The sequence below is a fragment of the Sarcophilus harrisii genome, chromosome X (assembly GCF_902635505.1).
Source record: "Sarcophilus harrisii chromosome X, mSarHar1.11, whole genome shotgun sequence".
NCBI lineage: Eukaryota > Metazoa > Chordata > Mammalia > Dasyuromorphia > Dasyuridae > Sarcophilus > Sarcophilus harrisii.
Genome location: NC_045432.1, coordinates 25,879,082 through 25,951,170, shown reverse-complemented (window position 1 = coordinate 25,951,170; position 72,089 = coordinate 25,879,082). Strand labels below are relative to the sequence as shown.

At 34.5% G+C, this 72,089-nt stretch overlaps 1 protein-coding gene across 1 annotated transcript; it reads left to right on the top strand.

Annotated features, from left to right (window-relative positions):
• Positions 1-38,979: 38,979 nt before the first annotated feature.
• CXHXorf56 (chromosome X CXorf56 homolog) lies at positions 38,980-57,014 on the top strand. The gene is made up of 7 exons (XM_003774757.4): positions 38,980-39,210; positions 49,869-49,986; positions 51,072-51,113; positions 51,705-51,843; positions 53,715-53,804; positions 55,166-55,258; positions 56,355-57,014. The coding sequence occupies exons 1-7, from the start codon at positions 39,087-39,089 to the stop codon at positions 56,415-56,417; spliced, it is 669 nt and encodes a 222-aa protein (XP_003774805.1). The 5' UTR covers positions 38,980-39,086; the 3' UTR covers positions 56,418-57,014.
• Positions 57,015-72,089: the final 15,075 nt, after the last annotated feature.

The window sequence follows — 72,089 nt, the reverse complement described above, 5'->3', positions numbered from 1 at the left end:
CCTGGCAGACACCCAGACTCGACCAGACTCCAAATCGCCTTTCAGTCCCCAACATTAAGCTTCTCTGAGGGCCCTTTCTCAGGTTTAGAGTGAATGCTCAGGCCAAGTTGAGAGATTTCGTTTGGTCTTGAGCCTTCCACTCAAACCTGACCTGAACACAAAAGTGAGGTTTCTGAAATATGGGAGTAGATAATTATGGGAAGCTGTGGAATCTTTGTCCACAAGAATCTTAAATTCAGGATAGAATTTAATCTTCACTGTGCTTGCTATATAGTAAGTGCTTAATAAGTACTGGATTGACTCCTAAAAATATTGGGTAAATGACAATGCTAGAAAGCAGGGAAAACTGAATGATCTTGGAATATTACTCCTTAGTGCCTTCTAAATCTTTGATTTTGTGATCCTATAAGCTAGGAATTCACCAATCCCATTATTCAACTCCCCTTCATTGAACTGGATGTGCAGGGAACTCACCAGCCATTCCGATCAGTAGAAGATGTATACAGAACTGGAACAAAGGCAGGTAACAGATGAATCCAGGAGTGTCGTAGGTCTGTTAAAAGTATAAGTAACAAACAACTTTGAAAGACTTAAGAAATCTGATCAACATAATGATTAAATACAATTCCAGAAGGCTTGTGATAAGGTATTTGAGAGGGGATGGGGAGACAGAGAGAGAGAGGGGGGGGGGAGAGGGAAGGAGGGAGGAAGGGAGGGAGGAAGGGAGAGAGAGGTAGTATTAATGGTTTTGTTTTTCTTGCTTTCTCAATGCAGGTGGGGAAGGGGAGGTATGTATATAAGAGAGAGAGATGCATGTTGTGGGTGTGAAAGAGTAAATTAAAATAAAATTAAACTAAAAATTAATAAAAATTCTATGCCAAAAATAGTGTCAGTTGGGCTAAGGTTTAGATAAAGAAGTGAAAAGGGCTGGCAAAAAATTTACCATTGTCCCTATTGGACAGCAAAAAGGGTTCTTTTCAGATAAATTGGGGACAAGAAGATCCATCTAAATATTTGGGATGGATGGATAAATCAGATATCAGATGACAGAGAAGAAAGACCCTGAAGACTTTATAGATAAGGGACTTCATTGATGAGAGTAGTCCTTCCACTCAGGCTGACTGTAAGCTTTCTTTGACTCAGGAGATGATCTTTAAGAACTGCTGCTGTTTCATCATCTTATAATCAGCCTGATGGTGAGCTTCTCTATTTTAGCTGGTTGTGGTCTCTGGTTTCAAAGTAAAGATATATCATTCAATTCTTGGCCAATACTTAGAAGAGGCAGACTGCCCAACTCTTCTGGTTTCTCTGTCAAGTAGAATGAATGACCTTTGGACAGGAAAGGACTATACAAAAAAAGCTAAAAGGAAACTGAAATGAAAGGACCATGGGGAGATTAGAAAAGGGCATTCAACTACCCTTGATGAATTCAAGCCACCAACCCCAGAGGAGTATCATATTAGAGTACTGAAAGAACTAGGGGATATGATTGTTGAACCACTGTAAGTATACTAGAGAGGGGTAAACATTGCTCTGATTATTAGAGAAAACTCTTGTAAACTATGAGCTTGACTTCAGTTTCTGGCAGAATTATCTAATATATACTTAAAGAGACGGTGATCAAACATGGAGACTATATTGCAATAGAGTCACAGAGAGACTTCATGAAACAAAGTGCATCAGGGATTGACCGAACAACTTGAGGTAATGCTGCCACAACAAATTATGAATGAAGAATGCTGAGAAAAATGAGAAGACTGGCGTGAACTGATGGACAGTCAAGCAAAGAAAAGCAGGAAAGTATTATTTATGATTGGCACCAATAAGAGGAATGAAAAAGAAAGCCACAAGGAGATAATGACTCCAATGGAGAAAAGATGAGAAAAAACCTTTCTTCTTTTAGTCAAGAGGTGGACATTGAAGACACCAAGGTCATCCATTGCATCCTTGGCCATCATGGACTTCAATGACTGGAAGAGAAAGTGATATTGAAGACTTTGTGCAAATCTGCCTACTTAAATCCAATTCACATGAGAGTTAAGATATCACCTGTGATGTCACTACTCCTTTTCAAAAAATGAAGGATCAAAAATAAGAAGAGTTGGAGGAGTAAATATATGTAAAGTCCATATACCATGAAATTGGTAAGTGAGCTCAATGGATTTGCCTGTTTTCATTGTGATAAAGCAGGATCATTAGATAGTAGAATATTAATGTGAATATAATTGTGACATAAAAAACATCAAAAAGTTATTTTGAAAAACCCCGACAATCAGTAGTCAATGTGTACAGTGTTTTCAATGGGACACTGGATTAGCACAATATTAATGTGAATATAACTGTAACATAAAAACAAAAGGCACCAAAAAGTTATTTAAAAAACCCCAACAGTCAGTGGTCAATGTGTTCAATAGGTTTGCCTGTTTTGATTGTGATAAAAATCATTGGGGAGCAGAATATCAATGCGAACACAACTGTAATTTAAATACAAAAAGCACCAAAAAGTTCTTTTAAAAACTCCAACAGTCACTGGTCGATTTGTTCAATGAGTATACGTGTTTTTCATTGTGACAATGGATAGCAGAAAATGAATGTAAATATAAATGTAATATAGAAACAAAAGGCATCAAAGAGTTATTTTAAAAACCCCAACAGTCAGTGGTCAATGTGTTCAATGGGTTTCCCTGTTTTCATTGTGACATTGGATTAGCAGAATATAAATGTGAATATAACTGAAACATAAAAACAAAAGGCAGCAAAAAGTTATTTTAAAAACTTCAACAAACAATGCTCTCAATGTGTTCATTGAGTTTACCTGTTTTGATTGTGATGAAGAAGATCATTGAGTAGCAGAATATTAATGTAAATATAACATAAAAACAAAAGACAGCAAAAGTTATTTAAAAAACCCCAACCATCAATGGTCATTGTGTTCAATGGGTTTACCTGTTTTCATTGTGACATAGAGGATCATTGAATAGCAGAATATTAATGTGAATATAACTGTAACATAAAAACAAAAAGCACTAAAAGTTATTTTAAAAACCCCAACAGTCAGCGGTCAATGTGTTCAATGGGTTTCCCTGTTTTGATTGTGATAAAGAAGATCAATGGGTAGCAGAATATTAATGAGAATATAACCGTAATTTAAATACAAAAAGCACCAAAAAGTTATATTAAAAACTCCAAAAGTCAGTGGTCAATGTGTTGAATGGGTTTACCGGTTTTTCATTGTGACATTGGATAGCAGAAAATTAATGTAAATATAAATGTAATATATAAACAAAAGGCATCAAAAAGTTATTAAAAAAAACCCAAGAGTCAGTGGTCAGTGTGTTCAATGGGTTTACCTGTTTTCACTGTGATATTGAATAGCACAATATTAATAGGAATATAACTGTAACATACAAAGAAAAGGCCCCAAAAAGTTATTTTAAAAACCCCAACCATCAGTGGTCAATGTGTTCACTGGGTTTGCCTGTTTTCATTGTGACACTGGATAGCAGAATATTGTGAATATAACTGGAACATAGAAACAAAAGGCACTGAAAAGCTATTTGAAAAACCCCAACAATCAGTGGCCAATGTGTTCAATGGGTTTACCTGTTTTCACTGTGACATTGGATAGCAGAAAATTAATGTGCATATAATTAACATAAAAACAAAGGGCACCAAAAAGTTATTTAAAAAACGTCAACAATCAGTGGGCAATATGTTCAGTAGGTTTACCACTTTTCATTGTGACATTGGATAGCAGAATATTGTGAATATAACTGGAACATAGAAACAAAAGGCACCAAAAAACTATTTTAAAAACCCCAACAATCAGTGGGCAATGTATTCAATGTGTTTGCCTGTTTTCATTGTGACACCAGATAGGAGAATATTAATGTGAATATATCTTTAATATAAAAACAAAAGGTACCAAAAAGTTATTTTTAAAACCCCTATAATCAGTGGGCAATGGATTCAATTTATTTGCCTGTTTTCACTGTGACATTGGATAGCAGAATATTAATGTGAATATAACTGTAATATAGAAACAAAAAGTTATTTTAAAAACCCCAATAATCAGTGGGCAATGTGTTCAATGGGTTTACCTGTTTTCACTGTGACATTGGATAGCTCAATATTAATGTGAATATAACTGTAACATACAAACAAAAGGCAGCAAAAAGTTATTTTAAAAACTTCAACAAACAATGCTCTCAGTGTGTTCAATGAGTTTACCTGTTTTGATTGTGGTGAAGAAGATCATTGAGTAGCAGAATATTAATGTAAATATAACATAAAAACAAAAGGCAGCAAAAGTTATTTAAAAAACCCCAACCATCAATGGTCATTGTGTTCAATGGGTTTACCTGTTTTCATTGTGACATAGAGGATCATTGAATAGCAGAATATTAATGTGAATATAACTGTAACATAAAAACAAAAAGCACTAAAAGTTATTTAAAAAACCCCAGCAGTCAGTGGTCAGTGTGTTCAATAGGTTTGCCTGTTTGGATAGTGATAAAGAAGATCATTGGGTAGCAAAATATTAATGTGAATATAACTGTAATTTAAATACAAAAGGCACCAAAAAGCTATTTAAAAAACCCCAATAGTCAGTGGTCAATGTGTTCAATGGGTTTTCCTGTTTTCATTGTGACACTGGATAGTAGAATATTGTGAATATAATTGGAACATAGAAACAAAAGGCCCCAAAAACGTATTTTAAAAACTCCAACAATCAGTGGGCAATGTGTTCAATGGGTTTACCTGTTTTCACTGTGACATTGGATAGCAGAATATTAATGTGAATATAACTGTAACATAAAAACAAAGGGCACCAAAAAGTTATTTAAAAACCCCAAACATCAGTGGTCAATGTGTTCAATGGGTTTGCCTGTTTTCATTGTGACACTGGATAGCAGAATATTGTGAATATAACTGGAACATAGAAACAAAAGGCACTGAAAAGCTATTTTAAAACCCCAAGAATCAGTGGGCAATGTGTTCAATGCGTTTACCTGTTTTCACTGTGACACTGGATAGCAGAAAATTAATGTGAATATAACTAACATAAAAAAAAGGGCACCAAAAAGTTATTTTAAAAACCCCAACAATCAGTGGGCAATGTGTTCAGTAGGTTTACCTGTTTTCATTGTGACACTAGATAGGAGAATATTAATGTGAATATATCTGTAATATATAAACAAAAGGCACCAAAAAGTTATTTTAAAAACCCCAATAATCAGTGGGTAATGTGTTCAATGTGTTTGCCTGTTTTCACTGTGACATTGGATAGCAGAATATTAATGTGAATATAACTAACATAAAAACAAAGGGCACCAAAAAGTTATTTTAAAAACCCCAAACATCAGTGGTCAATGTGTTCAATGGGTTTGCCTGTTTTCATTGTGACACTGGATAGTAGAATATTGTGAATATAACTGGAACATAGAAACAAAAGGCACCAAAAAGTATTTTAAAAACCCCAACAATCAGTGGGCAATGTGTTCAATGGGTTTGCCTGTTTTCACTGTGACATTGGATAGCAGAATATTAATGTGAATATAACTGTAACATAGAAACAAAAGGCACCAAAAAGTTATTTAAAAAACCCCAGTAATCAGTGGTCAATGTGTTCAATGGGTTTGCCTGTTTGGATTGTGATAAAGAAGATCATTGGGTAGCAAAATATTAATGTGAATATAACTGTAATTTAAATACAAAAGGCACCAAAAAGCTATTTAAAAAACCCCAACAGTCAGTGGTCAATGTGTTCAATGGGTTTGCCTGTTTTCATTGTGACACTGGATAGCAGAATATTGTGAATATAACTGGAACATAGAAACAAAAGGCACCAAAAAACTATTTAAAAAACCCCAACAATCAGTGGGCAATGTGTTCAATGGGTTTGCCTGTTTTCATTGTGACATTGGATAGCAGAATATTAATGTGAATATAACTGTAATATAAAAAGAAAAGGCAGCAAAAAGTTATTTTAAAACCCCAAACATCAGTGGTCAATGTGTTCAATGGGTTTGCCTGTTTTCATTGTGACACTGGATAGCAGAATATTGTGAATATAACTGGAACATAGAAACAAAAGGCACTGAAAAGCTATTTTAAAAACCCCAACAATCAGTGGGCAATGTGTTCAATGGGTTTACCTGTTTTCACTGTGACATTGGATAGCAGAATATTAATGTGAATATAACTAACATAAAAACAAAGGGCACCAAAAAGTTATTTTAAAAACCCCAACAATCAGTGGGCAATGTGTTCAATAGGTTTGCCTTTTTTCATTGTGACACTGGATAGCAGAATATTGTGAATATAACTGGAACATAGAAACAAAAGGCACCAAAAAACTATTTAAAAAACCCCAACAATCAGTGGGCAATGTATTCAATGTGTTTGCCTGTTTTCATTGTGACACTAGATAGGAGAATATTAATGTGAATATATCTGTAATATAAAAACAAAAGGCACCAAAAAGTTATTTTAAAAACCCCTATAATCAGTGGGCAATGTGTTCAATGTATTTGCCTGTTTTCACTGTGACATTGGATAGCAGAATATTAATGTGAATATAACTGTAATATAGAAACAAAAAGTTATTTTAAAAACCCCAATAATCAGTGGGCAATGTGTTCAATGGGTTTACCTGTTTTCACTGTGACATTGGATAGCACAATATTAATGTGAATATAACTGTAACATACAAACAAAAGGCAGCAAAAAGTTATTTAAAAAACTTCAACAAACAATGCTCTCAGTGTGTTCAATGAGTTTACCTGTTTTGATTGTGATGAAGAAGATCATTGAGTAGCAGAATATTAATGTAAATATAACATAAAAACAAAAGGCAGCAAAAGTTATTTAAAAAACCCCAACCATCAATGGTCATTGTGTTCAATGGGTTTACCTGGTTTCATTGTGATATAGAGGATGATTGAATAGCAGAATATTAATGTGAATATAACTGTAACATAAAAACAAAAAGCACTAAAAGTTATTTTAAAAACCCCAACAGTCAGCGGTCAATGTGTTCAATGGGTTTCCCTGTTTTGATTGTGATAAAGAAGATCATTGGGTAGCAGAATATTAATGAGAATATAACCGTAATTTAAATACAAAAAGCACCAAAAAGTTATATTAAAAACTCCAAAAGTCAGTGGTCAATGTGTTGAATGGGTTTACCGGTTTTTCATTGTGACATTGGATGGCAGAAAATTAATGTAAATATAAATGTAATATATAAACAAAAGGCATCAAAAAGTTTTTTAAAAAACCCCAAGAGTCAGTAGTCAGTGTGTTCAATGGGTTTACCTGTTTTCACTGTGACACTGGATAGCACAATATTAATGTGAATATAACTGTAACATACAAACAAAAGGCACCAAAAAGTTATGTAAAAAGCCAGAGTAATGAGTAGGCAATGTGTTCAATGTGTTTGCCTGTTTTCATTGTGACATTTGATAGCAGAATATTAATGTGAATATAAGTAACATAAAAAAAAAAGGTACCAAAAAGTTATTTAAAAAACCCCAAACATCAGTGGTCAATGTGTTCAATGGCTTTACCTGTTTTCATTGTGACAATGGATAGTAGAATACTGTGAATATAACTGGAACATAGAAACAAAAGGCACTGAAAAGCTATTTTAAAAACCACAAAAATCAGTGGACAATGTGTTCAATGGGTTTACCAGTTTTCAATTGACATTAGATAGAAAAAATAATGTGAATATAACTAACATAAAACAAAGGGCACCAAAAAGTTATTTAAAAAACCCCCAACAATCAGTGGGCAATGTGTTCAGTAGTTTTACCTGTGTTCATTGTGACACTGGATAGCAGAATATTGTGAATATAACTGGAACATAGAAACAAAAGGCACAAAAAAACTATTTAAAAAACCTCAAGAAGCAGTGGGCAATGTATTCAATGTGTTTGCCTGTTTTCATTGTGACACTAGATAGGAGAATATTAATGTGAATATATCTGTAATAAAAAACAAAAGGCACCAAAAAGTTATTTTAAAAACCCCTATAATCAGTGGGCAATGTGTTCAATGTATTTGCCTGTTTTCACTGTGACATTGGATAGCAGAATATTAATGTGAATATAACTGTAATATAGAAACAAAAAGTTATTTAAAAAACCCTAGTAATCAGTGGAAATGTGTTCAATGTGTTTGCCTGTTTTCATTGTGACATTGGATAGCAGAATATTAATGTGAATATAAGTAACATAAAAACAAAGGGAACCAAAAAGTTATTTTAAAAACCCCAAACATCAGTGGTCAATGTGTTCAATGGGTTTGCCTGTTTTCATTGTGACACTGGATAGTAGAATATTGTGAATATAACTGGAACATAGAAACAAAAGGCACCAAAAAAGTATTTTAAAAACTCCAACAATCAGTGGGCAATGTGTTCAATGGGTTTGCCTGTTTTCACTGTGACATTGGATAGCAGAATATTAATGTGAATATAAGTAACATAAAAACAAAGGGCACCAAAAAGTTATTTAAAAAACCCCAAAAATCAGTGGTCAATGTGTTCAATGGGTTTACCTGTTTTCATTGTGACATTGGATAGCAGAATATTAATGTGAATATAACTGTAATATAGAAACAAAAGGCACCAAAAAGTTATTTTAAAAACCCCAACAATCAGTGGGCAATGTGTTCAATGGGTTTACCTGTTTTCACTGTGACATTGGATAGCAGAATATTAATGTGAATATAACTGTAATATAAAAACAAAAGGCAGCAAAAAGTTATTTAAAAACCCCAAACATCAGTGGTCAATGTGTTCAATGGGTTTGCCTGTTTGTATTGTGATAAAGAAGATCATTGGGTAGCAAAATATTAATGTGAATATACCTGTAATTTAAATACAAAAGGCACCAAAAAGCTATTTAAAAAACCCCAACAGTCAGTGGTCAATGTGTTCAATGGTTTTGCCTGTTTTCATTGTGACACTGGATAGCAGAATATTGTGAATATAACTGGAACATAGAAACAAAAGGCACCAAAAAGTTATTTAAAAAACCCCAACAATCAGTGGGCAATGTGTTCAATGTGTTTGCCTGTTTTCATTGTGACATTGGATAGCAGAATATTAATGTGAATATAAGTAATATAAAAACAAAAGGCACCAAAAAGTTATTTTAAAAACCCCAAACATCAGTGGTCAATGTGTTCAATGGGTTTACCTGTTTTCATTGTGACACTGGATAGCAGAATATTGTGAATATAACTGGAACATAGAAACAAAAGGCACTGAAAAGCTATTTTAAAAACCCCAACAATCAGTGGACAATGTGTTCAATGGGTTTACCTGTTTTCACTGTGACATTAGATAGCAGAAAATTAATGTGAATATAACTAACATAAAAACAAAGGGCACCAAAAAGTTATTTAAAAAACCCCAACAATCAGTGGGCAATGTGTTCAGTAGTTTTACCTGTTTTCATTGTGACACAGGATAGCAGAATATTGTGAATATAACTGGAACATAGAAACAAAAGGCACAAAAAAACTATTTAAAAAACCTCAAGAATCAGTGGGCAATGTATTCAATGTGTTTGCCTGTTTTCATTGTGACACTAGATAGGAGAATATTAATGTGAATATATCTGTAATAAAAAACCAAGGCACCAAAAAGTTATTTTAAAAACCCCTATAATCAGTGGGCAATGTGTTCAATGTATTTGCCTGTTTTCACTGTGACATTGGATAGCAGAATATTAATGTGAATATAACTGTAATATAGAAACAAAAAGTTATTTTAAAAACCCCAATAATCAGTGGGCAATGTGTTCAATGGGTTTGCCTGTTTTCATTGTGACATTGGATAGCAGAATATTAATGTGAATATAACTAACATAAAAAGAAAGGGCACCAAAAAGTTATTTAAAAAACCCCAAACATCAGTGGTCAATGTGTTCAATGGGTTTGCCTGTTTTCACTGTGACACTGGATAGCAGAATATTAATGTGAATATAACTGGAACATAGAAACAAAAGGCACCCAAAAGTTATTTAAAAAACCCCAGTAGTCAGTGGTCAATGTGTTCAATAGGTTTGCCTGTTTGGATTGTGATAAAGAAGATCATTGGGTAGCAAAATATTAATGTGAATATAACTGTAATTTAAATAAAAAAGGCACCAAAAAGCTATTTTAAAAACCCCAATAGTCAGTGGTCAATGTGTTCAATGGGTTTGCCTGTTTTCATTGTGACATTGGATAGTAGAATATTGTGAATATAATTGGAACATAGAAACAAAAGGCCCCAAAAAAGTATTTTAAAAACCCCAACAGTCAGTGGTCAATGTGTTCAATGGGTTTGCCTGTTTTCATTGTGACACTAGATAGAAGAATATTAATGTGAATATAACTGTAATATAAAAACAAAAGGCACCAAAAAGTTATTTTAAAAACCCCTATAATCAGTGGGCAATGTGTTCAATGGTTTTGCCTGTTTTCACTGTGACATTGGATAGCAGAATATTAATGTGAATATAACTGGAACATAGAAACAAAAGGCACCCAAAAGTTATTTAAAAAACCCCAGTAGTCAGTGGTCAATGTGTTCAATAGGTTTGCCTGTTTGGATTGTGATAAAGAAGATCATTGGGTAGCAAAATATTAATGTGAATATAACTGTAATTTAAATACAAAAGGCACCAAAAAGCTATTTAAAAAACCCTAATAGTCAGTGGTCAATGTGTTCAATGGGTTTTCCTGTTTTCATTGTGACATTGGATAGCAGAATATTGTGAATATAACTGGAACATAGAAACAAAGGGCACCAAAAAGTTATTTAAAAAACCCCAATAATCAGTGGGCAATGTGTTCAATGGGTTTGCCTGTTTTCATTGTGACATTGGATAGCAGAATATTAATGTGAATATAAGTAACATAAAAGAAAGGTACCAAAAAGTTATTTTAAAAACCCCAAACATCAGTAGTCAATGTGTTCAATGGGTTTACCTGTTTTAATTTTGACAATGGATAGTAGAATATTGTGAATATAACTGGAACATAGAAACAAAAGGCACTGAAAAGCTATTTTAAAAACCCCAAAAATCAGTGGACAATGTGTTCAATGGGTTTACCAGTTTTCAATGTGACATTAGATAGCAGAAAAATAATGTGAATATAACTAACATAAAAACAAAGGGCACCAAAAAGTTATTTAAAAAACCCCAACAATCAGTGGGCAATGTGTTCAGTAGTTTTACCTGTTTTCATTGTGACACTGGATAGCAGAATATTGTGAATATAACTGGAACATAGAAACAAAAGGCACAAAAAAACTATTTAAAAAACCTCAAGAATCAGTGGGCAATGTATTCAATGTGTTTGCCTGTTTTCATTGTGACACTAGATAGGAGAATATTAATGTGAATATATCTGTAATAAAAAAACAAAAGGCACCAAAAAGTTATTTTAAAAACCCCTGTAATCAGTGGGCAACGTGTTCAAGGTATTTGCCTGTTTTCACTGTGACAATGGATAGCAGAATATTAATGTTAATATAACTGTAATATAGAAACAAAAAGTTATTTTAAAAACCCTAGTAATCAGTGGAAAATGTGTTCAATGTGATTGTCTGTTTTCATTGTGACATTGGATAGCAGAATATTAATTTGAATATAACTAACATAAAAAGAAAGGGCACCAAAAAGTTATTTAAAAAATCCCAAACATCAGTGAGCAATGTGTTCAATGGGTTTGCCTGTTTTCACTGTGACACTGGATAGCAGAATATTAATGTGAATATAACTGGAACATAGAAACAAAAGGCACCCAAAAGTTATTTAAAAAACCCCAGTAGTCAGTGGTCAATGGGTTCAATAGGTTTGCCTGTTTGGATTGTGATAAAAAGATCATTGGGTGAAAATATTAATTGAATATAACTGTAATTTAAATACAAAAGGCACCAAAAAGCTATTTAAAAAACCCCAACAGTCAGTGGTCAATGTGTTGGGTTTCCTTTTTCATTTGACATGGATAGTAGAAATTGTGAATATTTGGTAAAAAAAAGGCCCCAAAAAGCTATTTTAAAAACCCCAACAGTCAGTGGTCAATGTGTTCAATGGGTTTGCCTGTTTTCATTGTGACATTGGATAGCAGAATATTAATTTGAATATAAGTAACATAAAAACAAAGGGAACCAATAAGTTATTTTAAAAATCCCAAACATCAGTGGTCAATGTGTTCAATGGGTTTGCCTGTTTTCATTGTGACATTGGATAGCAGAATATTAATATGAATATAAGTAACATAAAAACAAAGGGAACCAATAAGTTATTTTAAAAATCCCAAACATCAGTGGTCAATGTGTTCATTGGGTTTGCCTGTTTTCATTGTGACATTGGATAGCATAATATTGTGAATATAACTGGAACATAGAAACAAAAGGCACGGAAAAGCTATTTTAAAAACCCCAACAATCAATGGGCAATGTGTTCAGTAGGTTTACGTGTTTTCATTGTGACACTAGATAGCAGAATATTGTGAATATAAGTGGAACATAGAAACAAAAGGCACCAAAAACTATTTAGAAAACCCCAAGAATCAGTGGGCAATGTATTCAATGTTTTTGTTTGTTTTCATTGTGACACTAGATAGGAGAATATTAATGTGAATATATCTGTAATATAAAAACAAAAGGCACCAAAAAGTTATTTTAAAAACCTCTATAATCAGTGGGCAAAATGTTCAATCTATTTGCCTGTTTTCACTGTGACATTGGATAGCAGAATATTAATGTGAATATAAATGTAATATAGAAACAAAAAGTTATTTTAAAAACTCCAATAATCAGTGGGAAAGGTGTTCAATGGGTTTAACTGTTTTCACTGTGACACTGGATAGCAAAATATTAATGTGAATATAACTGAAATTTAAATACAAAAGGCAGAAAAAAGCTATTTAAAAAACTGCAACAGTCAGTGGTCAATATGTTCAGTAGGTTTACCTGTTTTCATTTTGACACTGGATAGCAGAATATTGTGAATATAACTGGAACATAGAAATAAAAGGCACCAAAAAACTATTTAAAAAACCCCAACAATCAGTGGGCATTGTGTTCAATCTGATTGCCTGTTTTCATTGTGACACTAGATAGAAGAATATTAATGTGAATATATCTGTAATATAAAAACAAAAGGCACCAAAAATTTATTTAAAAAACCCGTATAATCAGTGGTCATTGTGTTCAATGTGATTGCCTGTTTTCACTGTGACATTGGATAGCAGAATATTAATGTGAATATAACTGTAATATAAAACAAAAAGTTATTTTGAAAACCCCAATAATCAGTGGGCAATGTATTCAATGGGTTTACCTGTTTTCACTGTGACATTGGATAGCACAATATTACTGTGAATATAAATGTAACATACAAACAAAAGGCAACAAAAAGTTATTTAAAAAACCCTAGTTATTAGTGGGAAATGTGTTCAACATGATTGTCTGTATTCATTGTGACATTGGAAAGCACAATATTAATTTGAATATAAGTAACATAAAAACAAAGGGTACCAAAAAGTTATTTAAAAAACCCCAAACATCAGTGGTCAATGTGTTCAATGAGTTTGCCTGTTTTCATTGTGACACTGAATACTAGAAGATTGTGAATATAACTGGAACATAGAAACAAAAGGCGCCAAAAAAGTATTTTAAAAACTCCAAAAAGCAGTGGGGAATGTGTTCAATGGGTTTGCCTGTTTTCATTGTGACAATGGATAGCATTATATTAATGTGAATATAACTGTAATATAGAAACAAAAAGTTATTTAAAAAACGCTAATAATCAGTAGGCAATGTGTTCAATGGGTTTACCTGTTTTCATTGTGACACTGGATAGCAGAATATTGTGAATATAACTGGAACCTAGAAACAAAAGGAACCACAAATCTATTTAAATAGCCCCAACAATCAGGGGGCAATGTATTCAGTGGGTTTGCCTGTTCTCATTGTGACACTAGATAGGAGAATATTAATGTGAATATATCTGTAATATAAAAACAAAAGGCAGCAAAAAGTTATTTTAAAAACACCTATAATCAGTGGTCAATGTGTTCAATGGGTTTACCTGTTTTCACTGTGACAATGGATAGCACAATATTAATGTGAATATAACTGTAACATACAAACAAAAGGCACAAAGAAGTTATTTTAAAAACCCTAGTAATCAGTAGGCAATGTCTTCAATGTGTTTACCTGTTTTCATTGTGACACTGGATAGCAGAATATTAATGTGAATATAAGTAACATAAAAAAAAAGGGAACCAAAAAGTTATTTAAAAAACCCCAAACATGAGTGGTCAATGTGTTCAATGGGTTTGCCTGTATTCTTGACACTGGATAGTAGAATATTGGAAATTCTGGAAATAGAAAAAAGGCCCCAAAATTATTAAAAAACCCAACAATAGTCAATGTGTTCAAGGGTTTCCTTTTTCATTGTGACCGGATAGGAATATTTGAATATAACTGGAATATAAAAGGAAACCCAAAAAGTATTTTAAAAACCCAAAATAAGTCAATGTGCTGGGTTTCCCTTTTTCATGTGACCCGGATAGCAGAATATTAATGTGAATATAAATAAAAGAAACAAAAAAATTATTTAAAACCCAAAAATCAGTGGGCAATTGTCAATTGGTTTTCTTTATTTGACACCGGATAGCAGAATATTGTGAATATAAATAACAAGAAACAAAGGACCCAAAAATTTATTTAAAAACCCCAAACATCAGGGTCAAGTTTAAGGGCCCTTTTATTGTCATGGATAGCAGAAATTTGAATATAACTGAAATAAAAAAAAGGCCCAAATTATTTTAAAAACCCCACATCTGGTCAATGTGTTCAATGGTTTGCCTTTTTTTCATGGACATTGGGTAGCAAAATATTAATGAATATAATGAATTTAAAAAAAAGGGAGCAAAAAGTTATATTAAAAACCCCAAACATCAGTGGTCAATGTGTTCAATGGGTTTCTTTTTCATTTGGGACATTGGAAGCAAATATTAATTTAATGAACATAAAAACAAAGGAAAAAGAATTTTAAAACCCCAAAATCAGTGGCAATGTGTTCAATGGGTTTGCCTGTTTTCATTGTGACATTGGATAGCAGAATATTAATATGAATATAACTGTAATATAAAAAGAAAAGGCAGCAAAAAGTTATATTAAAACCCCGAAACATCAGTGGTCAATGTGTTCAATGGGTTTGTCTGTTTTCATTGTGACATTGGATAGCAGAATATTGTGAATATAACTGGAACATAGAAACAAAAGGCATTGAAGAGCTATTTTAAAAACTCCAACAATCAGTGGGCAATGTGTTCAAGGGTTTATTTTTCACTGTTACACTGGATAGCAGAATATTAATGTGAATATAACTAACATAAAAACAAAGGGCACCAAAAATTTATTTTAAAAGCCCCAAACATTAGTGGTCAATGTGTTCAATAGGTTTGCCTATTTTCATTGTGACACTGGATAGTAGAATATTGTGAATATAAATGGAACATAGAAACAAAAGGCCCCTAAAAATTATATAAAACCAACAACAATCAGTGGGCAATGTGTTCAATGGGTTTGCCTGTTTTCATTGTGACACTGGATAGTAGAATATTGTGAATATAACTGGAATATAGAAAGGAAAGGCCCCAAAAAAGTATTTTAAAAACTCCAACAATAAGTGGGCAATGTGTTCAATGGGTTTCCTTGTTTTCACTGTGACCCTGGATAGCAGAATATTAATGTGCATATAACTGTAATATAGAAACAAAAAGTTATTTAAAAAACCCTAATAATCAGTGGGCAATATGTGCAATTGGTTTACCTCTTTTCATTGTGACACCGGATAGCAGAATATTAATGTGAATATAAATAACAGAGAAACAAAGGGAACCAAAATATTATTTAAAAAACCCCAAACATCAGTGGTCAATGTGTTCAATGGGTTTGCCTGTTTTCATTGTGACACTGGATAGCAGAATATTGTGAATATAACTGGAACATAGAAACAAAAGGCACCCAAAAGTTATTTAAAAAACCCCACTAGTCAGTGGTCAATGTGTTCAATAGGTTTGCCTGTTTGGATTGTCATAAAGAAGATCATTGGGTAGCAAAATATTAACGTGAATATAACTGTAATTTAAATAAAAAAGGCACCAAAAAGCTATTTTAAAACCCCAACATAGTGGTCAATGTGTTCAATGGGTTTCCTTTTCATTGTGACATTGGATAGCAGAATATTAATTTGAATATAAGTAACATAAAAACAAAGGGAACCAAAAAGTTATTTCAAAAACCCCAAACATCAGTGGTCAATGTGTTCAATGGGTTTACCTGTTTGCATTGTGACATTGGATAGAAGAATATTTTAAAAACCCCAATAATCAGTGGGCAATATGTGCAATTGGTTTACCTCTTTTCATTGTGACACCGGATAGCAGAATATTAATGTGAATATAAATAACAGAGAAACAAAGGGAACCAAAATATTATTTAAAAAACCCCAAACATCGTGGTAAGTGTTAAGGGTTTTCCTGTTTTCATTTGACATGGATAGCAGAATATTTGAATATAACCAAGAAACAAAAGGCACCAAAAACTATTTAGAAAACCCCAAGAATCAGTGGGCAATGTATTCAATGTTTTTGTTTGTTTTCATTGTGACACTAGATAGGAGAATATTAATGTGAATATAAATGTAATATAAAAACAAAAGCCAGCAAAAAGTTATATTAAAAACCCCAAACATCAGTGGTCAATGTGTTCAATGGGTTTGTCTGTTTGTTGGAAAAGAAGACGGGTACAAAATATCAAGTGAAATATGTAATTTAAAACAAAAAGGGAAAAAAAAGCTATTTAAAACCCCAACTTCAGTGGTCAAAGTTCAATGGTTTTGCCTGCTTTCATTTGACACTGGATAGCAAATTTTGCCTGGAACATAGAAATAAAAAGGCAGCAAAAACATTTAAAAACAACAATCAGTGGGCAATGTATTCAATTGTTTGCCTTTTTCATTGTGAACTAATGAAAATATTAATTTTTATCTGTAATATAAAAAAAGACCACCAAAAAGTTATTTAAAAAACCCCAAACATCATTGGTCAATGTGTTCAATGGGTTTGCCTTTTTTCATTGTGACACTGGATAGCAGAATATTGTGAATATAACTGGGACATAGAAACAAAAGGCACTGAAAAGCTATTTTGAAAACCCCAACAATAAGTGGACAATGTGTTCAATGGGTTTACCTGTTTTCACTGTGACATTAGAGAGGAGAAAATTAATGTGAATATAACTAACATAAAAAAAAAGGGCACCAAAGTTTTTAAAAAACCCCAACAACAAGGGGCAATGGTTCATGTTTTGTTTTTCATTTGACACAGGATGCAGATATTTGAATATAACTGGAACATAGAAACAAAAGGCCAAAAAACTATTTAAAAAACCTAAACCATCAGTGGGCAATGTTTAAAGTTTTCCTGTTTTCATTGTGACACTAGATAGAGAATATTAATTGAATATATCTGAATAAAAAACCAAGGCCCAAAAGTTATTTAAACCCTATAATCAGTGGCCAATGTTTCAATATATTTGCCTGTTTTCACGACATTGGATAGCAGAATAATTAATAAACTGTAATATAGAAACAAAAAATTAAAAAACCCCCATAATCAGGGCAATTGTTATGGGTTTACCTGTTTTCACTGTGACATTGGAAGCAGAAAATAATGTGAATATAATAAATAAAAAAAGGGGCATCAAAAAGTTATTTAAAACCCCAAACATCTGTGGTCAGTGTTCAATGGGTTTCCCTGTTTCCGCACTGGATAAAATATTAATGTGAATAAATGGAATATAGAAACAAAAGGCACCCAAAGGTTTTTAAAAACCCAGACTCAGTGGTCAAGTGTTCAATAGGTTTCCTTTTGGATTGTCATAAAAGAAGATCATTGGGTAGCAAAATAATAATGTGAAATAACTTAATTTAAATAAAAAGGACCAAAAGCTATTTTAAAAACCCAACAGTCAGTGGTCAAGTTTAATGGGTTTGCCTGTTTTCATTGTACATTTGGTATTAATTGAATATAAGTAACTAAAAACAAAGGAACCAAAATTTTTAAAACCCAAACATGTGGTCAATGTTCAATGGGTTTGCCTGTTTTCTTGTGACACTGGATAAGAATATTTGGAAATTGGAACATAGAAACAAAAGGCACCAAAGCTATTTAAAACCCTAGAATCAGTGGGCAAGTATTAATGTGTTTGCATGTTTTCATTGTGACACTAGATAGGAATATTAATATACTAATATAAAACAAAAAGAAAAGTTATTTTAAAAACCCCTAAATCAGTGGGCAATGTGTTAAGTTTTGCCTGTTTTCACTGTTACATTGGATACAGAATATTAATTGAATATAAAGTAATATGAAACAAAAGCTATTTTAAAAACCCCAACATTCATGGTCAATGTTTCCTGGTTTTTTGTTTTTCATTGTGACACTGGATAGCAGACATCGTGAATATAACTGGAACATAGAAACAAAAGGCATAAAAGTTATTTAAAAACCCCAAAACGTCCAAGTATTCAATGTGTTTGCCTGTTTTCATTGTGACACTAGATAGGAGAATATTAATGTGCATATATCTGTAATATAAAAACAAAAAGCACCAACAAGTTATTTAAAAAACCCCAATAATCAGTGGGCAATGTGTTCAATGGGTTTACATGTTTTCTCTGTGACATTTGATAGCACAATATTAATGTGAATATAATTGTAACATACAAACAAAAGGCAGCAAAAAGTTGTTTAAAAAACCCTAGTAATCAGTGGGAAATGTGTTTAATGTGTTTGTTTTCATTGTGACATTGGATAGCAGAATATTAATGTGAATATAAGTAACATAAAAACAATGGGAACCAAAAAGTTTTTAAAAACCCCAAAACATTGGTCAATTGTTCAATGGGTTTGCCTTTTTCATTTACCTGGATAGTAGAAATTTGAAATAACTGGAACATAGAATCAATAGGCCCCAAAAAGTATTTTAAAAACCCAACTAGTGGGCAAGGTTCAATGGTTTCGTTTTCAATGTGACACTGGATAGCAGAATATTAATGTGAATATAAGTGTAACATAAAAACAAAAGGGCACCAAAAAGTTATTTAAAAAACCCCAGTAATCTGTGTGAAATGTGTGCAATGGGTTTGCCTGTTTTCACTGTGACATTGGATAGCAGAATATTAATGTGAATATAACTGTAATATAAAAACAAAGGGCACTAAAAGGTTATATTAAAAACCCCAAACATCAGTGGTCAATGTGTTCAATGGGTTTGCCTTTTTTCATTGTGACACTGCATAGCAGAATATTGTGAATATAACTGGAACAAAAGGCATTGAAGAGCTATTTTAAAAACTCCAACAATCAGTGGGCAATATGTTCAATGGGTTTACCCACTGTTCATGGATAGAAATATTAATGAATGTCTTAAAAACAAAGGGCACCAAAAATTAATTTTAAAAGCCCCAAACATCAGTGGTCAATGTGTTCAATGGGTTTGCCTGTTTTCATTGTGACACTGGATAGTAGAATATTGTGAATATAACTGGAACATAGAAATAAAAGGCCCCAAAAATTATTTTAAAAACTCCAACAATCAGTGGGCAATGTGTTCAATGGGTTTACCTGTTTTCACTGTGACATTGGATAGCAGAATATTAATGTGAATATAACTGTAATATAGAAACAAAGGGCACCAAAAAGTTATTTAAAAAACCCAAAACATCATTGGTCAATGTGTTCAATGGGTTTGCCTTTTTTCATTGTGACACTTGATAGCAGAATATTGTGAATATAACTGGAATATAGAAACAAAAGGCAGTGAAGAGCTATTTTAAAAACCCCAACAATCAGTGGGCAATATGTTCAATGGGTTTACCTGTTTTCACTGTGACATTGGATAGCAGAATATTAATGTGAATATATCTGTAATATAAAAACAAAAGGCAGCAAAAAGTTATATTAAAAACCCCAAACATCAGTGGTCAATGTGTTCAATGGGTTTGCCTGTTTGTATTTTGATAAGGAAGATCATTGGGTAGCAAAATATTAATGTGAATATACCTGTAATTTAAATACAAAAGGCACCAAAAAGCTATTTAAAAAACCCCAACAGTCAGTGGTCAATGTGTTCATTGGTTTTGCCTGCTTTCATTGTGACACTGGATAGCAGAATATTGTGAATATAACTGGAACATAGAAATAAAGGCCAAAAACTATTTAAAAAAACCCCAAAATCAGTGGGTGTATTCAATGTGTTTCCGTTTTCATTGTAATAATGAAGAATATTAATGTTAATATATCTGTAATATAAAAACAAAAGGCACCAAAAAGTTCTTTTAAAAACCCCTATAATCAGTGGTCAATGTGTTCAATGGGTTTACCTGTTTTCATTGAGACACTGGATAGCAAAATATTGTGAATATAACTGGAATATAGAAACAAAAGGCACTGAAGAGCTATTTTAAAAACCCCAACAATCAGTGGACAATGTGTAATAAGGTTTTTTTTTCCTGTTAAATCAGAAAATTAATGAAATCTAACATAAAAACAAAAGGGCACCAAAAGTTTTTAAAACCCCCAACAATCAGTGGCAATGTGTTCATGTTTACCGTTTTTCATTGTTTGGGGATGAAAATTAATTGAATATAACTGGAAAAAAAGGCCCCAAAGTTATTTAAAACCCCAGTAGTCAGTGGTCAATGTGTTCAAGAGGTTTGCCTGTTTGGATTGTCATAAAGAAGATCATTGGGTACAAAATTAATGAATATAATGTAATTTAAATAAAAAAGGAAAAAACTATTTAAAAACCCAAAGTCCGTGGTCAATTTTCAATGGGTTTCCTGTTTTCATTGTAATTAAGCAAATATTAATTGAAATAAGTAATATAAAACAAAGGGAACCAAAGTTATTTCAAAATCCCCAAACATCAGTGGTCAAGTGTTCAATGGGTTTCCTGTTTTCATTGTGACACTGTGCAGAATATTGTAATATAACTGGAATATAGAAACAAAAGGCACTGAAGAGCTTTTTAAAAACCCCAACAATCAGTGGGCAATGTTTCAATGGTTTTGTTTTGTATAGGATAGAGAATATTAATTGTAACAATATAAAAAAAAAAGGCCAAAGTTATTTAAAAACCCCAAAAATCAGTGGCAAGTGTTCAATGGGTTTCTGTTTTCATTTGACATTGGATAGCAAATAGGGTATAATGGAACATAAAACAAAAAATTAAAAGTTTTAAAACCCAACAATATGGGAATGTTTAATGGGTTTTGTTTTTCACTTACACAAGCAGAAAAATTAAATTAAATAAAAAAAGGACCAAATTTATTTTAAACCCAAAATTATGGTCAAATTGTTCAATGGTTTGCCTTTTTCATTGTGACACTGGATAGTGAATATTGGAATATAACTGGAACAGAAACAAAAGGCCCAAAAAATTTTAAAACCCAACAATCAGTGGGAATTGTTCAATGGGTTTGCCTTTTTTCAGGACACTGGATAGAGAATATTTTGGGAATATAAGGAAATAAAAAAAGGCCCAAAGTATTTAAAACCCCTAATCATTGTTCAATGGCCTTTTTCCTGTGACCCTGGATACAAATATTAAGTGATATAACGAATATAGAAACAAAAGTTTTTAAAAACCCCAAAATCATGGGCAATTTTTAATTGGTTTTTTTTCATTTGAACCGGATAGAGAATAAAAGAATATAAATAACAAGAAACAAAGGGAAAAAATTTTTAAAAACCCCAAACATCAGTGGCAATGTGTTCAAGGGGTTTCCTGTTTCATTGTGACATGGATAGCAGAATATTTGAAATAACGGAAATAAAAAAAAAAACAAAAAGTTATTTAAAAACCCACATCATGGTCAATGTTTAATGGGTTTTCCCTGTTTTTTCATGGACATTGGTACAAAATATTAAGTGAATATAACTGAATTTAAAAAAAAAGGCCCAAAAAGTATTTTAAAAACCCCAAATCTGGTCAATTGTTCAATGGTTTGCCTTTTTCATTTGACATTGGATAGCAGAATATTTTTGAATATAAAACTAAAACAAAAGGAAAAAAGTTATTTAAAAACCCCCAAACATCAGTGGGCAATTTTCAATTTGGTTTCTTTGCATTTGAGAAATGAAAATATTTTAAAACCCCAAAATCAGTGGGCAATTGCAATTGGGTTTCCCTTTTTCATTTTGACAGGATAGGAATATTTGTAAATAAATAACAAGAAAAAAGGCCAAAATATTTTTAAAACCCCAAAATCAGTGGCAATTGTTAATGGGTTTCCTGTTTTCTTTGTGACATGGATAGCAGAATATTTGAATATAACTGGAAATGAAACAAAAAAATATTTAAAAACCCCAAATCAGTGGGCAATTTTCAATTTTTTTTTTTTTCATTGTGACACAAAGAGAATATTAATGGAATATAAATGTAATATAAAAACAAAAAGCCACAAAAATTATTTAAAAACCCCAAACATCATGGTCAATGTTTAATGGGTTTGTCTTTTTATTTGTGAAACTTGGGTACAAAATATCAAGGAATATACCTGAATTTAAAACAAAGGCCAAAAACTATTTAAAACCCCAACTTAGTGGCAATTGTTCAATTTTCCTGTTTCATTTGACATGGATAGCAGAATTTTGAATATATGGAAATAAAAAAAAAGGCGAAAAATTTTTAAAAACCCCAACAATCAGTGGGCAATGTTTCAATTTTTGCCTGTTTTATTTGAATAAAGAAGAATATTAATTTAATATATCTGTAATTAAAAAAAAGACCAAAAAGTTTTAAAACCCCAAACATAGGTCAATGTTTTAATGGGTTTCCTTTTTGGACATGGAAGGAATATTTGAAATAATGGGACATGAAAAAAGGCACAAAACTATTTTAAAACCCCAACAATAAGTGGCAATGTTTCTGGGTTTCCTGTTTTCATGTGACATTAGAAGGGAAAAAATTAATGAATATAACTAATTTAAAAACAAAGGGCACCAAAAAGTTTTTAAAACCCCAACAACAAGGGGAATGGTTCGTAGTTTTTCCTTTTTATTGTGACACGGATAGCAAAATTAATGTGAATAATGGAACATAGAAACAAAAGGCACAAAAACTATTTAAAAACCAAACCATCATGGGAATGTTTCAAAGGTTTGCCTGTTTTCATTGTGACATAATAGGAGAAATTAAGAATATCAATAAAAAAAGGGCACCAAAAGTTATTTTAAAAAACCCCCAAATAGTTTAAAGTAATTTCAATATTTTCCTGTTTTCATGTAATTGGATAAGAATATTAATGTGAAATATTAAAAAAAACAAAAAGTTATTTAAAAAACCCCATAATCATGGGCAATGTTTATAGGTTTCCTGTTTTTATGGACATTGGTAGAAATATTAATGTAATATAACTAAATAAAAAAAGGGCACAAAAATTTTTAAAAAAACCCAAACATTTGGGTCAAGTGTTCAATGGGGCCTTTTCCTGTGACATGGATGCAGAATATTAATTGAATATAACAATATAAAAAAAAAAGGCACAAGGTTATTTAAAAACCCCAACTCAGTGGCAAGTGTTAATGGTTTCCTGTTTTTTCATGGACTTGGGTAGCAAAATATTAATGTGAATATAACTGTAATTTAAAAAAAAAGGACCAAAAGTATTTTAAAAACCCAACATCGTGGTCAATGTTTCAATGGGTTTGCCTGTTTTCATTTGACATTGGATAGCAGAATAAATTTGTGAATATAAGAACAAAAAAAAGGACCAAAAGTTATTTAAAACCCCAAAATCAGTGGCAATGTTTCAATGGGTTTCCTGTTTTCTTGTGACACTGGATGGAAAAAAGGGAATATAATGGTTAAAAAAAAAAGGCACCAAAAAGTATTTTAAAAAACCCAGAATCAGTGGGCAATGTTTCAATGTTTTCATGTTTTTTTTGACATGATGGGAGAAATTTAATTGAATATTTGTAATAAAAAAAAAAAAAGTTATTTTTAAAAACCCAAATCAGTGGCAATGTGTTCAATGTTTTGCCTGTTTTCCTGTTAATTGGATAGCAGAATTTAATTGAATATAAAAATTAAAAGAAAAAAAAGTATTTAAAAACCCCAACATTCAGTGGTCAAGTTTCATGGGTTTGCCTTTTTCAGGACACTGGATGAAATATTTGAATATAACTGGAACATAGAAAAAAAGGCACTGAAAAGTTTTAGAAACCCCAAGAATCAGTCCAATTATTCAATGTGTTTTGCCTGTTTTTCATTGGACACTAGATAGGAAATATTAATTGCATAATCTTAATATAAAACAAAAGCACCAAAAGTTATTTAAAAAAAATCATGGGCAATGTGTTCAATGGGTTTAACGGTTTTCTCTGTGACATTTGATAGCACAATATTAATGTGAATATAATTGTAACATACAAACAAAAGGCAGCAAAAAGTTGTTTAAAAAACCCTAGTAATCATTGGGAAATGTGTTTAATGTGTTTGTTTTCATTGTGACATTGGATAGCAGAATATTAATGTGAATATAAGTAACATAAAAACAATGGGAACCAAAAAGTTATTTTAAAAACCCCAAACATCATTGGTCAATGTGTTCAATGGGTTTGCCTGTTTTCATTGTGACACTGGATAGTAGAATATTGTGAATATAACTGGAACATAGAATCAATAGGCCCAAAAGTATTTTAAAACCCAACAACAGTGGGCAATGGTTTCAATGGGTTTGCCTGTTTTAATGGAAATGGATAAGAATATTAATTGGAAATAAGTGTAAACATAAAACAAAAGGGCCCAAAAAGTTATTTAAAAAAACAAATTGGTAAATTGGGCAATGGGTTTGTTTTTTTTCATGTGACATTGGATAGGAATTTGTGAATAAACTGAATATAAAAAAAGGGCATAAAGGTTATTTAAAACCCCAAAATCAGTGGCAATTGTTCAATGGGTTTCCTTTTTTCATTGTGACATGATAGCAAAAGTGAAATAACTGGAAATAAAACAAAAAGGCGAAAAGTAAAAAACCCAAACTCAGTGGGCAATTTTCAATGGGTTTCCTGTTTTTGTTACATTGGTAGCAAATATTAATGAATTACTAAATAAAACAAAGGGGCAAAAATTTTTTTTAAAACCCCAAACTATGGTCAATGTGTTCAGGTTTGCCTGTTTCATTGTGACACTGGAAGAAATATTGTGAATATAACGGAACATGAAAAAAAGGCCCAAAAATTTTTAAAACCCAACAATCGTGGGCAATTTTCAATGGGTTTCCTGTTTCATTGTGACTTGGATAGAGAATATTAATGAATATAACTGTAATAAAAAAAAAAGGCACCAAAATTTTTTAAAAACCCAAAAATCATTGGTCATGTTTCAATGGGTTTCCTTTTTCATTTGACATGATAGCAAAATATTTGAATATAACTGGAAATAGAAACAAAAAAGGCACTGAAACTATTTAAAAACCCCAACAATCATGGCAATTTTTCAATGGTTTACCTGTTTTCCTGTGACATTATAGCAGAAATTTGTAAATAACTAAAAAAACAAAAAGGCACAAAAAGGGTTATTTAAAACCCCAAAATCAGTGGCAATGTGTTCAATGGGTTTTTGTTTTATTTGTAAAGGATAGAAATATTAATTGAATATAACCTGTATTAAAAAAAAGGCACCCAAAAGTATTTAAAAAACCCCAAAGTCATGGTCAATGTGTTCATTGGTTTTGCCTGTTTATTGTGACATGGTAGAAATATTTGAATATAACTTTTTAAATAAAAAAGGCACCAAAAAACTATTTAAAAACCCCAACAATCGTGGGCAATGTTTCAATGGTTTCCTTTTTCATTGTGACATGATAAAGAATATTAATGTTAATATACTGAATATAAAAAAAAAGGCACCAAAAAGTTTTTTAAAAACCCCAAATCAGTGTCAATGTGTTCAATGGGTTTCCTTTTTCATTGGACACTGGAAGAAAAAATTGGAAATAACTGGAACATAGAAAAAAAGGCACTGAAAAACTTTTAAAAACCCAAAAATCGTGGAATGTTTAATGGTTTCCTGTTTTCCTGGAAATTAAATAGAGAAAAATTAATTGAATATTTCTTAAATAAAAAAAAAGGGCCAAAAAGTTTTTAAAACCCAAAATCAGTGGGCAATGTTTCATGTTTTCCTGTTTTCATTTGGCGGATAAAGGAATATTAAAATGGAAATAAAAAAAAAACCCAAAGTTTTTAAAAACCCCAACATGGCAATTGTTCAAGGGTTTCCTTTTACATGGACATTGGGAGCAAATTTAATTGAATATAATTTAAAAAAAAGGACAAAATATTTTAAAAACCCCAACATCCGTGGTCAATGTGTTCAATGGGTTTGCCTGTTTTCATTGTGACATTGGATAGCAGAATATTAATGTGAATATAAGTAATATAAAAACAAAGGGAACCAAAAAGTTATTTCAAAAACCCCAAAATCAGTGGCAATGTGTTCAATGGGTTCCCTGTTTTCATTGTGACATTGATAAAATTTTGAATATAACTGGAATAAAAAAAAAGGCACAAAATATTTAAAAACCCCGAATCAGGGCAAGTTTCAAGTATTTCCTGTTTTCTTTTGACATTAAAGGAAATATTAATGTATATACTTAATATAAAAAAAAAAGAAAATTAAAAAAAAAAACAAGGATTTTTTTTTTAAAGGGGGAAATTTATTTGTTTATTAACAAAAAAAAAAAGTTTAAAAATAAAACAAAATTTAAAAAGTTGTTTAAAAAAAATTTTTTAAAAAAAAAAAAAAAATTATTTAAAAACCCCAAAAAAGGGCAAGGGTTATTTTCGTTTATTTGTAAAAGGGGTGCTTTTAATGGAATATAACGAATTTAAAGAAAAAAAAATAAAACCCAAAGAAAGGGAAAGTTATTTTTTCCCGGGTTTTCATTGTCAGGTTTTTTTTGAAATTTTGAAAAAAAAAAGGGCCCAAAAATTATTTTAAAAACCCAAAATATCAAGGCAAGGGGCTTTTAAACCCAATAGCAGAATAATTTTAAAAATTTAAAAAAAGGAAAAAATTATTTAAAAACATAGGGCAAGGCAAAATTTTTTTTAAAAATTTTGGCATTGTGAAATTTTTGTTTTTGGGAATTTAAAAACAAAGGGAAAAAATTTTAAAAACCCAAAACAGGGCAATGTTTAAAATTTCCCATTAGTTATTTTAAATGGTTTTGGTTTTTTAAAAAAGGGCCCAAAAATTTATTTTAAAAAAAACCCAAAAAAAAATTTTTTTTAAAAATTTTTTGAAAAAAATTTGTATGTAACAAAAAAAAAAAAATTTTTAAAAAAACCCAAAACAGGGGAAGTTTAATTTTTTTTTCCCAAATTTTAATGGGAAATTTAAATGTTATTTTTAAAAAAGGACCAAAAGTTATTTTAAAAAAAAATAGGGCCAAACCTTTTTAGGAATTGGTGCAAAATTAATTTTGAAAAGGACAAAAATAAAAAAAAAAATCAATAAAACAAGGAAAGTTTTTTAACATACAAAATTTAATTTTTAAATTTTGGGGAAAAAATTTGAAAACAAATTTAAAGGGAATTTTAAATGGGGTTTTTTTTAAATAAAATATGGAAATTGTTCAAAATTTAAAATTTAAAAACCCAAACAAAAAAAAATTGTTTTTTAAATTTTCGGGAAGAAAAAATTAATTAAATAAAGTAAATTAAAAAAAAGAAAAATTTTATTTTAAATGGAAAAGGGAAATGGGTTTAAAACCTGAAAAGGACAAAAAAAAAATAAATTGAAATTTTAAAAAAAAATTTTTTTTGAACTAAAGGAAAAGTATTATGTTTAAACCCCAAAATTTAAAAATTTTTGGTTTAAAAATTTAAACCCAAAAAAAAAATTTAAAAAACCCAAATTAAAAAGGGATTTTAAAACCCCTTTTTTACCATGGTTTTTTAAATTAATTAATAAAAAAAAAGGAAAAAATTATTTAAAACCCAAAAAAAGGGTATTTTAAAACCTTTTTAGTGGAATGATCAAATTTGAATTCTGAAATAAAACAAAAAAACCCCAAAAAATATTTAAAATAAAAAAAGGGAAAGTTTTTTCCCCCTTTTCTTTAAATGGTAATTTTTTTAAAAAAAAAAAAAAAAGTTTTTAAAAACCCAATAAAAAAAATTTTAAAAAACCTTTTCATTGTGAATGGGTTTTTATTTGAAATAAGAAAAAAAAAAAGGGACCAAAAATTATTTAAAAACCCCAAAATCAGGGCAAGTTTCAATGGGTTTCCCTTTTTCCCAAAGGGAAAAATGGAAAAAAAGAATATTTAAAAAAAAAAGGGGAAAAAGGAAAAAATTTTTTTAAAAGGCAAGGGTTTTTTTTGTTTTTTAAAAAAAAAAAATATTTAAAAAACAAAAAAAAAAAAATTTTTTAAAAATTAAATTTAAAATTTTAATTTGGGTTTTTTTATTTAAAAAGGAACAAAATTTGTTTAAAAAAAAAAAACAAAAGGGAAAAAAAAACCCTTTTCAGTGTTAAGGGTTTTTTTATTTAACAAAAATTTAAAAAAAAGGAAAAAAAAAGGAAAAAAAAAAAAATTCAATGTTTCAATGGTTTCCGTTTCCTTCCCGGATAGGAAATATTAAGGAAAATTAACTAAAAAAGACCCAAAAATTATTTAAAAACCCAAAAATAAATGTTTCCAATTGGTTTCTTTTCATTGGCAGGATGGAATATTTGTGAATATTAAAAAAGGGAAAAAAATTATTTAAAAAACCCCAAAACATAGTGGCAATGTTTAAGGGGTTTTTTGTTTCTTGACCTGGATAAGAAATTTGAAATAAAAAAGAAACAAAAGGAAAAAATTTAAAAAAACAATGGGGGTGAAGGGTTTCTTTTTCAAAGGAATAGAGAAAATAAGGAATATAATAAAAAAAAAAGGCCCAAAATATTTTTAAAAACCCCAAAAGTGGAATTTTTTGGGGTTTCCTTTTTCATTGGAAGGATAGCAGAATATTAATTAAAAACAAAAAAAAAACCAAAAAGTTATTTAAAACCCCAAACAGGGGGAATGTGCAATGGTTTCCCTTTTTTTAAAAAAGGGGCAAAATATTGTGAAATAAAAAAAAAAAAAAGGCCCAAAAAAATTTTTAAAAACCCCAAAAGGGAATGTGTTCAATGGTTTCCCTGTTTTCATTGTGAAATGAAATAAAATTTTTGAATATAAGAAAAAAAAAAAAGGACAAAATTTTTAAAAACCCCCAAAAATCAGTGGTCAATGTGTTCAAGGGTTTGTGTTTTATTTATTTAAAAGAAATAAAATTTGAATATAACTGAATAAAAAAAAAAAAAAAGTATTTTAAAAACCCCAACCAATTCAATGGCAATGGGTTTTCTTTTTTTTACTTTGGTTTTAAAAATAAGGAAATAAAAAAAAAACAAAAGGCCCAAAAAAAAAAACAATTGTTCAATGGGTTTCCTTTTTCATTTTGGAAGGAAATAAAGGAATATAACCAAATAAAAAAAAGGCCCAAAAATTTATTTAAAACCAAACTATGGAATGGTTTAAGGGTTTGCTTTTTCATTGATTTGGTAGAGAAATTTGAATAAAAGGAAAAAAGCAAAAAAAAATTTTAAAAACCAAAAAAGTGGGCAATGGGTTTAAGGGTTTTCTGTTTCATTTGAAAGGAAATTTAAGTAAATTTATTAAACTAATAGAAAAAAGCCCTTTAAAAACCCCAAAATAGTGGGCAATTGTTCAATGGTTTCCTTTTTCTTTGACCCGGAAAGAAATTATGAATATAAATAAAAAAAAAACCAAAATTATTTAAAAAACCCCAAAATCAGTGGGCAATTGTTCAATGGGTTTTTTTTTTTCAAAAATTTGGAATAAATAAAAGAAAAAAAAAAATTATTTAAAAACCCCAAAATATTTTGGCAATGGGTTTAAGGTTTTCCTTTTTTTGTGACCTGGTACAAATATTTGGAAATAACTGGAATTTAAAAAAAAAAAAAAAAAAAAACAGTGGGAAAATTGTTTGGTTTCCTTTTTTTTAATTTTGGTAGAAAAATATTAATTTAAATAAAAAAAAAAAAGGGAACCAAAATTATTTAAAAACCCCAAAAAGTGGTCAATGTTTCAATGGTTTCCTGTTTTTTGACATTGGATAAAGAATATTTTTAAAAAAAAAAAAGGGGAAAAAATTTTTAAAACCCCCATAAGGGAAAAGGGTTTTGGTTTAAAAAATAAGGAAATTAAAAAAAAATATTTTAAAAAATAAAAGGGAAAAGGGTTTTCCCCTTTTCATTGCAATGGTTTTGTTATAAAAAAGCAAAAAAAAATTTTAAAAAACCCCAAAAACCGGGTAATTTTAAATTTTTTTGGTAAATTGTGCCAGGGAAAAAAAATGGGTTAAAGATTAAAAAGGTTTTTTTAAAACCCCAATAAGGGTATTTTTTTTTTAATTTAAAAAAAAGAAAAAAGTAATAAAAAAAAAAAAAAGGGAAAAAAATTTTTTTAAAAAAAATTTCGTGGGAAATTCAATGGGTTTGTTTTTATTTAACTAAAAAAAAAAATAAAAAAACAGGGCAAAAACATTTCCCCAAAATCATGGGCAATGTATTTTTTGGCATTGAATAAAGGGAAAAATATTAAAAAAAAATATAAAAAAAACAAAAAGTTTTTAAAACCCCAAATAAGGAATTTTATTTTTTGGGTTTTTTTAAAAAAAATAAATTAAGTAAAAATTTGTTTTTAAAAACCCAAAAAAAACAAGGGAATTTTAGTTTTCCTGGGCATTAAAAAAAATGAAATATTTGAAAAAACAAAAATAAAAAAAACGGGAAAATTTTTGAAATTTTGGGTTTTTAATGGAAATTTACAAAAAAAGAAAATTTAAAAAAAAAAAAACAAAAACAAATTTATTTTTAAAACAAAAAGGTTGTTTAAATGGCCATGAAAAAAGGAAAATTTAAAAAAACCAAGGGAAAAAAGGGGAAAAATATTTTCCCAAAAATGTAAAAATTTAATTTTAAATTTTTGGAAAAAAGAAAAAAATTAATGGGAATTTTAAAAAAATTTTGTTTTCAAAGGAAAGGTTTAAAAAATTTTTTAAAGAAAAAAAAAAAAAAAATTTGGAAATGAAAAAGGGTTTACTTTTACCCAATAAAAATAATGTAAATTTCAAAGGGCAAAAAAAAAAAAAATCGGGGTTTTTAATGGGGTTTTATTTTAAAATAAAAGAAAATTAATTTAATTAGGTTTTAAAAAAAAGGACCCAAAAAAAAAAAAAATTTTTTTTTTCCCAAATTTTAAAAAAAAATTGTGAAAATTTAATAAGGAAAAATTTTTCAAAAAAAGGTCAAATTTTTAAAAAATTTCGGGTTTCAAAGTTAAAACCCTTTGTTTGGTTTAAAATTTTTGGGACCAAAACAAAAAAATTTTAAAAAAAAACAAAGGTTTAGTTATTTCCTTTATGGGGTATATTTTATTGGAAATTCAAAAAAAAAAAATTTAAATTATGGGAATTTTAAAGGTTTTGGTTTTTTTAAAAAAATTTAATTTAAATGTTTTTCCAAAAAAATTAAAATTTAAATTTCAAAGGGGGTTTTTTTCCAAACATGTGGAATTTAATTTTTTTGAAAAAGAAAAAAATATTTTAAAAAAAAATTGGCAATTTTAAGGGTTTATTTGACCTGAAGGGGAAAAATTTTTGAAATTTAAAAAAGGCACAAAAGATTTAAAAAAAATCAAACAAGGGTTTTTTTTTTTCCCTTAAAAAATAATGGGAAAATTTTAAAAAAAAAGGGCCCAAAGTTTTTAAAAACCCCAAATTAAATGGGAATTTGTTTTTTTAAAATTTTAACAAATATTTTAATTTTGGGCCTAAAAAAAGGGAAAAATTTTTAAAAACCCAAAAAAAAAATTTAATTTTTTTTTAACTTTAGAAATTTAAATTAAATTTTCTACAAAAAAATTTTTAAAAAAATATTGGGAAAATTTTCAATTTTTTTTCCCAAAGGCAAATAAATTTTTAAAAAATAAAAAAATTCAAGGGCAAGGGTTTTTTTTCCCGACTGTAAAATTTAATGGTTTTGTCTAAAACAAAAAACAAAATTTTTAAAAAGTAATTTAAAAAGGTAAGGTTTTTTCATTACAATGGAAATTTAAAATTTTTTTAAATAAAAAAAGGGAACAAATTTTAAAAACCCCAAACATAGCAAGTGTTAAAACCTTTTTAAAATCCATGGGAAAATTTAATTTAACTTTCAAAAAAAGATTTAAAAATTAAAATTAAAAAAGGGCCCTTTTTTAAAAACACTGGTCAAATTTTAAATTAGGTTTTTTGGGGCACCAAATTTTTAAAAAAAGTTTTTTTTTTGCAAAGGTTTTTTTTTAAAAATAAAAAGAAAAAGGGGTTTTATTTTAAAAAACCCATAAAGGAAAAAAATTTCCTTTTTTAAAAAGGGGGTTTTTAATTTAAAAATTTTTTCGGTTTTTAAAACCCAAAAAATATTTAAAATTTAAAAAAGGGCAATTTTAAGGGTTTCATTAACAAAAAGGAAATAATGGTTTTGGGCCCGGGACAAAATTTTTAAAACCCCAAATACAATTTTAAATTTTTTTCAAGGAAGAAAAAAAAAATAAAGGGAATTTAAAAAAACCCTTTTTTTTAAAAAAACATGTAAAATTTTAATTTTCCTTTTTTCAAAAAAAAAAAAAGAAATTTAAAAAAAAACCCAAAAATTTAAAAACCCAAAATTTTTTCCCAAATGTGGGTTTGGGCAAATTTTTGAATTTTTTAAAAAGGATAAAAAAAAAAAAAACGAAAAAAACAAAAAAAAAGTTTTTTTTTCTTTTTAAGTGGGAAAATAAATGTTAATTACTGTAATATAAAAAAAAAAAAAATTTTTAAAAACCCAAAAGGGGGCAAATTTTTTTTAAAAACAAAAATTTAATTTGAAAAAAATGGAAATTTTAAAAAAAAACATTTGGAAAAATTTTATTTTTTTAAAAAAAAAACAAAAACAAAAGGGAAATTTTCCCCAGGAAATAATTTTCAAATTTTTGTTTTTCTTTAAAAGGGAAAAATTAATTTAAAACAAAAAAAGGCCCAAAATTTTAAAAAATTTTTGCAAGGGGTTTTTTTTTATTTAAAAATTAAAAAGAAAAAGTTAATAAAACCCGTAATTAAAAACAAAAATTTTTTTTTCTTTAAAGTTAATGGGTTTACCTTTTTATTGAATTTATAAAAAATATTAAAATATTAAAAAAAAAAAGGGGAAAAAATTTTAAAACCCCTGTAAACAAGGTTATTAATTTTTCTTTGAATTAAAAAAAAAGGAAAAATAAATTTAAAACAAAACAAACCGTTTTAAAACCCCCTGTGGGCAGGTTTAAAGGTTTTTTTTATTTGGATAAGAAAAAAAGAAAACTTTAAAAAAAACCCAAAGATTTAAAAAAAATCATGGTCAAGTGAAAATTTGCTTTTTATTTAAAAAAAGAAAATTTTAAAAAAAAATAAACAAAAAAAGAAACATTTAACCAAAAAGGGAATTTTAATGGGTTTACCCATTTAAAGTGAAAAATATTAATAAATTGAAATTTAAAAAAAAGGGCAAATTATTTAAAACCCAAAAATGCAATTTTCAATAGGCCTTTTTAGGAATTTTGGAAAATTGTAATTAACTGGTTTTGAAAAAAAGGTAAAAATTTATTTAAAAAACCCAAAATCATGGGGGAAAAAAGGGTTTTTTTAAATATGGAAATTTTAATTCTTTAAAAAGGAAGGCAAATTATTTAAAAACCCAAAAAAGGGCAAGGTTAATTTTTTGTTTTTCATTTGAAATGGAAAGGTTTATGTTTAACGGGAAATGAAACAAAATTAAATTTTAAAACTCAAAACAGGGGCAAAAATTTTAATTTTTCCCCCTTTTTCATTTAAGGTAAGGTATTTTAATTAAATAACAAAAAAAGGGAAACAATTTATTTAAAACTGAAATAGGGCGTTTAAGGGCCTTTTTTGGAACAAAAAATTTTTAAAAATTTAGTAAAAAGGAAAAATTAAAAAAATAAAAAAAGGGGGCAAAGGGTTTTTTTTAAAAAAAAACCCCACGGTTTGTAAATTTAAATTTTTGGTTTTTTGAATTATGGAAAATATTAAAAAAAGAAAAAAACAAAAAAAATTATTTAAAAACCCCAAACTTTAAAATTTAAGGGTTTTTTTTGTAAATGAAAAAAATTTTTAAAAACCCAAAAAGGGGTATTGAAAGTTTTTTTCCATTTACAGTGCAAATTTAATGGAATATAAATCAAGGAAACAAAGGGAACCAAAATTATTTAAAAACCCCAAACATACAAGGCAATTTTTTTTTTGGGCCCACAACAGTATTTTAAATAAGGAAATGAAAAAAAAAATATTTAAAAACCCCAACTGGAAATTTAAAGGCCCTTTTTTTAAAAAAAATTTAAATTTTAAGGTTAAATTTTTTAAAAAAAAGGCGAAAAGTATTTTAAAAACCCCAAATATGGAAAATTTTTTTTTTTAAAAAAGGGAACATTGGTCAAAATAAATTTTTTTAAATAAAACCAAAAAAAAAAATTATTAAAACAAAACCTTTAAAAATTTTTAAAAAAATTTTATTTGATTTTCCAAAAATTTTAAAACCCCAAAATGGGTTTAAATTTTGGGTTTTTCCCCTTTTTTAAAAAAAATTTTAAAAATTTTAATATAAATAAAAACAAAAAAAAATTTTAAAAAAACAAAGGCAAAAATTTATTTTTTAAAAATGGAAGGTTAATAAAACCCTAAAATTTTAAAAAAAATATTTGGGAAATTTAATGGGTTTTCCTTTTTATTTTAAATTTAAAGGGAAAAAAAAAAAAAAAAAAAAAAAATTTTTTTTAAAAAACAAAACAAAAGTTTTTAAAAATTTCTTTTAAAGGCATTTAAAAAAATGTGAAAATTAATGGGAAAAACCTTTTATTTAAAACAAAAAAATATTTCAATTTTAAAATTTTTTTTGGGGCCAAATTTTAAAAATTAAATTTTTTTAATGGGAAAAATTTTTTAAAACAGAAAAATTTTTAAAAACCATTGGGAAGGACAAGATTTTTTTAAAAAACAAAATATTAAAATTTTAATTTTTGTTTTTTATTACAAAAACAAAAAAAGTTTATAAAAAAAAAACAAATTTTCCCCAAAATTTTTTAACAATTTTTGGGCAAGATAAATTTTTTGAATTTGGAAAGAAAAAAGGAAAAAAAAAAAAAGGGAAGGGTAAGTTTTTTTCCCCTTATTTTAAAAGGAAATCCTTTTAAAAAAAAAATTATTTAAAAAAAAAAATTTAAAAAAAAAAGGAAATTTTTTTCCCAATTTCGTTTTTAATGGTTTCGTTTTTGAAAAGAAAATAAAAAAAAAAATTAAAAAAAAAAGGGTTTTTAAAAAAGTGGGGTTTTTAATGTTAAAAAAAAGTAAATTTAAAAAAAAAATTATTTTAAAAAAAACCCGAAATTTAATTTCAAAATTTTTTTTTAATTTTTTTTTGGAAAAATTTTTAAAAAAAAAAAATTATTTAAAAAAAACCGGGTTTTGGCTGATCGTTTAAATGTTAAATTTCTTTTAAAAGGAATAAAAAATTTAAAAAAAAATTTAAAAAAAAAACAAAATTTTTTTTCCCCTAATTTTGTTTAAGGAATTTAAAAAAGAAAAGGTTTTAAAAAAAAATACGAAAATGTGTTTAAAATGTTTTAAAGAAAAAAAGTTTTTTTCAAAATTGGCAATTTTAAAGGGAAATTTTTTAATTGGAATTACAAAAAATTTTTTTATTTAAAAAAAAATAAAAAAATGTGAAAGGGTTTAATTTTTCCGGAAAAAAAAAAAAAAAATAATTTAAATAAAAAAAGGGAAAAGTTTTTTAAAACCGAATCAAAAGGTTTAAGTGGTTTTTTTTTCCAAAGGAAAAAATTTAAGAAATGTAAATAAAAAAGGGCCCAAAATTTTTTTAAAACCCCAAAATAGGAATTTTAAATTTTTTTTTTAAAAGAAAAATTATTTTAAAAACAAAAAACAAAAAAAATTTTTAAAAATTTTTCTGGGAATTTTAATTTTTTTAATTTAAAATTATAAGAAAAAAAATTAATTTAACAAAAACAAGGGAAAAATTATTTAAAAACCCTTTTAAATTGCCCAAGGGGTTTTTTTTTTTGGACATGGAAAAAGGGAAAATTTTTAAAAAAAAAAAAAAAAGTTTTTCCCAAAAGGGGCCAATTTAAGGGTTTTTTTTTTTAAATAAAAAAAAAAATAATAAAAAAAAAGGGGAAAATTTTAAAAAATTTTTCTTGGAATGGGTTAATTTTTAAGTTTTTATTTAACTTAACGGAAAAAAATTAAAAATAAAACAGGGGAAAAAATTTTTTTTAAAAAAAATGCAAATTTTAATGGGTTTTTTTATTTTGGGGAAAAAAGTATAAAAAAAAAAAAAAGGAAAATTTTTTTCCCAAATTGGGGCAATTGTTAATTTTGGTTTTATTTGGAAAGGAATAGGGCAAATTTAAATTTAAATAAAATTAAAACAAAAGGGCAAATTTTTTAAAACCCCAAAACAAATTTTAAAGGTTCCTTTTTTGGGACAAAGAAAAAAAATTAATTTGGAAAAGAAAAAAGGCCCAAAAACTTTTAAAACCCCAAAATTGGGGAAAAATTTTTTTTTTTTTAAACAAAGGAAATTTAAAAAAAATAAAAAAAAACCCAAAAGGGTTTTTTTAAAACCCCAAACAAATTAATGGTTAATTTCCTGGATTTAAAAAAAAATTTGGGAATATTTAAAAAAAATAAAAAAACCCAAAATAAAAACCCCTCATGGGTTTGAAAATTTTTTTATGTAAAATTTAAAAATAAAAAAAAAAAAAAAAAAAATTTTTTTTTAAAAAAAACGTTTCAATGTTTAAAGGTTTTTTTATTGTGAATAAGGAAAAAAAAAAAATTTTTAAAAAAAAAAGGAAAATTTTAAAAATTTTTAAAATGGTTTAAAGGTTTTTTTAAAGGGAAAAAATGGTTAAAGGGTTTTAAAAAGGCCCAAAAATTTTAAAAACCCAAAATGGGAAAAAAAAATTTTTTTTTTAAAAAAAAAATTAATGTATTAATTTAAATTTTTAAAAAAAAGGAAAAATTTTAAAAAAAAGGGAATTTTTGGTTTTTTTTTGGAAAAGAAAAAAAAAAATAAAGAAAAAACCCCAAAAATTCCCAATTGGGCAATTTTAAGGGTTTTCCTTTTTCATTGGGAAAAAATTTAAATGGGTAAAAAATAAAAAAAAAAAAAAAGGGAAAAAAAAAAAAAAAAACAAATTTCAATGTGTTAAGGGTTTTGTTTTATTTGAAATAAAAAATATTTTAATAAATTTTAAAAAAAAGGGCCAAAATTTTTAAAAAAAAAAAATTAAAAAGGTTTCAATTTTTTCCTCTTTTTCATTGTGCCTTTATGCAAAAATTTTTAATTATTTTTTAAAAAAAAGGCACCAAAAATATTTAAAAACCCCAAAAAGGGAATGTTTCAATGGCCTTTTTCTTTGTCACTGTGCTACATTATTAGTTTGGGTATTTCTAGTAGAGTATATCAGGGTTTTATCCTTAATTGTGTCCTGTTCAAAAAAAATTTTTTTTATAGGTAGCATGCTTAATCAAATATCCTGGTGGCACAAAAACTAACACAACAGCTGACAAGTTCTGGATTCCAAAAGATCTGTCTAGACTTAATTTCCCATCTCCAAAAGAATGATTCCCTGATTAGTCATAGGTTCATCTGAAAAAGTACTTAAGTGGAGGTGAAGTCTAAAGTAGATATATGACAATCCTGGGATTGCTACGATTCAGTGGAATCTGACTCTGACTTTTGTGAGCCCATGTAGGGTTTTCTCGGCAAAGATACTGGAGTGGTTTGCCATTCATTTCCTTCTTCAGGTCATTTTACAGAGGAGGAAACTGAGGCAAAGAGGGGGAAATTGCTAGCCCAAGGCCACATAGCTAGTGAGTCAAGTCAGATTTGAATTCAGATCTTCCTGACTCCAGGTTCAGAGCTCTACCTATTTGACTAGAGGTGAGAGAGAGCCTGACAGGTTTACAGGGTCCCAGGCTGTATTCTGTAGTCAGGCCTGGGGAATGCTTAGTTCTGTTGCACTCTTTAACTGATCTCGCACCACATTTGGAACAGTCATGTTCTGGATTCCACCTTTTTGGAAGGCCATGGATGAGCTACAAAGTATCCAGAAGAGGGTACCAGGATGATAAAGGACCAAGAGTTCCCACCATATGGGAATCAGTGGGGCACGTTTACCTTGAAGAAGGCTTGTTTGCAAGTATTTGTACTATTTATCAGAAGGGGGAAGAAACTTGCCCTGCGAGGTCCCAGAGGGTTCACGAGGAGGAGACAAGGCTAGAAGTCGAAGACTCGATACTATAAAGTATGTCAGGAACACTGCCCCTCCCCTCTCCCCACTTCTCTGCAAGAACTATCCCAAAAGGAAATGAACTGAGTGAGGAGGGCAGCAGGTTCCCTCTCATTGGATGTTTTCACAGAGACAAGAGAGTGACAGAGGTCGGGGCGCTATATCCCGAAGCCGGGGGACCCGAAGAACTCCTGTAACCGGAACCCCCCGACTGGCAGTTGGGCCGTACCAAGCACCCCTCACAGTTCTGACCCCCAGGCCTACGTAGTAACAGTTCCATCCCCTACCCTCTCTACCCCGTCCTTGCGTTGCCGTGGCAACTGGCACTGTCCAGCGATCAGGGACGCGGCGACAGCGAGGGCCAGTAACGATTTACCGGCCTGACTCTGAGAAGAAATGGGGAAGACTAAGGCAAAGAGTGGGACTGGACAGAACAGCGGGACCGTACGCGTGACGTCATTTCCCCCGACCTTCCGCCTCCCTCACCGGCCTTCCGGCACTCGGGTAGCCAGTGGAAGTTTGGGTAGCGGTATTAACAGAGGAATGCCGAAGGTGGTCTCGCGCTCAGTGGTGTGCTCGGATACCCGAGACCGAGAAGAGTATGATGACGGCGAGAAACCTCTTCATGTCTACTATTGTCTGTGCGGGCAGATGGTGCTGGTCCTAGGTGAGCTACGCCGGTTGGCCGTCGCGGAAAAGGGAAGACACGTGAGGGAGGGAGGAGGACGTCGGGGAGGGGGCCCCGGCAGCCGGCGAGCGAGAGAGCGGCCTCTTCCCTGAGAACCGCTCGCCCACGCGCCCCGCCCGCTCGGAGTAGGCTCCTCCTCCACAGCGCCATAGCCCGCCTTCTCCCGGCTTCTGTGACCCTCCGGCCCCCGTAGCTCTCTCCTCTGCTCGGTGGCCCCCCCCCCCCCCCCCGGAAACGCCGGGCTACGCGGATCTAGAAGGGAAGCACGAATGAATGAAGGAGCGTTGGCTAAGATTTACCGAGTGCCGAGCTCCGGGTTAAGTGCTGGGGAAACAGAACAAACCAGAGGCTTCCTATTCTTTCTAAGACGAGAAGGAATCTCCCAGACTATCCGGTCCAAACCTCTGATTTAATTCCCTCCCGATTTACTGTCAAGGGTCCCCCGGTCCCCCCAGATCCCCAGGTTTTCAATCTTCCGATTGTCGTTTCTGATCAAGAGATCCAAATCTGGGTTTTGATCAAATCTTCTTCCTCTCCTTCCCGTCACTCCACACATCCAGTCTGTTGCCAAATCTTGTCACTTTTACCTTCACAGCGTGTCAGGCCATAAGCAAATATTTATTAAATGATTACATTAAAAAATCAAGCATCCACTAAAACACTGGGTGATGGGTTACAAGTCCAGAGAATTAAAAAGCTCTCCGCCTTCAAAGAACTTACATTCTAAGGTGAAATAGAAAGAAAGTACTTACAAAAACACAGGAAGCAGTTAACTACTGGGTAAGGGAGGAAAGTAGGCACTTAATGCTGGGGGATTTAAAATGAGAATGTGTATGTGAATTCCAGAGGCTAGAAAGATAAGTTGGGCTCTTAGAGTTTGTTATTGGAAGCAATAGGAAGCCACAGGAGGTGTTTGAGGGATTGGGGAACAATAGGTCGGATCTGAGTTTAAGGAAAATGATTTTGGTGGCAGTATGATAGATGGACTGAAGTGGTGAGAGACGAAGGAAGGGAGATCCCCATCATGCCTTCTGAATGGGGACTTTGTCCATGGCACTTTTGCAGGTCAGCATAAGAAATTCAATGGGTTATATATCACTAACAAAATCCAACAGTCAGAGTTACAAAGAGAAATTCCATTTAAAGTAACTACTGATAATATAAAATATTTAGGAATCTATCTGCCAAGGGAAAATCAGAAACTTTATGAGCAAAATCACAGACGACTTTTCACACAAATTAAGTCTGATCTAACCAATTGGAAAAATATTAAATGCTCTTGGATAGGGCGAGCAAATATAATAAAGATGACAATATTACCTAAACTAATCTATTTGTTTAGCGCTATACCAATCAGAGTCCCAAAAAACTATTTTAATGACCTAGAAAAAATAACAACAAAGTTCATATGGAAAAACAAAAGGTCAAGAATTTCAAGGGAATTAATGAAAAAAAAATCAAATGATGGTGGCTTAGCTGTACCAGATCTAAAATTATATTATAGAGCAGCAGTTACCAAAACTATTTGGTATTGGCTAAGGAATAGATTAGTTGATCAGTGGAATAGATTGGGTTCAAGGGATAAAACAGTCAACAAATATAGCAACCTAGTCTTTGACAAACCCAAAGATCCCAGCTTTTGGGATAAGAACTTACTGTTTGATAAAAATTGCTGGGAAAATTGGAAACTAATATGGCAGAAACTAGGCATTGATCCATACTTAACGCCGTACACCAAGATAAGGTCAAAATGGGTTCATGACCTAGGCATAAAGAATGAAATTATTAATAAATTAGAGGAACATAGGATAGTTTACCTCTCAGACCTGTGGAAGGGGAAGGTCTTTATGACCAAAGCAGAACTAGAGATCATTACTGATCACAAAATAGAAAATTTCGATTATACCAAACTGAAAAGTTTTTGTACAAACAAAACTAATGCAGACAAGATTAGAAGGGAAGCAATAAACTGGGAAAATATTTTTACAGTCAAAGGTTCTGATAAAGGCCTCATTTCCAAAATATATAGAGAATTAACTCTAATTTATAAAAAATCAAGCCATTCTCCAATTGAAAAATGGTCAAAGGATATGAACAGACAATTCTCAGATGAAGAAATTGAAACTATTTCTAGTCATATGAAAAGATGCTCCAAGTCATTATTAATCAGAGAAATGCAAATTAAGACAACTCTAAGATACCACTACACACCTGTCAGATTGGCTAAGATGACAGGAAAAAATAATGATGATTGTTGGAGGGGATGCGGGAAAACTGGGACATTGATGCATTGTTGGTGGAGTTGTGAACGAATCCAACCATTTTGGAGAGTAGTTTGGAACTATGCTCAAAAAGTTATCAAACTGTGCATACCCTTTGATCCAGCAGTGTTACTACTGGGATTATATCCCAAAGAGATTATAAAGAAGGGAAAGGGACCTGTATGTGCACGAATGTTTGTGGCAGCCCTTTTTGTAGTGGCTAGAAACTGGAAACTGAATGGATGTCCCTCAGTTGGAGAATGGCTGAATAAATTGTGGTATATGAAAATTATGGAATATTACTGTTCTGTAAGAAATGACCAACAGGATGATTTCAGAAAGGCCTGGAGAGACTTACACGAACTGATGCTGAGTGAAATGAGCAGGACCAGGAGATCATTATATACTTCAACAACAATACTAGATGATGACCAGTTCTGATGGATCAGGCCATCCTCAGCAACGAGATCAACCAAATCATTTCTAATGGAACAGTAATGAACTGAGCTAGCTATGCCCAGAAAAAGAACTCTGGGAGATGACTAAAAACCATTACATTGAATTCCCAATCCCTATATTTATGCACACATGCATTTTTGATCTCCTTCACAAGCTAATTGTACAATAATTCAGAGTCTGATTCTTTTTGTACAGCAAAATAACATTTTGGTCATGTATACTTATTGTGTATCTAAGTTATATTTTAATATATTTAATATCTACTAGTCATCCTGCCATCTAGGGGAGGGGGTGGCGGGGTAAGAGGTGAAAAATTGGAACAAGAGGTTTGGCAATTGTTAATGCTGTAAAGTTACCCATGTATATATCCTGTAAATAAAAGGCTATTAAATTAAAAAAAACAAACAAACAAACAAAAAAAAAAAGAAATTCAATGGGAATTCAGTGGGAATTGGGAGTTTTGTGGAAGCTGGGAAACAACATTGAAAAAGTTTAGCATTGGAGAATATAGCCAATGACCATACACTGAGGTATTGTAAATATTTCATAAAAGAAAAAAAACGACTTTATCTCTGGCGCAAAGATTGTGGGGCACTGCCCCCCCAACCCTCTTGACGTAAAAGGATGACTGTAATTAGGAGACTTCCCTCCTAAAGGAGTCTGGGGGAGAGATGATGAAGTCTTGAATTTGATAGATATATGAGAGAGAGAAGTAATGGGATACAGTATGTGTTTTAGGTGGTAGAAACAACAAGATTTAGTAACTGATTGGATATATGGGGTGTGGTGTGGTGTGTAATTCTAATGTTATAAACCTGACAGTCTAATAATGTCTTTGATAAAAATAGAGCAATTTGGAAAAGAGAAGGGTTTGTGGATAATTGTTTAGTTTTAGGCATGTTGAGTTTCAGTTACCTCTAGGACATCCAGATTGAAATATCCAAAAGGCATTTGGTGATGTGTGTGACTGAAGCTGTGGGGACAGACTGCACCTGGTACTTAAGTGAGTTGATGAATTTCCCAAGATGGAAAATAGAAGAAGAGAAGAGGGCCTTGGACAGAATCTTACAGGGCGCCCACAGTTAGAAGGCCAGCAAAAGAAACTAATAACCAGACAGGTAAGGGGTAGAGGGCAAGAATTATCACACAGGACTCTGAGAGGCGTGAGTATACAGGAGAAGAGAATGGGCCTAAAGACTGAGAAAAGACCACCAGAGTTGGCAATTAAGAGATCTTTGGTGGGCAACCTGGTGGTGAAGTGGACAGAGCACCAGCCCTGAAGTCAGGAGGACCTGAGTTCAAATTTGGCCTCAGACACTAAACACTTCCTAACTGTGTAATCCTGGACAAATCCCTTAACCCCAGTTGCTTCAGCCAAAAAAAAAAAACATTGGTGACTTTGGAGAGAGCATTTTCAGTTGAATGTTGACGTTGGAGGTCAAACAAAATAAAGGGTGAAGAGAGAAAGATTATCGATTATAGACAGTTTTTTTGTAGGAGTTTGCCTGACAAAAGGAGGAGAGAGATAGGAAGATAGCTTGACGGGAGAGGAGTGTATAATAAAGGGTTTTTTAAAAAGGCTGGGGGAGATTTGGGTATATATTTGAAGGTAGTAGGGAAGGAACCACTACATCGGGAGAGGGTGAAGATTTTGGGGAGGCTTGGATATATAGGTATACAAACACTTGGAGAAACAAAGGATAGGACCACAAGGGCCTTGGCAAAGAAAAGGGTCACTTCACGAGATGGTATCAAGCAGTTTTGATAGGATTTGATAGGAGAGGGATTTCACATCAAATGACCTCAGTTTTCTCTGCAAAGAGGCAACATCCTTAGGTGACAGAGAAGGAGGGAAAAGCTTCTTCCCACTCAGGAAGTTCAGGCCCTTATAACTTCCTGCCTAGATTGTTGCAGTAAGCCCCAAATTGATCTTCCCATTGCAGTCCACCCCCTCCACACACACTCAGCTGCCAAAGTGATCTTCCTAAAACACCAGGTTACTCCCTTCAGTAAACTCTAGTGGTTTTGCCTTTTAAAACCCTTCCCAATCTGGTCCCTTCCTACTTTTTCAGTCTTCTTAGGCTTTATTCCCTTCTACCTACTTTGTGATTTAATAGCAAAGGCTCTATTTCTTCACTCAGACTCTCTCTGTTCTACCTTTTCACTGGGTACCCCATATGGATGGAATGATCTCTCTTCTTACCTTGACCTCTTAGTTCTCTGGATTCAATTAGGACTTGGCTCAACTGCTACCTTCTGTAGGAGACTTTTTCTGGTCTTAACAGTTGCTGGATCCTTCCCCTCTTAAGATTACTTTTTATTTTTTAAAGATATACCAAATCAGCCTTTATTTGCAAATTACCTACAGTATGAGTATAAACAGAAAATCTTACAGCAATCAAAATGCTGCTTTCTTGGTCAGTTTCTATTAACAACAGAAACATGTTTATACATATATGTTTAACATAACAATGTTTAACATAGCAATGTTTATACATAGACTCTTAGGTCCGGCCTAAGATTAAGAGTGTAAAAATAAAGTCTCAAATCATTCATATAAACTTGGCAACCATCATTACAATAGTTCACTTAAAATTACTTTAAAAAAATTATTCATTTTAAATAAGTACCAAATGAGAAAAAGTAGGAAAGAACATTTCCATGAAGCAGATTCAATATAATATAGTAAATTACCATTTCAGACTGTTTACTTTTTGTTGGAAAATTACATAATAAATACTAGCCATTATTTTCAAAGCTGACCAGCTTTTTTGTGCTTCCTTCCAAATTTTCTTTTGTTTTCTGCTGTGGATTTTTTATTTTAATTTTCTTCCTCCCACTCTAAAAAAGGTTCCATATATAAAGAAGAATATATATTTACATTTATATCTATACACACACATATATAAGACCATACTATACATATTTTTATTTATCAGTTCTTTCTTTAGAGATGGATAGCATCTTCATAGGTTCAAGTCTTTCCATGGTTTTTTAAAAATCAACTCATCATTTCTTATATCACAGTAGTATTCAATCACAATCCAATATCACAACTTGTTTAGCCATTCCTCAGTTTAAACACGTCTATCACTTTAGCCAATCTGATAGATATAAGATTATGCCTCAGTCGTCTTAATTTGCATTTCTCTAATCAATAATGACTTAGAGCATCTTTTTTTCATATGACTATATATGATTTTGTTTTCTTCATTAAGAAACTGCCTGTTTATATCCTTTGATCATTTGGCAATCGGAGAATGACTCGTATTCTTATGAATTTGACAAAGCTCTTTATAAATCTGAAAAATGAGATGTTTATCTGAGATTTTCTATTGAAGTTTCCTCCCTAGTTTCCTGTTTTCCTTCTAATCTTGGCTACTTTGGTCTTATTTGTATTAGATTATTTTATTATTTATTATTATCTACTTTGAATGCATCTTATACGTGCCTATTTATTTATATGTTGTCTCCTCTATTATATAGGATGCTATAATAGAGAGGAAACTGGCCTTAAAGCCAGGCCATGTGATCCTGAGCAACTGTCAGTGCCTTAGGTTACTTTCTAAGATGATAACTTGCAGAGAAGCTGCTGATCTGAATCAGGAATGGGAATTTCCTCACCTAGGTGTCCTGATGCCAATGAAATCTCAGATCTAGTCCTTATCCCTCCCCGTTAGACTGTGAGCTCCTTGAGGACAGGAGCTCTCTTTTGTCTTTGTATCCCAAGAGCCTGGCACATAGTAGGTGCTTAATAAATATTTGTTAATTGACTGAGTAGAGAGAAAGTGTGAGGTGCTGATTTGACCACAGGCAGAATCCTAGATCTAGAGCTGGAAGTGATCTCAGAGGCCATCTAGTTCACTTCCTAAGGAGTGAATTGTGTGATTTGGTTAAGATCACCTAGGATTCTGGGATGTATCAAAGTCAGGCCCTCAAACTCCAAATCCAGCAGTACTTTTGCCTTTGAATCATTTGACCTTTTCTATTTGCTGATGTATTACTTTGTAAATTCCTTAATTTCTTTCCATCATGAAATTATGTTCCCCATCAGGGTTTCAGGCTCCTCCAAAATGAGGACCAAGTTATTTGCTTGCTTTTTTTATTATAGCTTTTTATTTACAAGATATAAGCCTGGGTAATTTTTCAGCATTGACCGTGCAAAACCTTTTGTTCCAACTTTTCCTTTCCTTCCCCCCACCCCTTCCCCCAGATGGCAGGTAGACCAATACATGTTAAATATATTAAAGTATATTTTAAATACAATATATATATATATATATATATATATCCATACAATTATTTTGCTATTTGCTTGCTTTTTAAATCCCTCTTCTATACCACAACCCTTCAAATATTTGAATTTTAGATACTTCACTGTTAGTCAGAAACACAATTCTGTTCATTTTCCAGTGGTCAGATGATGCTCTATGTACCCAGTTTCTCTAACCAGTCCTCATCTAGATTCAAAGATAATGGTTTTAGATCAGGAGAGGCATCCAGTCCAACCTCCTCATCTATCAGATTGGGAAACTGAGGCACAGGGTAGCGAAGCGATTTGTCCATGGATATGTAGGCATGGTATAGTCTACATCAGAGATAGATAAGTTGGAACAGCTTGTGGGGACCCTTTCACTTTGACAATTCCTGTCATTTCACTTCAGTCCAGACCCTTGTGGTCTGAGCTTCCAGCTGTGAAAAACAAAACAAACAAAAAGGGATAAGATTCAAATCTTGACTCTGACACTTGCTGATTTCCGCTGAATTTGGGCAGGCCCCCTAACCTTAGCTGAAGGCATAGTGAATAGAGAACTGGGTCTGGAGTCAGGAACACATTGAGTTCAAATTCTGCCTTTAACACTTACTAGCTGTGTGATCCTGGGCAAGTCACTTAACCTCTATTTGCCTCAGTTTCCTTGTTTGTAAAATGAAGAGAATAACAGCATCCATTTTTCAGGGTTGTTGTGAGGATTAAATGAGTTTAATATTTGTAAAAAGCACACAGCACAGTACCTGTCACATAGTTGGCAGCACAGAAACCCCTTCCCCTTTCCCCTCCCCGGGCTTCAGTTTCTCTCTTTGTAAAGTGAAGAAGTTAGACTAGATGGCTTCTGAGGTCCCTGCCAGCTCTAGAGCTATTTAAGCCTCTTTAGCCAGCCATCTAATTATATTATCCAGTCCACATCTCTCCATTGTGTCCACAAACAGCACATCAGAGACTTCTTTCAATGCTTTGATCAAATTTAGGCACACTGTCTACTTGTTTCCTTGATCCACCTGTTCGAAGGAGGTTAGTCTGGCATGACTTAATGGTTCTGGTAATTACAACGTTCTACATGCTCTTGAGCTATTTCTTTAGTACTATACAGTTTTGCCAGGAATTCAGATCACACTTAGCAACCTCTCCACTACTCCCCTGTTTGAAAAAATAACATTAGGACATTTCTTTCCAGTCCTTCTTTTTCTTTCCATGCTTTTTCAGAAACTGCCAACATTGGCTCAGTAATTGTGCTTGCCAGCTCTGTAAGTACCCTGAGATGTAGATCGAGCTTGGCGGTTTCAACTTGGGAGACGAGTTTTTGCCATCCCATTCGCTTGTCTTGAAATTTTAACTCGATGTTACCAATTTTTATTTCTGTTTTTAGAAGTCCAAAGAGAAAACTCTGGTAGAGAAAACAGAAACATAATAATAACAGAATAACAATAATAACAGAAATAATTTTTATTTCTGTTAAAATGATCTTCTTTTACCTAAGTCATGATATTCTCCTTTCCTTGATCTTCTTCTTGCCTCCAACATAGTTTCTCAGGCTTATTTTTGGATTTGTTTTTTTAAAACATTTTTTTATAAAATCTACACTTAAACACCAATAAACACAAATGTTTTTCTATGCAAAGAACAAGAAAAAGGATTATCTAGAAATAGTTTCTGTTTCTGGTTTTATAAAAAAATGTGTATTAAATTTAACATGTTACCCTACTACCTGCTTAAGTCTCTGCTTAGGAACTCTCTTTTTTATTTTGTTATTTTTTTGCGTGTGTTATTTTTTGTTGTTATTATTTGTGTTATTTTTAAAATTATCCCCTCATAATCGATAAATAAGCCAAATAATCGGTATATCTCTTCTGTGGATAAACTTAGGTCTTATTCTCTACCTGTAGTGCAGTACTTTTCTTCCAAGAGGTTGGAAGCAGGTTTCTTCATCAGGCTTTTGGAGTTGGGAGCAATCAGAGTTGTGAAGTTTCACAATGTTATTTACCTTTACATCACTACCATTCTTGTCATTATGGAGGCTGTTTCTCTAGGTTTTCCTGCTTCAGACATGCAAGATTTTTCAGGTCTCCCTGGCTCCATTATATTTATAATTTCTCACTCTTCTGTTACATTCAAATAGCACGATTTATTCAACCATTCCATAAGTATTGGGCATCCTCTTTGTTTTCAGTCCTTTACTACATCAAAGCATTTGGGTTGCTATAACTATTTTCATACTCAGTCTTGGACCTCCTTAAGTTAGATACTCAGCAGAGCTTTTCAAATGCCCTCTTTGTTGTCATCAGCATTCATTGTCCACTACAGCCTATTCTGAGCGCTGCACCCCTCCCCAACATTTTTGCAGAATACTGTCGATTTGTGTATTCATCTGCAGTAACTTTCTTTTGCTTTCATCCCCTGTAGGTCTCTGTTTATGTTTTAAGACTTTACTGATGTGTTTATTTTGTTCACATCAAAGAGCCTCCCAAAATACATTTCTCATAAACAGAGATGAGAGTGATTGCCGGCGATAATAAATCCCATTTTTGTAGTTTGCCATCATTGTTAACCCCTTTGAAGGGGTTTAATCTTAATTTTAACATTGTCCATTGTATTTGGTCCAAGTTTTGTTGCCTTTCTTAACTTTCTCTAGTCACTGTGTATAATGTTCTTCCGGTTCTATTTTATTTGCTCTATGTCTCTTCGTGAGAATTCTTTCAAGTTTCTCTGGCTGTTTCCTTATGGTGCAGTAATATACATTTACTGCATACTACTAATACTACTGTTATTACATTTCTTTGCCACCATTTTATTACATCCATCTGCCAATTTTTTTGGTTGCCAAACAGATTTGGTTTTCAACTGTTTTTTTTTATTATAGATAATACTTTGGTATATATTTTTTCATAACAGTTTTCAAGCATCAAGTCTTTTCATCCTTTTATTAACCTCCTTGGCATAGAAAGCCTAGTGATCTGTGGGTCAAGGGGGATGAACAGTTTGGTAAATTTTCTTTGTCTGATTCCAAGCTGTTTTTTAGACTAGTTGGTCCTAGTCGTAGCTCCTCCTGGAGTGAATCATAGTGAGCTGCCTTCCAACACCCCCTCCCCAGCATCGAGTTCTCCGATCTTTTGCACTCGGCCAATTTAAAGAGTGTATATTTTAAAGTTGAAGTTGGTTGGTGAGTTCTTTTGGCATTCCCACTTTGCTCTCTTTGGACAGCTTTCTTTTATTCCTCAGCGGAATTGTTTCTGCTTGTGTTTGTGTTGTTACAGTTACATTCTTGAGAACATCTCATCCTCCGACTTTCCTCTTAGAATTCTGTGCCGCCTACGTAGTTTGGGGCCTCCCTTCTGGCATAGCATTTGTCCCACACTCACACAACACTGTATTAAGCATTGGTAGATAAAAGAATCCTATCAGCTAGTTCCTGTTGAAGTTGCAGGCCAAGAAAACTTCCCCCTGCCCATGTAAACATTTTAGCTAAATAAATATATCAGTGATATCCTTTAAAAACTATATCGCTAAGTGCCAGTGAAAATTAAACATCTCAGATCTTACAACTGATGGAAAGGGGGTGGAAAACAGTGTTACAAGGACCTTCCTCAAGACTTTCCCTTGAGCCATGACCCTCAGTGACCCGTCTCCCTTTCTTTCTTCAGATTGCCAGTTAGAGAAATTACCCATGAGACCTCGGGACCGAGCCCGGGTAATTGATGCAGCCAAACATGCTCACAAGTTCTGTAACACAGAAGAAGAGGAGAGTGTCCATCTCCGGAGGTAAGACACTGCTCTCTATAGGAGAGCTCCTGTGGCGGGGAGGATTAGGGCAGAGAGCATCCTGACAAGTGTGGAAGACTGCCGAGCTGATCCATAGCTTTCTTCTTGCTTTGTGGGCAGTCTCACATTTTTTTAGCCTCGGATGGATCCAAGTAGATGGGTCTCTTTTGATTTGTTATTCCCCAGGCGTGTGGCGATGGTGTTTGTTGCTAACAGTTCTCTGCTCGTTTGTTAGCTTTGGGGGCAGTTGGCTTTATCATTCGAATCCCAAAGAACTGAAAAAGTAGCCATTGCAAAAAAACAGAGGACTGGGTCTGAGAGTAAGAGGAGGCAGTGTAGCATAGTGGGAACAGCACTGGTTCTGGAGGCAGAGGGCGTCTGAGTTCAAATTCCTGCCCGTATGCCCTTGAGTAAGTTCCTTGCCTTCCCTGGACCTCCGTTTCCTCATGTGTCAAATGAAGGGGTTGGGCCAGATAGCCTCTGAGGGTCCTCCCCGCTCGGCTTCTGTCATAGTCATGCCTTATTTGGGAGAATTCTAGTTCATATAATTTGAATTTCTTTGTTGTTTTCATTAGTGTATTCCTTCTTGCATTAATGAAAAGACCTAGAATAAACCACTAATACAATGCAGTGTGTGTGTGTGTGTGTGTGTGTGTGTGTGTGTGTGTGGTGTGAGAGACAGAGACAGAGGGAGGGAGAGAGAGAGAAAGAGAGAGAGAGAGAGAGAGAGAGAGCGCTCTGTGAGAGAGAATGAGAGCGAGACAGCTGGGGTCTAGCAGCTGCTCTCAGAGGGGCTCTGTCCAGTTGCTAAAGAGAAACTGTTTGTGTCAGGAGAGCAAGGTCCAAACTGGCATTCACAAGGGAAGGCCCATGGGAGGCAGCAGCAAAAATCAATTGTAACTCTCTGCAGGTGGCTCGGGAGGTTTAATGACCCAGAGTCACTTGGTCTGTAAAGTGAGCTGGTGTTGAGAGGCCCCCCTGCCATTGGAAGACAGCAGGTGATGTGACTGCAAATGATCAGGGGGGAGCAGGCTGCCACCGGTTGGTCTCTTTCTTCTCTGTGACCTCTTCCTTTGTCTTTGCAGATCTGAAGGAATAGAACGGCAGTTCCGGAAGAAGTGTGCAAAGTGAGTAGTGCCCTTGCATGGCCATCTCCTGCTCCATTCGGGCTTACATTGTCTGTCTGTTTTTGTTCCTTGTTCCATTCTTCTACTTACAACTTTTACTGCCTCCAAATTCTGCTTATTCAAAACATTCGTCCCTTTCCAGTCATGGAAAGGGTACCCGGGAGCAGCAGTGTACCCGTAAAAGGACATTGCCTTTTGGTAGGACCTATTTGTAATCTCTATTAGACTCTAAAAGACCTGTATTTAAATCTCACTTCAGCTACTTGGCAGTCCTCTGAGTCTGGGCAAGGCCCTTCCCCTCCCTGGACATCAGAGTCTTTCTCTGTCCTGAGCTCTTCTCTGGACAAAGAAAGAGTCTCACCTCCAGAGATGGAAAGGGGGTTGGACTCAGTGGCTTTCAAGGTCTCTTCCTGCTCGAGATCGAGCGTCTTAAGGTCCTAGCAAACAAAAGCAGGATTGATTCAAACCTGGGTCCTCTGACTCGAAACCCTCACCATCTCTCTACTCCACCATGGCTGCCTTTTTTTTGTGTGTGTCTCACCACGCTTGGAGAATCAGTGGGGTTGGGATCTGAATCTTTGCTGTTTGCAGGTGTGGCTTGCTGCTCTTTTACCAGCACCAGCAGAAAAATGCTCCAGTGACCTTTATCGTGGATGGAGCAGTTGTCAAGTTTGGACAGGGCTTTGGGAAAACCAACATATACAGTCAAAAACAAGAACCTCCTAAGAAGGTAATTGCTGTCCTGCTGTCCTATAAAGAAAACTACTTTGTAGTGAGCACCGAGACCTAAGGCCCAAATTGCCTGACAAAGCAAAGAGAGGTGAAGCCCAGCTCATTTTTATCTGTCTCTGCTCAGCTTCCCAATGGAACAGCAATGAATGTCCTTTATGGACGTGCCTTTCATTAATGGGGGGAAAGCTTCAGAACACTGATCATTATAAATTTAGTATAAACAATAATCAAAGAAGCATTCAAAGTAAGGAGGAAATCTTTGCTAAAACCCTTAGGACTTAACAAAGTATAGAATACTTTCTTCCTTTCTGTGTCTTGCCTAAGTTCTGCTATTTATAGCTTTCTTGCTTTTTTTTTGCCTTTAAATATATGTGTGTCTATATACATATATAATATATATGTTGAGAGAAGTATATCTATATATCTATATATCTATATTCACACATCTATATCACACACTTGACAGTAAACTATATATAAATGTACAGAGAAAACATTTATATATGTACAAAACATACAGATGTATATATTTGTATATACATAAATGGAGGGAGAAAAAAGAGAGAAAGGAGGGAGGGAGAGACAGACAAAGAGAGTCTGGAGTCAAGTGTGCACAATTCTAGATCTGCTGATTTGATTCTATCTCTTCTTATAGCTCTTTATTTCTCTATCTGCTTTGCATTTATTGTTGTCATGATCATTAAGCTATATATAAATGTACAGACAAAACATTTATATATGTACAAAACATACATCTGTATATATTTATATATACATAAATGAAGGGAGAAAAAAGAGAGAAAGGAGGGAGAGAGAGACAGACAAAGAGAGAGTTTGGAGTCAAGTGTGCACAATTCGAGACCTGCTGATTTGATTCTACATCTCTTCTTTGCATTTATTGTTGTCATCATCATTGTCGTGGTCATCATCATTGTCGTGGTCCTGATTGTCATCATGGTTGTTGTTGACAGCCACTTATAGTTGCATTGCATTATTTGGCTGAAGTGGAGAATGGATCTGTAATTGTGCTGGTATCTAAAATTCCCTGCGTGCTTGCTACCTTTGCTGACATATATTGGTAATTACTGCAGCTTATGGTCTGAGATTATGATTTAGGTTCTTACAGTGGAGCTCCTGGGACAGCGGAGGTTAGATGACTTGGCTAGAATCACTGAGTCAGTATGTGAAAGTAGCAAGACTCAATCTTGGTTCTTCTTGACTCTGAGGCTGACCCTTCTCAATCACCGGAGGTCGCCTTACCGTGAGTGTGCCGTGCTTTATTCAGCCGTTTGCCAGACATTGGTAGACAGGTGGTTCGAACTTTTTGCTCTCGCAGATCAAGTGGCCATGAATATTTTTGTCCACATTAGACCTTTTCTCCTCTTTTAAAGGCCGTTCTTAGGATAAAATTCTAGCCAAGAAACTGAAGGGTTAAAAGGGTTTTCTTTTGCAGTTTGTTATTGTCCTGTTCCTCTGCAGAACGTTTGCAGCAGCCTGCGGTTACTCTAGCAGCATATTAAAATTCTCACAAGCCTGCAGCCCTGCCAATGTTGAATTTTCTTTTCTGTTTCAATCCTATTTACTTTTAAAGTGATTATAAAATGAGATGTGTCCTAAGTCCAACAGCTTTCTAAAACTATAACTTGTAGATCTGTATTGATAAAGGCTTGATTCCAGATGATTCCACCTGGTTTGTTCATCAGTTTTTTAAATCCCTGGTGAAAAAATGATGAAAAGTCAAAGCTTGTAGCTTTTCAAAGTACTGAGTAAGTATGGAGTAAGTATGACCTCTGTCACAAAGAAACACAGGCATCCTGGCCAGCCAGATTGAACTAGACATTGGATTACATCTTCTTCTTGTATTTCTAGGTAATGATGACTAAGCGTACCAAGGACATGGGCAAATTCAGTTCTGTCACTGTCTCCACCATTGATGAAGAAGAGGAGGAGATTGAGGCTGTGAGTGTTCCTTTTCCCAGAGGCATCAAGAAGGGTCCCTGTCTAGGTTCTTCCCGAACATTAGGCTCTAGTGGAACACTGCTCATCTCATTTTGGCTCCACAGCTTAGCAGCTGTCACTTTCCCCCTCTCTGGAACTGAGGTTTTTTTTTTTTTTTTCACTACACAATTCCCTAAACATTCATTGCATTCTTGCTAAGTGGGAGGCACTGGGCGAGGTGTTGGGAGTACAAATGATGAAACCTTGGCTGCTCCCAGTCCTCCAAGAGCTCACTTATCCTGTGCTGGGAATGGGGGGGGGGGGGCGCGCAGAGATAGAATGTGCTCATAAATAAGTGTCATCCAGACTGAGTGTGATTGACTCAAAGAAGGAGGCCAGAGCAGTGCCCTAGGAAAAGGGAGGAGAGAAGCAAGGACCACTGGGAAAGGAGCTTGAGTTGAGCCTCCAGGGAAGAGAAAGTTCTCAATAGATGAGAAGGAAAAAACATGGCCTGCAAGGAGCCCATAAGATCCAAGCAGGAAACAGCTAGCCATTTTGGCTGGATTGGAGAGTATGTGAAGGAAAGGCAGGTCAAATCAGACAAGCAAGGGAAGCTGGAATCAAAATGTGAAAGGCCTTCGGTGCCAGGCAGAAAACTTTATATTTTATCCTCTAGGCAATAGGAAATTTCCTGAGCAGGAGCAGCCCAGAGCTGTCAATATGAAGCTGAAGCTCAGGGAAGAGATTGGGGAATCATTTGCTGTTGAGGACCACGCTAAGTATGGAAACCCAGAGAGCCTGTAAAAAAGTCAGAGGTGATTGCACCAATGGGACAGGGCGGTTCTGACCTTTTTACAGGCTCTCTGGGTTTCCACACTTGGCGTGATCCTCCACAATTTGCATAGATCAGACAGAACCTATGGGGGGAAGAGAAGAAAAGAAAGAAGAAAAGAGATGAGACTTCAAAGCTTTCCAATTGAAGGCTCATCCCTGATAAAATTAGAGTTGGATCATGTCCTTCTTTCAAGGTCAAGTCTTTCCATTTTAGAAAGCTTTTTCTCTCCCAACTGGTCCGGCACTATTAGTAGCAACAGTTGTCTTTATGGTATTTTAACATGAGCTGCTCACTGGAAAATGCATTGGCTGTTATTTTGCCAATGGGTGAAGTTGAAACCTGAACTCTTGGGATTATTGGAAAGATGAGCTGGAGAAGCTTGGGGTTTGGGTTGGTTTTTTTTTTTTTTTCATCTTTCCTGGGTGATGGCCAAACTCCTGCTGTTCAGCATGGTGATCTTATTGCACAGGTGACATTTGCAGCCCCTTCTGGTCTGGGTATCACTGTTGAAAGTCCAGTGATGGTTTGTTGAATTGTTTTCTGCCAGAGAGAAATTGCTGATTCATATGCACAGAACGCCAAAGTGATTGAAAAACAGCTGGAGCGGAAAGGCATGAGCAAGAGACGGCTTCAGGAGCTGGTGAGTGACGCTGCCCGTGGGCACACGACAGCTTCCCCGGCAGAAGAGAGAAAAATTGTCATTGGGGGAAGGAACCCAGGAAGGCAGCCGGTTGCTCAACAATCGATCAACAAGAGTTTAGCAAGCACATGCTCTGGGTCAGACACTGTGCTAAGTGTTGGGGCTACACATAAAAAAAAGGCAGAAGCAATGGCTGCCCTCAGAATGCTTACAATCTAAGTCACTCGTCCAGTTTATCATCAGGCCTCATGACTGTCGGGCTGTAAACTCTACAGCTGTGAACATAGGTCCTGCCTCGTGTGTGGGAACTCTTGGCAGAACTTATTTTCACCTGCTGAGTAGATCGGGGACACTCTATTCTCTCTTCACACCTTCAGACACTGGCCCTTCTAGGTGTGGTGGGGTCTATTTCTTACACTGTGATTCACAACTCCATATGGGGTCTCATAGCTGAATGTGGCCGTTGGGCGTGGAATTATGATTTCTTTTCAGTAAATGTTTGATTTGTATGGCTATTTTATATACCTGGGATCACAGAGAAATTTTTTTGGCAAAAAGAGATCCCGAGTAGAGAAAGTTTAAGAAGCTCCAGACCGGGGCTTCTTGCCCATTTTTGTCCCTATTGGGAGTCAATCTGACAAAACCTGAGGCCTCCTTCTCAGAAGATGGTCTTTCTATGCAGCCAATCAAATATATTAGGTTCCAAAGGAAACTGATTATATTGAAATATGTTTTATTTTGTTTTTTCAAAATTTCTCCCCAAAAGCCAATTTCCCAGACGCCAGGTTAAGAATGCGGTCTATCTGGTCTAGACAGACTGTAGACTGGCTTCTTGGAGTATTCATTTCTGGAATCTGATATTCTTCTGCTTTGGGTTTGGGACTAGAGAAAACCAGATGCCCTTTCGGGGTCTCATCAAAAGTTCAGTCAGCCTGTCAGTCACTGACTCTGGTGAGCCATTGGCCGTACCAGCAGAGCATGCTTGTGGCAGTGAGCTAGAACTTCAGGACAGCGTTTAGGGAGGCTAGAGAAAGAAGGGGATAAAAGAACTCCTTCTAGATCGTGTTTCACAACATGCACTCCTCATTCTCTCTAGGCTGAGCTAGAAGCAAAGAAAGCCAAGATGAAAGGGACCTTGATTGACAACCAATTCAAATGATGGCACACCTCGCTTGGGGACAGTCACAAACATCCGGGATGTGGTCCCCGCCATGACCCTCAAAAAAAAAATGGATCCTGGTCTCTAAAATCCAGAGTTCTCTCTGCCTTCCTCTCTGTGCTCTCGTAGGTAGTCTAACAATACTAATCCTATCCTAGAGAAGAATTTCTAACATCTTGCTCTGCTTGTTTTTCTAGACCTTATTTTTTTTGTTCAGTGGGTGTTTTACTTACATTTCTCGTCTGGTGTTGTGGGAATAGAGAACAATGTTTGAATTTTTTTTTTCTTTGAACATAATCATTTTTCTTTTCTTCCTTTGAACTTAATTCAAAATAAAAGTCTTTGGAAAAACTCTTTGATGTGTCATGAGGTAAAGCCAGCTAAATCACAGTTAAAGTTGTAACCAGTTGTAACAAGTCTGTGGCCCCGATGCTTTCACTGTTTGTACATGGGAGACTTTGGTCCCTTTCTGAACGGGAACAAAGAAAAACTAGACTCTAGAACTCACCAGCTCTTTCACCAGAGGTGTTAAAATCACAGGTGATCCATTCAACCACATGGTCTAGGAAACAGAAGCTGTCCAAGTGACGGATCTAAGAAGGGGAGGCATGTACCCCAGTGTTCCCCAATCTTTTCAAGTATGAGAACCCTTATATTTTTGTGGACCTTCCAAACCCTGCCCTGACCACACATGATAGCACTTTGTCTGGAAACTGAATGGATGCCCATCAGTTGGAGAATGGATGAATAAATTGTGGTCTATGAATATTATGGAATATTATTGTTCTGTAAGAAATGACCAACAGGATGATTTCAGAAAGGCCTGGAGAGACTTACACGAACTGATGCTGAGTGAAATGAGCAGGACCAGGAGATCATTATATACTTCAACAACAATACTATATGATGACCAGTTCTGATGGACCAGGCCATCCTCAGCAACGAGATCAACCAAATCATTTCTAATGGAGCAGTAATGAACTGAACTAGCTATGCCCAGAAAAAGAACTCTGGGAGATGACTAAAAACCATTACATTGAATTCCCAATCCCTATATTTATGCCCACCTGCATTTTTGATTTCCTTCACAAGCTAATTGTACAATATTTCAGAGTCTGATTCTTTTTGTACAGCAAAATAACGGTTTGGTCATGTATACTTATTGTGTATCTAATTTATATTTTAATATATTTAACATCTACTGGTCATCCTGTCATCTGGGGGAGGGGGGGGGGGGGTAAGAGGTGAAAAATTGGAACAAGAGGTTTGGCAATTGTTAATGCTGTAAAGTTACCCATGCATATATCCTGTAAATAAAAGGCTATTAAATAAAAAAAAAAAAAGATAGCAGTTTGTACAAAATAGTGCAATGACAATGATAAAAATTAAAAAGTGTACAAAAAAGTACTTTGTTTGAACCCATATCTCCGAAAGCAGGGGTCCTCAAATTTTTTAAATAGGGGGCCAGTTCACTGTCCCTCAGACTGTTGGAGGGCTGGACTATAGTAAAAACAAAAACTTTGTTTTGTGGGCCTTTAAATAAAGAAACTTCATAGCCCTGGGTGAGGGGGATAATCATCCTCAGCTGCCGCATCTGGCCCGGGCCTGAGTTTGAGGACCCCTGTCCAAGAGGTTCAGGAAATCTTAAACCTTTTTAACTTGCTGTGTACTATAGTACCTGCTGGTTGGGAGGCTAATGAGAAAAAACTACTAAGAATTCAATAATACTCTTTAATAAATTTGTTTCAGATTCGAAAGGTACACGGGAATAGCTTTTTCTACATAAAGCACAATTCAGAAGAACGCATTTATTAAGTAATTAACGTGTCTCAATGCACTGTGCTCAACACAGGAATAGATTTACAATATATACACCTGGAATACGGAGATGTGTCAGCTGAGACTTTGAGGTCGGCTCTCTAGTAATTATGTCATACTGCCTCTTTTGTATCTATTGCTGTTGATCAATCATTTGCAGTCATGTCTATGACTCCATTTGGGGTTTTCTTGGCAGAGATACTGGAGCAGTTGGCCATTTCCTTCTCCAGCTCATTTTACAGATGAGGAAACTGAGGCAAACAGGATGAAGTGACTTATCCAGTCAAAGCTAGTAAGTGTCTGAGACCACACATGGACTCAGGAAGATGAATCTTCCCCACTCCAGTGCTGGCACTGGATGTATTGTGTCCCAGAATCAATACTTTAAAATTGTGGCGCTGGAAAAGACGTCTGAGAGTCCTTTGGACTGATTAATCGGTCAATACTTGGAAATTAATTCAGACTATTCATTGGGAGTTCACATACTGAAGGTGACACCTAAGCACTTTGACCATATAATGAAAAGATGGCACTCATTGGAAAAGACCCTGATCTTGGGAGAGACGGAAAGCAAGGGGACAGCGGAGAGGGAGATAGATGGTGTCACAGGAGCAGCAAACATGAGCTCGGACAAACTTCCAGAGAAAGACCCAGCGTGTCGTTGTCCATAACCCTTGTGCCGTGAGTCCCAGGGAGTTGGACCTGATCGAACAACAACGACAGTAACGACATCTGAGGTTCAGGGATGCTATGTACCTTATTTGTGGTAAATGTCAGAGGCAGGGCCCAAAGCCAGACCTTTCCTGACTCCAAGTCCAGCTACCTACTATGGGCAATGCAGTGAGCAGAGAAGAGGGAGTTTCTTCTCCATCCGCAATGTGATGGGTCTGAGTATTAAAGTATTAAAGGCAGGGGGTACCTCATAGCCCAATGGCTCTAGATCTGGCTTCAGATCCTCCATTTACACTTACTTGTTCCTTGTGGGCCCCACCCTGAACAGAGACACCTGCCCTCTTGTTCCCAGCCACGATAGAATAGGCAACGGGCTGAGGTTGGATTGGAGTTTTCGCCTGCTTTCCCTTTCTTGGCCACTGGCCATTAGGGAGGGGGGTCTAGCTCTTGCTGCACACAGAAGTTCTTTGTGACTTGAGGGAGGGAGGTGGAGGCTCAGCCCTTTGCGCTGCAGTTTCCTTTCCTCAACCCACCTCAGACACTGCCTAGAAACTCAGTGCAGCTGAAAAGCCTCAAGACATTATGATTCTAAGGAAGTTCAGTCAACCAATAAACATTTATTAAGAGCCTACTACGTGCTGGGCCCTGGGAATACAAAGACAGAAAATGTTCCATGCTCTAAAGGACCTTACATTCTAACAGGAGAGATACTATGAACATAAATATGTAATAAATATAAAATAAATAAAAAACATACATATATTATATATATATGTATATAATATATATATATAATATATGTAAATATATACATATATAAATTTGTTAAAAATATATAAGGATAGGGACTTAATCTATGATTTCATTTGTACAGGGATGTTTCAGGAGAGAAAAATCCCTTTACCAATGCAGATCAGCACCTTCTCTGTGATGGAGAGTCTCAGAGAGTTATCTACAGGTAAAACAATCTGTCTGGGGTCATACAGCCCCATACTTGAACCTAGAACTTTCTGACTTGAGCCTAGCTCTCTATCAACTCGATGCTTCGTTGCCTCTGGAATATACTCGAAATAGATGCAAAATCAATAGACATATCTCCAGTGTGTATTTTGTGCTGAGCACTGTGGTCAGCACTAAGTTTGTAAAGAAAGGCAAAACCAAAGTCATTTAGGGGCAGAGGCCCCAGTGGCTGCAGGAAGGGGTGGCGATGTCAGGGTCATTCTCCTAGGGCAGGTGGTATTCAGGCTGAGTTTTGCAGGAAACTGAGAACTCTAAAAGGCTCGGGAGGAGAGAAAGGGCATTTCAGGAATAAGAGCCTGCAAAGACATCTAGAGGTAAACATGCTTCCCTGGAAAGGTTCATCAAATCCCCTAGATGTTATGGGCCAGAACTCTGATTTGAAACAAAGGGTTCTTACAAGGTACTAAGTCAGTGGAATTGATAGAGACAATAGTTATCTGATTTAGCATGGTTCACTATGATTGATTTACTCCTACAAGGAGGTGTTATGGGCCGGAACTTGAAACAAGGTACTAAGAAATTAGGGTGAGTACAAAAATAGACAAGGAAATCTTGTTAAGGGCTGAAAGTCATATTTCAGCTAAAATGGGACAAATGTTTAGAAAAGAGATTTCTCTCCCGAAAGGAACATGTGTCGAAAGCTTGGTCAGACTGATAAAAAAAAGTCAAGGTTTGATTGTAACTTGGGAGCAGATCATTGAACTTTTAGAAACAGTACAGTACACATCTCCTTGGTTCTCTAAGGAAAAAGAATTGATCCAAATGAGTAGAAATTAATAAGAGAGCAACTATGCCAATACTACAATGATTATGGACCAGACTCAATTTCCAAAGAAACACTTTATACATATAATTTAATACAACTGGCTTTAGGAAATTATATAAGTTATAGAATAAGAAAAAAAGAAGAAAGAGCAGGAGGGGGAGGATCCAGATAAACTAGGTGAAAAGGATGAAGAATGACACAAGAAAGGAGTTAAGTACAATTCTGAGTGTGGTTCTTCACAGCATTCCCCATCTCATGACCCTCCCCCCTCAATTAACCCTTCATGGGTGGAGGGAGAAGGAGAGGCAGCACCACCTATGAAGCAGCCTATGACAAGATTACGAAAGGCACTGGTTAAGGCAAAACATGAAGGACAGGAATAGCTGATTTAAAAATAAATGCATACTCTGTGATTGAAGAGCTTGACTCTTCAGGTCAACAGAGGAGAAGATACAGTCCTTTTGATCTGGAAAAAATTAAGGATTTGAAAAAGTGTTGCACTCTTTATGGGGCTACATCATCTTATGTTAAGATGGCTTATGAAATTTTAACCCCTAGTGACTGGAAATCCATAGCAAGGAGATGTTTCGAACCTGGACAAAACTTGTGGCTTTCATAGTATAGTGAATTATGCAGGATACAAGCCCAATGCAATAGGCAAACTGGAGTTAGTACTCCAATCACCTTCGACCAACTACCAGGTGAAGGTCAGAATGAAGACAATTCAGCACAGACTAATTACCCCATAGCAGCATATGAGCAAATTGCTGCTGCTGCTGCAATCAAAGCTTGGGGTTCCCTCCCAGGAAAAGATCGAGAGGAAGCCTTCACAAAAATAGAGCAAGGTCTCAATGAACCTTTTGCTGATTTTGTGGGATGTCTGCAGACAGCTGTCACAAGAACCATTAGAGAAAATACAGCTACAGAAATAATGATCAGACAACTGGCTAAGGAAAGTGCTAATGAGCTTTGCAGAAGAATTATATGGGGACTACACAAAGATGTTCCTTTAGAGGAGATCATAAGATTCTGTGCCACAGTGGGACCCAGACCATGATGACGAACAAAGGAAGACAGAGTCCCTCTTCACAAGGGACTTCTAGAGAGACTCGTCAATGTTTTCAGTGTGGAAAAATAGGACATCTGAGAGCTCAATGTAGGCAAAGAGAGTGAGAGGATAGGGTGAGAGAATAAGACCTAAAACTCTGTGTCCAAAATGCAACTGAGGTTTCCACTGGGCCTCAGAATGTATAGATTGACTCAGGGAAATGAGAGGCGGGGCCCAGATCCAAAACCTCAAACAAAAAACAGATGGAGCCGAGGTTACACCCAGAGTGTCTTTACAACAGGGGTCCTCAAACTACGGCCGCGGGCCAGATGTACCAGCTGAGGACGTTTATCCCCCTCACCCAGGGCTACGAAGTTTCTTTATTTAAAGGCCCACAAAACAAAGTTTTTGTTTTTACTATAGTCTGGCCCTTCAACAGTCTGAGGGAGAGTGAACTGGCCCCCTATTTTAAAAATCTGATGACCCCTGCTTTAGAGGTTCAGGGCTCTGATGTGATATATCAGCCAAAAAGCAGATAGCAGAAAGAGATTACAATTGGAGAGAACGTAGGCTTTTTTAACCCAAGAGAAGGGTAGTGTCCAGTGCAAGCAGCTCCAACATAATCTCCAGATGATGTGGAGAAATCTAGAAAGTGGCAAATACAAGGGACTAGATAGGTTAACTGCTTGGGAGAAGGGGTTTGCTTGTATCTCTACAAATGGAGAAGAAATCAGATAGGTGCCAGTGAGCACCTGGAGAAAAACAGGAAAAGAGAAAAACCTTGAAACAAAGGAGAAGACCTAAAGAAAGAGCATGGCTGATAATGAGACTGTTAAAGAACTTTAAAACCAACAGGAATCATTGGATTCCCTGAGATGAAAAATTGTTGATAAAGACAGTTGCAGGACTTGAAAACCATCAGGAATCATTGGACTCCCTAACACATAATAAGACTATCACAAGACTTCAAAACTTTCAAGAATTATTGGATTCCTTGCACATGAATTAATGGACAATAGATTCCTTTGGGACTATTTCTAGGACTTATGGACATGTATAATTCCTCGTGTTGATTCATGTTATTTGTTACATCACTACTAGCTTGTGTTATATTGCTAGGTGCTTATGTAATTTATGTAATTATGTGTAATACCTCCCAAATTGATGGATTTATGTATACTGTTTCAAGTAAGCCCTTTCAGAAACCTGCTAATCTGATTTGATTTCCCATTTTCTTTGGTGTTTTCATCTCCTTTCCTGAGACGTCAGGGAGGGCATGATCACCTCCTTTTATGGTGTTTTCACCCCTTTTTTGAGCAGTCAGGGAAGGCATGATCATCTTCTTTTTGGGGGTTCTCACCTCCTTAAGAAGTCAGGGAGGTCATGACCAGTTATGTTCTAAAAAAAAAAAAAAAAAAAAAAAAGAAAGCAGGAGATGTTATGGGCCAGAACGTGAAACAAGGTGCTAATTTAGCATGGTTCAGTATGACTGATTTAATCCTATAAGGAGATGTTATGGGTCAGAGCTTGAAACAAGGGACTAAGTGGAATTGAGGAGACAATGGTTAAATCTAGTTTAGCATTGATTTAATCCTGCAACAAATAATGGTTTCCTAGTGATATGATTGGTGCATACTCAGTGTGGGGCATCTAAGCTAGAAGCTGTCAGGGCCAGAAAAGACAAGCCCACTAGAAGCTCTTGGAGGCCGAGACAGATTCATTCCATCGCCCACCTTTGTGGTGGCTGGAGGCTGAAGCACATGGAACCAAGGAGAGAGATGGGCCTCTAAGAAAGTTAACCGGTCCCCAGGAAAAGAGACAAGACTTTGAAGGAGACAATAAAGGATTTGGACTTTAACCCCTGGCTATACTTGTGGAGATTACTGAACTGAAAGGAAGCCTGCTCCCAGAGACCCCAAGAAAACCTCAACAGAGAATATTACATTTTAGACAGAATATTACACCTAGACAGCTAGGTTCATCAAAGAATTTTGTTCTCATTAGACATGGGACACAGACCTCATTAGACAGCTAGGTGATGAATTGGGTTTTGGGGGGGTTGTGTTTTTGGGGGTGTCAAATTTTTTTATTTTAAACTTAAATACAAAATGAGAAAAGAAAAAGAAAACCATTGTCATGTACACAGCAGACCCTAAGAGAGGATTCAATATAAACCAATAAATTTCCATTTCAAGAAAACCTAATATTAAATATCATATATTGTTTTTAAAGCTGCCCAGCTTTTTGCAGCTTCCTTGTTGGTTTTCTTCTCTGCTGTGCACTTTTTACTTTATATTTTCTCCTCCCTCTTCGTCATACTTTCTAAAGAAAGCTACAATTACACATATATGTAAGATCATACTATGCTTATTTCCACTGCCCTTTGTTTCCCTGAAGGTAGATAGCATCTTCCTTTATAAGTCTAAGTCTTTCCATGGTTTTCTAAGTCAACCAGCTCATCATTTCCTATACTAAAGCAATATTCCAACCCAGTCACATTCTCTCTACAAGATGGTCTGCGAAAGTTTCTTCCCCTTCAGTTTTCTGCATTGCTTCTATTCTTGGCTACATAGGTTTCATTTATACGAAAAACTGAATTTAAAATCATCAAAATTATATTTTTACATTTATTATGTATTATAATAATACACTAATATATAATGTAATATATAATTAAAAATTATAACAGAATTTAAAGTATGATAGACTGCCAAATCTCCTTCCTTTATATCTTTTTTCCCCCTGATTTCTTTGAAGTGCCTGACCTTTTGTGCTTCCAAATGAACTTTGTTATTCTTTTTTCAAGCCCAGCAAATTTTTTTTTAGTAATTTAATTGAGGTGGCATTGAACAAAGAGATTAGTTATGTAAAAAATTGTCATTTTTTCTTTCTTTTTTTTTTTTTTAGACAAGACCTGCGATTTCATTAGCTTATGAATTCCCAGGTTATTTTAATAGTATTTTTCCAATTATGTGTAGACAGTTTTTAGCATTCATTTTTACAAAATTTTGAGTTCCAAATTTTTCTTCCCCCTTCTCCCACTTCCCTCTGGGCAAAAATGGTGAAGAATTTGATATAGGTTGTACAAGGGCAATTATATAAAACATATGTCATTCTTTCTTAACGTTTTTAATAGTATTTTATTTTTCCAAAGACATGTAAAGATAGTTTTCAACACTCATTTTTGCAAAACTTTATGTTCCATTTTTTTCCCTCCTTCCCTTCCTCATCTCCCCCCTTCCCGAGACAGCAAGAAATCTGATATACGTTAAATATGTGCAATTCAAAAATTGTCATTTTTAAAATGATACTGACTTTACCTACCCATAAACAATCAACATCACTTCAGTGATTTAGGTCTGAGTTTATGTGTATAAAAAGTGTCTTATTAACGACATAACATTCTCACTCTTTTTGATGTTGTTCGCTTGTGTTTTGTTTTCTGACTCATTTTCTCTCCTTTTTGATCTGATTTTTCTTGTGCAACAAGAGAATTGTATAAATATGTTTCCACATATTGGATTTAATATATATTTTAACACATACAACCTATATTGGACTGCTGGCCATCTAGGGGAGTGGTTGGGGGAAAGGAGGGAAAATCTGAACCACAAGCCTATGCAAGGGTCAGTGTAGAAAAATTCTCCATGCATCTGTTTTGTATATAAAAAGCCTTTTTAAAAAGTGTGTTATGTTTATGTTCATATAGTTTCTGTGACACTTTGGGCAGGTATGTGTTCAGGTACTTTAAAGTAGCCAGTATAAAGGCCCGGGAGAATCCTGAATAATATTGCCGACACATTGTGTAGTTTCTCCGTTTTTTACTTTTGATTAAATCTCATTTTAACTTTCATTTTGTCTGAGATTATGATTACTGGCCCTGCTGTTTTTACGGACTAAATTCTAGGTGGTCAGTTCTGGAAAGATTGGAAGTTCTTAAGAGAGCTCCTTTTGTGAGCCTGGCACTCCGGCTTCCCGAAATCCTCCGCTTCGGGGCAGCTTGACTATTTTCCCTCTATTTCCCCTTTGTTCTGTCTCTTCCCCCTCTCCCAATTGAGCCCCGCTGCTTGGAAATAGCCCCGGGAGGTCTCTGAAGGGGAGGGAGGGAGTGCTGCTCGGCCATGGCTGCCCTCCCCACGGCTCCCATGTGCCCACTGAGTGTGTGCGTGCGTGCGTGAGTCAAGAAGAGGGTTCATGGGAGGGGATGATCGTCTTGGAGCATGTGTGAGGTTCTGAGTGGGGGGGGGGTTACGTGAGTGTCAGGACGTGTGTATGAGGGTGTGAGTGTGTGTGAGAGCCCTGCACGCGAGGGTGAATGTGTGTGAATTCGTTCTTTCCCAGCTGCCTTTGTAACGTGAGCCTCCCCAAGCTTGCCTCCCTCTCCCCTCCTCCCATTTTGGGGTTGCTCTGAACACTGTAACCCTTTAGCTTGCTTCTTTAGAATGGGAACCTCGGCAGCTACAGGAAGCCCTCCAGCCCGGGGGAAGAGTAGGGGGGTGGGGGGACTTAGCCCTCTGCAGAGATGGAAAAATGGTGTTCATTCCTTCCGCTCGCTGCTGGTTCGGTCCCACCACCGGAATAATGGAGCCTGGAGCAGCTGGAGAGCTTGGGAAAGCCCTTCTGACCCTGCCCCCCCCCCCATTCCCAGCTGTGAGGGAAGGGGCTGGGGGCCCAGGAGCCGAGGGGAGGGGGACCGGGAGGCCCTTCCCGAGCCTCCAGCTGCTCTCTGAGCACAATGACTTCATCCTTTTGGAATTGATCTAGGACAAAACTGGGGTTAAGCTGCTCCCCCCTCCCCTTCTCTTCCCCTTACCGCTTCACAGCCTGCCAGGAGCGGAATTGTTCAATTCAATGAACAGGCCTTAATTAAGCACCGACTATGTGCCAGCCTCTGTGCTAGGCACCGGTGGGCCAGGGCGAAAAAGGAAGCGAGCCCAGCCCTCCATGAGATCACGCTGCCCTTTCTTGTGGAGCGTGAGCATCGTGGAGATCCATAGAGAAGAACTGCATATGTTTAACGTACATTGGATCACTCACCGTCTGGGAGGAAGGGAGGGGGAAAAATTGGAACACAAGGTTTTGCAGGGGTCAGTGTTGAAAATGATCATGCATATGTTCTGAAAAGAAAAAACTTCACTTAACCCCGGTTGCCTCAGCAAAAAAAAGAAAGAAAAGAAAAGAAAAAGCTTTCAGTAAAAATAAATAAGTACTTTTTAAAAAATCACATTTTGTGGGGAGAAGCAATATATGCATATACTTTTTTTCTTTTTTGTTGTTGTTTTTTGTTTTTACCATGCAGACATATTTTTTCTTTCTCTTGAATCATAGATTTAGAATGGTAAGGGGCTTGAGAGGCCAGTTCCAATCTTTCATTTTACTCTTTCATTCCAAATGTGGAAACCGAGGCATTGAGGGGTTAGTTGACTGGTGCAGGGTCACACAGCTAGAATGTGTTGGAGGCAGAATTTTGAAGCATTTTCCTGATCTTTTTCTTACATTTTCCAGGATATCCATTTTCTCTTTCTACTCCCCCCCTCACTATCCCTTGTAACAAAGAATTAAAAAGGGGAGAAAAAAAGACAGCTGAGCAAAATTAAGCAATGTATCAAAAGCTTAACATTATATACAGCGTTGTACTCGTACCACCTCTGCAAAGAAAGGGGGACCATCGTCTAATATTTCTTCTTTGGGGTCGAGTTTAGTCATCATCCGTTCTCATTGTACAGATGAGGGAAACTAAGTCTCAGAGAAGTTAACACAGAGATGGTAGCAGTATTAGGATTCAAAGTCAAGTTCACTGACTCCACAGAAGTATGGGTGGGTGATTCTCCCATTCCACCATCACAGATGAGGGCTCCCGAATATATACTGTTTGCCTGCTCCTTAAAACCATGCATAAGCATTGTTGGTGGAGTTGTGAACTGGTCTAATCATTCTGGAGAGCAATTTGGAACTCTGCCCAAAGGGCTATCAAACTGTGCCTGCCCTTTGACCCAGCAATACTACTATTAGGTCTGTGTCCCAAAGAGATCAAAGAAAAGGGAGAAAGACCAGTCTCTACAAAAATATTTCTAGCAGATCTTTTTGTGGTGCCAAAGAACTGAAAATTGAGGGCATGCCCATCAGTTGGGAAATGGTTGAACAAGCTGTGGTATAGGATTAATGGAACATTATTGTGCTATAAGAAATGCCAAGCAGGATGCTTTCAGAAAAACCTGGGAAGATTCCCATAAACCAATGCAAAGTGAAGTGAGCAGAACCAGGAGAACAGTGTACATGTAACAGCAATATTATAATGATTAACTGTGAATGACTTATTCTCAGCAGTACAATGATCCAAAATAATTCCAAAAAGCTCATGATGAAAAATGGTATCCACATCCAGAGAAAGAACTGATCAAATGCAGATCAAAACCTACTTATTTTAAACTTTCTTTTTTTTTTAGTCTGTTTTCTCGTGCAACATGGCTAATATGGAAACGTACAACGATTTTAATTTTTGTCTTTGTATCTCACCTCTTACATTTACGAGTTAAGTGATCCTAATCAGGTGACTTCCTTTTGCAACTTCTGTCCCCTCATCAGTCCTCCAATCTTGCACCTCCAACTGCCTTTCAAACTGGAAGTCCAGTAGACATCTTAACCTTAATATGTTCAAAACAGAACTCATCATTTTCCCCTCTCCCTCCCTCCTACCTTGCTTGTTAGTGTAGAGGGTAGCACTATCCTCCCAGTCCCACAGGCTCCCAACCTTATCTTTGACTATTCGGTATCTCTCCTGCCCCATATCCAAGCTTTTTCCAAGGGCTTTGCAACATCTCTTAGATGTTCGTTCTCTCCTCTGACAGGATCACCATCCTGGTGCAGACTCTCATCAGCTCATGCTAGGATTACTGCCAATAGTCTGCTTGTGGGTCTCCCACTCCAATCCATCCTTTACTCAGTCACTAAAATGATTTTCCTAAATAACAGGTCTGACCACGTCATCCTCCTACTCAATACATTCTAGTAGCTTTCTGTTGCTTCCAGAAGCAAATACAAAACATTCTGTTTGACATTCAAAGCCCTTTATAAGGAGGGAAAGGGACCCATGTGTGCAAAAATGTTCATGGCAGCCCTTTTTGTAGTGGCAAGAAACTGGAAACTGAATGGATGCCCATCAATTGGAGAATGGCTGAATAAATTGTGGTATATGAATGTTATGGAATATTATTGTTCTGTAAGAAATGACCAACAGGATGGTTTCAGAGAGGCCTGGAGAGACCTACATGAACTGATTCTGAGGGAAATGAGCAGGACCAGGAGATCATTGTACATGGCAACAACGAGATCATACGATGATCAATTCTGATGGACGTAGTTCTTCTCACTGGACTGAAATAGCAGTGATATTCTGCAGCCCCCTAGATGTTTCAGCAGCTAACCCTACAAGCACACATTGCCAGAGCTAGCTCAGTGTTTGGGAGGCTCTGAAGGAAAGTGTGGGAGAGAAGAGATCTTAAGTTGCCTACCCAACTGAAGGGCTACCGAGCTGTTGTGCTGATCTCATTGCTGGACACCTGCGAAACCTGGACAGGTTACCCTTGCCATGTCAGAAAACTGAATTTGAATTTGTTTTGAATTTGAATTGTTTTAGGAAGATTCTGAAGATTATCTGGCAAGATAAGGTACTGGACACTGAGGTCCTTTCTCTAGCTGAACTGCCAAGCATTCAAACTCTCCTGCAGAGAGTGAAACTCCAATGGGTTAGCTATGTTATTTGAATAACAAATATAAGTATACCTAAAAGACTTTTTATAGAGAACTTACATAAGGTAAGCCTTCCAGAGGAGGGCCTTGAGAGTGTCTTTGTCTCAGAAGTCACACAAAGATATTCTCAAGGTCTCTCTGAAGAACTCGAATCAATTGTGAGACTTGGGAGACATAGAAACAGGACCGCCCAGCATGGGCACCCATCAAAGAAAATGTGGTATATACTGTGTGAGCAAAGCTGAATTGCAGTAGCTCAAAACAAATGTGTCTTGTGCAAATGTAGGCTTCTCTTTATTCCAAACATTCATGTGGATTATTTGTGCCTGACCTATAGCTGAGTTTTCTGAACTCATTTTGGTCTGATCAGTCACAGTCAGACACACCGAACCATGATCCCAACAGAATGATGGTCCTCTTCAAGTATGGACAATAACAATCAACATTTTGTTTGTATATTGTCTCACCCATTAGAGTGTAAGATCTTGGAAGCCAGGGACTGTCTTTTTACTGTTTTGCATCCCAGTGCTTAGCATGCCTAGAATACACTCCTTCCTCTGCTCTCACTGATGGACTACCTGGTTCTGGGAGAGCGGTTCAGAATGTGAAAACTTCATAAAAGGCATTATCATAGTCACAAGGAGCGCTTTATTGTCCTAAAAAAGGCCCAGAGGCTAAACAAAATGATTGAGCAGGTGCTATGAGTGAAGGGAACCATTTAAAGGTCACAGGTGAAGAATAAAAGTGGGGTCTACAGAGTTAGGGAAAAGTCAGAGAGGGTCCCAGTAAAGAACAAACTGTAGCATATAACTCACATATTACGTCTGTATTAGCAACTGCATGATGGGACATCAGATAATGGGATATGCTCATATAGATAATGAAGGTGCTTAGATCATAAATGTAAGGTGAAAATGTTTCCAGTACACCTGCTCAGGGGAGGAAAGGTCTTTTATCAGCAGGATCCTTTACTGATTTGGTGAGTTGGGCAAGTCTTAGTTATGCTGACAAGATAAAACCATCCCAGGAATTTGGTCTCCAAGTGTTTGTGTTTGTGTTTATGATAAGGTTGTCAAAGGAAAAGGGTGGATTTCTGAGTCCTGACAGTCATTCCTGACAATGGCTGCCCCACATCCCCACAACTGATCTCTCTGGCTTTAAGTCTCAAATAAAATCCTACCTCCTACAGGAAGCCTTTCTAGCTCTTCTTAATTCTAGTGCCTTCCTTCTTTTAATTATTTCTTATTTATTATGTATATAGCTTGCATTGTATTTGTTTGCATGTGGTCTCCCTCATAGAACTCCTTAAAAGTAGGAACTGTTTGTTTTGTTTTGTTTTTTGCTGAGGCAATTGGGTTAAGTGACTTGCCCAGGGTCACACAGCTAGGAAGAGTTAAGTGTCTCTGATACATTGTTGGTGGAACTGTGAAGGGATCCAACCATTCTGGAGAGCAATTGGGAACTAGGCTCAAAAAGTTATCAAACTGTGCATACCCTTTGACCCAGCAGTGTTACTACTGGGCTTATACCCTAAAGTGATCTTAAAGGAGGGAAAGGGACCTGTATGTGCCAAAATGTTTCCAGCAAGCCTTTTTGTAGTGGCCAGAAACTGGAAACTGAGTGGATGCCCATCAGTTGGGGAAGGGCTGAATAAGTTATGGTCTATGAATGTTATGGAATATTATTGTTCTGTAAGCAACAACTAGCAGGATGATTTCAGGGAGGCCTGGAGAGATTTACATGAACTGATGCTGAGTGAAGTGAGCAGAACCAGGAGATCATTGTACAACAAGACTATACAATGGTCAATTCTGATGAACATGACTCTCTTCAACAATGAGACGATTCAGACAATTTCTGATTTTTCAGTGATGAAGAAAGCCATCTACACCCAGAGAGACGACTGTGGGAAGTGAGTGTGGTTCACAACATAGCATTTTCACTCTTTTCGTTGTTGTTTGCTTGCATTTTATTTTGCTTCTCTTTTTTATTTTACTGGTTTGAGTTGATTTTTCTTGTGTGGCACGATGATTGTGTAAATGTGTACATATATATTAGATTTAACATATATTTCTACCATATTTAACATATGTTGGACTACTTGCTATCTAGGGGAGGGCGTGGGGGAAAGGGGGGAAATTGGAACACAAGGTTTTGCAAGGGCTAATGTTGAAGAATTGTCTATGCATATGTTTGAAAAATAAAAAGCTTTAATAAAAATTAATTTTTAAAAATTAAAATTAAAAATTAAATTAATTAAAAATTTAAAAAAGAGTTAATCTTTGACTAATAAATCAAATCTGTCTGAAGCCAGATTTGAAATCAGGTCCTCCTGACTTCAGAGCTGGTACTCTATCCACTGCACCAGCTAGCTGCCCTCAAATGTTTGCTACTGATTGAACTGTAAAATGGGGATGACACTAGTCAGGTCTCCCCTTCCTGGCTACTGTGCCAAAGTAGTCAAAGTGCTTCACAAGCCTTCATGTGGCAGAAGGATGGGAGCTGGTATCACTGTGATGCAATCACATGGCACTGTGGATGGAATGCTGGCCTGAAGTTGAGAAGGACCTCAGTTCAAATGCTGCCAGAGACAATGACT

Coding starts and splice junctions, on each gene's coding strand:
- CXHXorf56 (XM_003774757.4), top strand. CDS start 39,087: ATGCCGAAGGTGGTCTCGCGCTCAGTGGTGTGCTCGGATACCCGAGAC. Junction 49,987..51,071: donor GAGAGTGTCCATCTCCGGAG/GTAAGACACTGC, acceptor TTGTCTTTGCAG/ATCTGAAGGAATAGAACGGC. Junction 51,844..53,714: donor AACAAGAACCTCCTAAGAAG/GTAATTGCTGTC, acceptor TTGTATTTCTAG/GTAATGATGACTAAGCGTAC.